A 56,597-nucleotide genomic window follows, 5' to 3' on the forward strand; every position below is an offset into this window, starting at 1 on the left:
CCAACGCTCGGTTCGGAGAGCAACTCGGGGTTCAGTATCTTGCCCAAGATACTGACCCCCCCTCACTTTACTTACATATGCAATTATCAGTGAAATAATCTTACCAGTGCAATACTCCCACAGAATCCCAGTCTCTCTCTCTCTCTCTGTCCCCCCAAAACAGTCCCAGTACCAGTCTATTTATTATTATTTATTACTCTCACCAGCCACTGTCCTCTCCGCACATATCACCATCCTTTGTAGAGTGCCCCATAATTTATAATATACACCTCTATGCTTTCTACTTCTTATTGTATATAGTTTCAACAGTTGTTTTGATATTCTGCCATTGAGCTTTTTAACTTCCATATTGTCTATTTCTATATTGCTTTTAATTTCTATATTTTTGTTCTATATCTTATACTTATTGCTCTATTTTTATACTTGGTTGACTACAAGAGAGCCATGCGCAAAAAATTCCAGTGTGCCTAGACCTTAGTTCATGCACAAATGGCAAATAAAAAACCTTGAATCCTTGAAAGCTGAAGGCTCTGCCTCCCATTCTACTTTAAAGTATCCTAGGAACCACAAGTCTGAGAGCAAAGTGCTCTGTTGGGGTGATATGGTACTATGAGGTCTTTAAGATAAGATGGGGCCTGATTATTGAAGACCTTGTAGGTGAGGAGAAGAAGATTTTAATCAGGAGCGATGTTCCAGTTCATCCCAAAGGTGGGGAATCATCTCAGTTCTCACCTTTCTCTACTACTGATCACACACATCCATCCATCTATGCCTGCATCCATCCATCCATCCGTGCACGCATCCATCCATCCATCCGTGCACACATCCATCCATCCATCCATGCACACATCCATCCATCCATCCATGCACACATCCATCCATCCATCCATGCACATATCCATCCATCCATCCATCCATGCACATATCCATCCATCCATGCACACATCCATCCATCCATCCATGCACACATCCATCCATCCATCCATCCATGCACATATCCATCCATCCATCCATGCACATATCCATCCATCCATCCATCCATCCATGCACAAATCCATCCATCCATGCACACATCCATCCATCCATCCATGCACACATCCATCCATCCATCCATCCATGCACATATCCATCCATCCATGCACACATCCATCCATCCATGCACACATCCATCCATCCATCCATCTATGCACACATCCATCCATCCATCCATCCATGCACACATCCATCCATCCATCCATGCACACATCCATCCATCCATCCATCTATGCACACATCCATCCATCCATGCATACATCCATCCATCCATCCATGCACACATCCATCCATCCATGCACACATCCATTCATCCATCCATCCATGCACACATCCATCCATGCACACATCCATCCATCCATCCATCTATGCACACATCCATCCATCCATGCACACATCCATCCATCCATCCATGCACACATCCATCCATCCATCCATGCACACATCCATCCATCCATGCACACATCCATTCATTCATCCATCCATGCACACATCCATCCATCCATCCAAGCACACATCCATCCATGCACACATCCATCCATCCATGCACACATCCATCCATTTTCTTATCGGGTTAGAAGCTGTACTCCCCGGGAGGCTGGAGTCTGTCCTGGAGGCCTTCAGCTTTAACCCTGCAGATCAGGCCTGCTCCAGAGCAGGCTGAGGTTGAGATTAGAGATCAACAGGCATGAAACCAAGATCCACTGACCAATCAGATCTCCACAAAATAGTGTCTTCATTCTTGGAAGCACCCTCTGAAATCTGTGCTCAGAGAGAAAGACAGGGAGGGTAGAAAAATAGATCCCTAGGAGCAACTCTACTCCTGATACTTTGCTCTTTGTTCCGATAAAATCCTAATACAGAGAATGTATAACCCTCATATGAAGTTTACAGGTTTGAATTCAGGTATTTTGCTCTCAGACATTTTAACACCACCAAGCTGCAGCTGAAAGAACAAAACCTGAAGCTCTCACACACCAGAGGAATACCTTTATTTAAATGACATATTGATCTAATGGAACAGCAAACTGTGTGCACACATTCATACAGACTTTTTAATACTTTATCACTACCAAGCTTTCTTTTCCTCACACACAACAGCTGTGTTATTTCAGGCTGTATTATGTGTTTAAACGCTTCATATTTTTCACATTTTATCTTCTCTGTAAAATCTACTGCCAGCAGACCTGTCCATGTTTGTGATTATCCACATTCTTCAGACTGCACCTCCGTCAGGTAAAGGATGGACGTAGCTTCTGCGTATGAAAAGCGAAGCTAATGTGGAAGTGTCTTCTGTCTAATGGCCAGCAGGGGGCAGCACCTGTGGTTATAAACAGACTGGTCCTGTAGAAACCTGGTCCTGTAGAAACCTGTCGATAAACGACCCTCGGCTTCCTCGCTTTGAGTGTGCAATTTTGTGACATGCTTCTTGTATAGTGTGTATGGTTGTGTAAGTCAGGTGAAATGAAACCTGTTGATGGAAAGAGATCCATCAGCAGCTTGGAGGCTGATAGAGATCAAAGACAGAGCAAGAACACACCGAGTACTCAGTCACCTTGATGTGAGACACATCAACTTTGAATCCACTGTATGGCAGTGTTGCATTCACAGGTAAATTAAATAATCAGATTCTGCAGATTGAGGCATTCCCTCTGACTCTGCACTCTGGAGCTACTTTAAGACTCTTGGTGAATTTGACCCCCAGAAATCCAAAACCGGGGTTGCATCACTGCCCTGACGTCCTCCAATGTTCTGCAGTCGTTTATGAAACTGTGTGCAGAGATAAAGGGCCACTGTTCGTACCAAAGAAAAGGTCAATAAAATAAGAACAGGAGGAGTGAGGAAGAGAAGTGAAGAGGGGAGAGAGAGATTGATACAGTAATACTTGCTCTTTCAGTGTGGACTGATGGACCAGATCCCCGCTAAACATTTTGTTTGGATCTGAGCCCAGTCCTGCACACTGCTTTCAATTATCTCTCTGCCCCCTCGCTCTCTCTCTCTCTGGAGCTCGCTCACTCTCACTCAGGAGTGTTTAGGGAAAAACCGAACTGAGAAAGGGGAGGGGGGAAACGTCTGGTTGTTTTCTTCTTCCTTCCTTCCCTCCTTTTTTCCTGCGACACTCGTTTTCACTCCACCACAGAGTGAGAAAGTGGGGCAGAGTCAGAGTGGCGAGGTTTGGGAGTTTTTTGGCAATGCAGCACACTCAGAAACTCTGACTCCAATCACCCGACATGCTGCAGCTGCGACTCTGCTGTTTCCTGTCACTGTCCTGCTCCTTTATCTTCTTCACTTCTCTTCTGCCAGCTGATGGACAGACAGGAGGAGGAGGAGGAGCAAGAGGAGGAGGAGGAGGAGTAGAGACGATCCAGGTGATGTTCACGCCGACCATCTGCAAGGTGCGCTGCAGCCAGGACCGATGTATCAACTACTGTGAGAGAGGCAACGTGACGACGGTGTACAGCAGCGGCGAAGGAGGAGGAAGAAGAGATGGCTCCCATGGTCCGGGCTTCAGAGTCTGTAAGTCTAAGATTGTACTTTTCCTGTGCAGCTGAAGGAGTTTCAAAGGCCTGCATGTGCAAAAATAACTCTGACAGAGCAAGCAGTGGAAATGGGTTAATTGCCAACTAGGTGTTCACATGCAGCAAATAATGCACACATGCAGGTTTTTGCTGCAAAGTTCAGCTTTTCTTAAAAGTGCTTTAAATGTAAATTCCTGCTCATAAATAGCTTTGAAGCTTTCAGTGTGAACTCAGCTATCAACAGGATGTGAAGAAACGGCAGATATGACTTCATGTCCACAGCATCCGTGCATTGTGTTGAAGAGATTTCAACTGAATTTGAGCTAGGGGCCAGCTGGCTTTGATGTAATGCCAATATAGACCACAAGATGGTGCTATGAGTCAGCGCAATGTTTATTTGTAACGCATTCTCAGGACAATTAGTGAAACTATCGCGTCACAAAGTTTTCTCCTTCATGTCCCTGAAGTACAAATGAATCTTTTTGGTAATTATGCCGTGTTTTTCTGTACTTTAACCAGGTAAGTTCTTATTCAAAGTGGCAACTTTCCAAATGTCCCGAAAAATCCTGTAAATGCAGATTCTGCTAAAAGATATTCAAACATAGCTTATCAGCTACTCATGGAACAAACACAAACCAGTCATTTTAGTCTCATTTGTTTGAATCAAACTTAACGCAGCATTAGTTTACTTGTGCCATTCATCCCCCCCACCCCCGACTTTAGGATGCTCATCTACAGCCAAAAACAGCAATGAATTAAACTGCTTCTTCAGCACACTTTACTGCATACACCGATACAACATAAAACAACATTAAAAAACAGTGACAGGACTCTTTTACTATGACCCACCTAAACATGGCTGCAGACCTGCAGCTCCCAGCAACTATACTGCCTTCAGTTTAATGCAGGCTTAAACAGCCATACTCAGGATTTCTCAGAATCAAGGATGTTGGAACTATGTGTAAAAATATCTATAATTCCTAAACACAGAGGTAAAACAGGCTGTAGTTTTTGAGCTGTTGAGGTCCAGTTCAGGGACTCCAGTTAGCTGAGGTGAAGCCTAGCAGACAGCTAGCAGCTATAGCCTCCTGTGTCACTATCCGCCTGTCAGTCAGAGAGGCCATGCCCCTAATAACGCAAACTTGAATCCTTAATCCAAGTTAAACAGGTGAGTTATAAAAGCATTCAGTTTCTGTATCGGGCTGTAAACATGTTTATTTCTGCTGTAAAGTTTAACATAGAAGTTTATTGGGACTGACTCACTGCAGCCTCTGCTGGACTGCAGAGGAACTGCCGGTTTTGGAACTGGGCCTGCTAAATTCTTCTACCCCAGCTGAGTCCAGCACTGCTGGGAGTATCGTCCATTCTTGTATTGCGTTGCCCCAAAACAGCGAGGAACGTTTTATCTTAATGCAGTTTTTTTTTCTTTGTTTGAGGATTCTGGAAATACCTTATGAATCAGGGTAAGTGTTGTCAGATGATCTTTGCCTAGATTTACTTTTGCTAAAGTCGTATGTTTGACTCTTGGACTTGAATCTGAGGTAACATGAGAGGCTCAAACCTGAGATTTACACCAGAATTTATAGAGAATGAGGTCGAGCGAATTCCAGCTTGTCAGAGATAATAACTCCTGCGCTGAACATTTGATCTTTACACACTGAATGAGGATACATGTGTGAAGCGGCTCCAGCTGAGTCATGTGACCTGCAGTTCTTTGATGGTTGGCAGAGCTCGGAGGCTGAAGCCTAGCCAGAGAATAGCTGTGTAGTCTGATCTGATCCCGGGTCAGCAAGTGTTAATCATTCCTGCTGGCAGCAAGTGGGAGCTGTCAGAAGGCTGAGGACCCTCACAGGAAGCACACAGGGCCGAGAGCTGTTTGATTCAAATTTAATTTGTGGCTCGAATCACACACCAACAGTTTATCTCATCACCAATCACTCATTACATTGTTCCCGGCTATAACTGAATCTCAGTTACTGTGGTTCACATTTTATCTGCTTTAATCAGAAAAGCTCTGACAGACTCCACAGAAAAGGCTTTGAACTGGACGTCAGATTCACATTCAGATGAGACATACTTAATTCATCCCAGACTTCACAAAAGAAACATCCAAATAAGGTAAAAACTCATCTGGAATCAAAATAAATACAGTGAAGTAAAGAAGTATAAATTTAAATAAAATGTTGACCCTCGCCAAACGCCAACTCCGTCATAAATGAGATAACAATGATTACGGAATCCTTTCCACACATACCTCACGCCAATCAAATCATTTCTGGTCATAGCCCACTAAATACCGTCTCTGCCTGGTCTGAATTATCCATGTGTTGTCAAAAGCCTCAAAATGCCAGCAAAAGCCTCTACATCCCTAGAACCAATCAGAATGGATGAACTGACCCACCCACTTAATCCCCAGAAATGGTGAATTTCAGATTTATTCTGTTTGATTATATTTAATGTTTCCAGTTCTATCAAAGGTGATTTTGTTACTGTTAACTCTGTTTGTGTGGAAGGAGTTAAACCCCTCAGAGACTGAAGCTACTGCTAACCAGGTATCTACCATGTTCACCAGCTTTAATTAAAACTTTCACCACTGGGGGCAGCATTTTTAGCTGATGCTGACACTGTAGTATGGAAAGAGATAATGCAGTATTTATATAGTAGTAAGTTTTGAGGCATTAATTAAGCTAATCTCATACAGTGATTGTCTTCAGTCGTAACAAAAGACTAGCTTAGCAAAAATATTAGCACTGTCAGTAATATTAGCCTTTTAGCTCGCTTTTTAGGCTGTTTTACATCGATAACTTTAGCATCATCGGCTCTGATTTTATCAATGTAACCATTATGAGTTCAGCAGTAGAAAGTTAAACAGTGTTCACTCTGTTGTTCTCATCTTTGAAACCAAGTGTGGCTTCTTTCTGGGAGTCAGTGCTGGTGGGAGTAAGGGTTGCACTCCATCAGAAAACCTGGGGAGGACAAATTCATGCTTGTGTATTTTCCAGTCTGTGCTTGGCCTGCTTATTTTATGATCTCTTTGGCAAGATGAAGAAGAAGGGCATGGGTGCCCGAAACGTTACTTTACTTTGAGGGCAATTAAATGTAATTTTTTTCCCAGGAGCGTTCCAGTGTGCAGACTGTCTTTTTCTATTGCTATCGTCCTTGTTCCTGCACCCCTTTAACTGCTGGATGTGCGTGTTTGGCTCGTATAGCTCTTTGGCAAGATGCTCTGCTTTAAAGGGACCACTAGTATGAAATAGTTCTGAAGGGTCATAAACACTAGGCTGATGTCTGTTTAACAATAGTATAATGTATCGACTTGGATCTGTGATTTACCAATTGCCAGTGCTGGATCCCAAGAGTCAGGTACCCAACGTATGAGATGCTTAAACCAAACAGACTAAAACTCCAACACAAAATGAAGGGAGGGAGCAGGAGCCTGTTTATTGACAGCTCTCTCAGTAAGCTATTGGCTAACATTAGCATCACCAGCTTTTAATCTTACCCATCCAGAAGAAACATTTAAAGTTCAACATCACTGTTTATTCCTTTACTCTAAAAGAGCTGTCTCCAGGGGGTGGAAAGCTTCTCCAGTGTTTACTCTTGTTTAGCTCCTGATTTTACTTTTTTTCTTTTTTGGTTTCTTTCTATGAGTTGGCAGTGGGGACCAGAAAAGTATGAGATATTTTTTTCCCTGACAATTTAAAAAAAATTATTATTATTTTTTTTTACCAGAATACATTTCTTAGAAAGAGGTGCTGTCTTAAGCACTAAACTCAGGGAGCAGTAGTCTGTTTGCAGTAAACCTTGACAGTGATAGCTGTCTGTGGCTGTTTGTAGGTCAGTAAACCATAAATTCTCCTCTACACAGCAGGGAAGGGGATACACCAGCAGATATACAGCTATGCCTACCTCTGTTTTATGCTTTAAAAGCTTTTAAATCCTTTGTTTAGAAAAGGGTTTCCAGGTTTGTTTGTTTTTTGTTTTGTTTTGTTATTTTTTACCCCTCACTGATGGTTTGAAGAACTTGTGACATCAAATGTTTATGTTGATGAAGACAGATGTATGTTTGCTGGTTTTCTGCATATTTCTGTAACCAGTGCTACATCTGGATGGGAACTTGACTGGAGAAAAGGAGAGGAACCAGAGGGGCCGAGGGAGGAGAAAGACCACTGACATATGGCTTTCATTTATGATTACAATAGCCCCATCTCACATCCTTGTGTCATTTCAGAGGACATCACAGTGACTTACATTAGTGTCTTGGAGACCTAACCTGAATCCAACAAGTCTTTATCAAATAATGTAATGCTTTATATCAGGGGATTTGCTTTTTGTCCTCACAAAGCTGTCAAGTCCTCACTGTTGACTACAGCTCGTTGTCCCCACAACATCAGTAATACAAATACACACACACACACACACACACACACACACACACACACACACACACACATGTGCCCAGGATATTTTGCTGGTGATGTGTGAATGTTTAAACAAGCAGTGAGGTAAGACTGGACAGCAACACACACAAACATACACAAACACCGCAGAGGACAAGGGAGGAGGTGGTGACATCATAGGGTCAGAGGTTAATCCCCTTGTACAAACAGCTGTTCCCCCCATCAGCTTCTCTCACTTTACATACAGAGTAACAACCAAAACAGAGAAGCACATGGATGTAAAGAAAATCATGGGAAACACTGTTCTCTGTCAAAACACACTAACAGGGAAATAAAAATTGTACTATATAAACTAAATATTAACATTTCAGAGCAACTTCTCAGAGCTGCTAGCATGGATGTCGATACCATTTGGACAGGATTAACATTTCAGAGCGAGGTGGGGGACACCATATTCCCTGTGGGTTCTGGTAATTTAAGTCTATTACAGGAACTGGGCTGTAACTGGGCAACCAAAACAGAAAGCAACAAAGAGGAGAAAATATGCCTGAGAATGTTTTTAGGTTTTTCTAACATATCACAGGAACCCAGTGATAGATGTCTGCGCATCCATGGGAGGGGCTGGCAGGTTATTCAGCTACTTTTAATCACACTTATTTCAGTAAATCCAAGGTTAACCTAAGCTCAAAGAGCTGGCAAAATCAATTGGCTACTAGCATCTCAAATGTGAAGATTTGCTGCTTTTCTCAGTCATATCTGGCAGCCTGTGAAATACTTTTGGATTGGAGGTCAGGAAAAGAACAAGCTGACCAAAAATGTTTTACTAACCAGAGCCTAGCAGTTAGCTTCACATGTGTCACAGACTTTGAAACACCTCTGGCAGGTAACCATACATGCTGCCTGTGTTTTATTCCTTCTTTTACTGAATTAACATCATTATTTAAACATTTTTAGAAAGCGTCTGGTCTTGAAGGGCAGATGTACCAATAGCATTACTGAAGTTTCCATTAGTAAAAGATTTACTATCTCAGATGCAGAAATACGTGCTTTTTGATAGACTTTAAAGTTCTTTGAATAACCTTCAGAAAATCAGTATTATTAGTGACACCAGTGACTGACTCACACTACAGAAAATAGTGTTTGGAGGCCGTGGCACTACCAGCATTATTGCAACAGTGTTCAATTAACTTGCAATCTTGTGACCTTTGAAATGGTTGCTTTGAGGACCGGGACCAGGTCTGCAACCAAAGTGAGTTTGGTGCCTCAAGATGGTGATCAAACAGCAATAAGATGAAGTCAGTCAGCTTTCAGTTTGTGATTGAATGGGCTCAAGTTGCCAACTACGTGCAATCTGTTTGTGATAATACGGTGATAACCCGTGTGATAACCTGTGCAAAAATCAAAACTCTGTTGCTGTCACGGTTTGGCTGCGTTGCAGGAAGGGTTGGGCCCAAATTTGTAGTGAGCCGAGCCAAAAGAACCGGCTCTCAAAAAAGAACCGGAATTCCCATCACCAGGAGAAAAGGGAAAAAACATAAAACAGGGGAACGCACAGCTGGGGGAAATTCAGATGATGACGCAACAAAGAGCAGAGAAACTGATGGCTTAAATACACACACTAGGTAATTAGGACAAGTGGCGGGAACAACAGGTGAAACAAATGAAACTAAATAACACAGAGGAAGCAAAACTATTACACACATACTGGGGAAACAGACACAAAGAGACACCACAACACAAGGGAGGGACACTAAGGGAAAACATAGGGAGACTACGGGAAAGGGAACCTAAACACCACACACAAGGAAACAACGGGAAGGGAACTGAACACAGAAAAGGGCCCAGACACGGGGACAAAACAGACACAGTAACACAAACACGGGGAAGACCAGAACAAAGGGAAATCAGAATAACATACAAATAACTAATAACAGAACACCCAAACAATAACAAACTGTGGATCTAAACTGTGAGGAAAAAATAAGAAACACAACCAGCAAAACAACAAAGAACAGAACTTTACTAAAAGAACTCAAAACACTGGCCCAATGGACCAGGACCATGACAGCTGCTATCCACATATACGGGAATTTACATTAAACAGAAATGTATGTCCGCTACTTACATTCAGAGTCCAGATAGAATCTTATAGATTTGAAAGAGAAATTCATAAATTGCTCTATAAAAAGTTGCTCCAGGATGGCAGTGTAACTGCAAAGTGACATAAGTGCTCAGCAATTTTGCTTTTAAACCGGAATCTAATGAAAATACAACCAGTTGGCAACCATTTGAGTTGAGTTCCCTACAGCAAAGAGACGTGTTGCAGATGAGTTGCGCTCACTGGCACAGACTGACTCGAATTGATTTCAACATGTTGGCAATATGTGTTTATAGATTAGATTATTTCCAGACCTCCACCAGTCTGTGAGAGCGATTGCAGATGGTTCAAGTTGTTTGGAAACAGGTTGCCTCTCACAGTTAGTCATGGCAACTACATGCAATTGGTTCCTGAATGCAAAAAAACCCACCAATTTTTACTAATTTTGAGGAGGTTACCATCCAATTTTTGCTCGAGTATGACTGAGCCATAAGTAACCTGCAGTGTTGTATGTGAACTAGCCTCTCCATTGAACTCCTAAAAAGTCACGTCAGTGTTAGTTTTTGTCCTTATGTGGAGTTTGCGTTGCAGCTGTGTTTGGTGACATTGCTGATTAGTGATTTTGTTACAATCTGTTTATACAAAAAAAATGCTGTTAATGTGTAAGAATTTTGTATTAAGTGGGCCTCAGTTTCAGATAATTAGGTAAACATAATGTAATGTTAAAAAACTCTGAATACTTTGTTTACCGTCCATATTTTTAAAAAACTTTAATATAGACACAGGATGAAGTACAGGTACACCTCACAGGCTCCAAGTGCTGCTCCAGATGTTCCCAATCAGAAAAGGGTGGGCAAAAATCAAAGTTCATGTCACAAATTTTTCATGTTTCTCTCTGTTTATTGTCTCCCTCTGTTGTTCAGTGTTTATATCAGTTCATCAGTGCGATCCCCCCACGTTCATGCCTGCGCACTCTGTTTTTCCTCAACGTTGTCCCAGAAACATCGTCCAAGCTCTCCGAGTGTGCGTTTGTGTTGATGTGGTCCATCTGTGGTTTGATGTCCAGCATGATAACTGTGTTTACAGGAGCACACACACGCAGCAGCTCAGTGTGTGTGTGTAATAAACCTCAGCATAGGGTAAAATCAACAAACAGGATTACATGCGCACTGAGAGGGTGCGGACATGAACACTCACACACAGTGTCAGCAGTGGAAGTAATATATCTTTTTATTGACATTCCAATACAAGTTTTATCAGCTTCACGTAGTATCAGCAGCAAAAATGTCCGGTCCTATCGAAGTCTGTTGGAAAACAGTCCTCAGCCCTGACCTCACTGAACATTTTCCTGATGGGTTTATGAGTCACTCATTTCAGGTCATATTGAATAAAACAGGAAGTCTGTTTTGTTTTTTTTTAATTCTGGTCATTTTCAGAGTCAGAAAGTAGGATTATCCAGACTGAGTGAGAGCTGCCCCTCACTCATCAAAATGCTGTAATCGGTGAAAACGCTCAAAGCTTCAAAACTAGACTTCACGTAAGGGTAGCTACGCCATCGTTTATGCCATCTGTGCTTCAGAGAGTTGATTCCCAAAGTGTGGTTTGCAGCCCCCTGGTGGAATGAATAGGTATTGCTTTTGGGCTACAAGATGCTATGTTGAATAAATAATTTTTTCAAAGAACTCTATTTTCAATATTGTAAATATGTTTAAAATTATCATTCAGTGTTTACATTTTAAAAAAAGAAAGAGAATAAATTAAGCAAAGCCTGGGGGGTTAAAAATTAAATTTTATTCTTCATCTTCTGACCTGTTTTTGAACCTGAACTGGTCAAATGAAGCAGTGACTGTCAGGTACCTGAAGTAAAGCTGTGAATGGAGAATCATCCTCAGCAAGCACTTTGTCAGAAGGTCAGCCAGTGATGGGCAGGTGGCTGTGCTTTGTATTTTTGTGGGAACGAACAGGGAAATACTTTGATCTAGGTGTTTAAAAATAAGACATTATACAAACTGGGCAGCCAGCAGGTTAAAGACCAGCTGATGTCTGGTCTCTGTAAGGTCAGGACTGCAGTGCATATGTGCAACACCCCTCACCATTGCTGAACTTCATTAACAGCAGCTGAACTCTGGGCAACTTTACACCAGCATCCTGAGGCAGGAGCTCAGACAGGAAGTGGGAAGTGGGTGGCACCTGGTCTGCTTTCACTGCTATCCCATCATAGAAGCAGGCTTTGTTTCAGACTCGTATATCACCACGCACTTCTAAAATGCTTTTTCTGTTGTAGTCCTGATGATACCCCCGTAGAAGAGAGAGAATCAGGCTGAGTAAACTCGATTAATTAAATGATTAGATTTCTTCTGGTTACTTAAATAAAGACTGAAGTAGAAAATGATAATATGAAATTAGTTCATATTACTGGACAGATAATTGCATTAAAAATGCTCCAAAATGCTCCAACAGCACAAAAACGGTCCAGAGGTCCAGTTCAGGGACTCCAGTTAGCTGAGGTGAAGCCTAGCAGACAGCTAGCAGCCACCTATGTCACATCCCCCTGTCAGTCAAAGAGGTCACGCCCCTAATAATGCAAAATTTAACCCAATTTAAACGGGTAAGTTATATAAACAGTCCCCCATACAACTGTTGAAGGAGAAATTAGCTACAGAAACGAGAACAGTTTGTGTATCAGGCTGCAAACATGTTTATTTCTGCTGTAAAGTTTTAACATGGGAACTGACTCACTGTGGAGCCTCTGCTGGACGATAGAGGAACTGCAGCTTTTGGTGTTTCATTTTTATAATGCAATGCTTGGGAAGAGTTGGCATGTGAGCTTTTTTCAATTTTAGCTTCTGCTGCTGTTCTGCAAACAGTCAACAGGGATCTGAATAAACAAGTGCTTGTTTCCTCCTGCAGTCCTCTGCCCTCTGCTCTGCAAGAATGGGGGAGTCTGTCTGCAGAAGGATCGCTGCCTCTGCCCACCAAGCTTCACCGGAAAGTTCTGCCAGATCCCCGTCACCCCCACAGATTCCCCTGCAGCCTCGGCCTCCTCCACCAATGAGATCGTCAAGCCCGTTCTCTCTGCTATGGCAGCCAATGGGGAGGTGACCCACTCTGAGTTTGTCCTGCCACTGGAACGCGACCCAGAAAGGGCTGGAGGTGAGTGACCTGTGACCTGTGACCCCAACTGGTGCCAGAGGTGCCTGTGTATGTTTGTGTGTTTTTTTTTTTAATAAACAAAATTGTGCTGTCTTATTTTTTTTAATTCATCGTTAGATGTCTGTTTTTTGTTGTAATATTTTAGACAATTTTCTCAATTTTTACAGTGCAATTGTATTTTTTTAGATCTACAGTTTTTTTTTTTTTTTTAACAAAATGTGATACTTTATTGCATTTCATTTGTATCTTTATCCACGTTTTTAAATTATTACTTCCTTATATGTGCTGTATATTTAGTTGTTTTTTTTTCATTATCTTCTGCTGCTCCTTTGCATTTGTACGGAAGGCTGAAACTGCCAAAATACAAAAATAAATAAATACAAGTCTCAAAACGCAGCTGAATATAAATAAAATTAATGGAATTTGTACTAGATTGTTGAAGCCATTAATTAATTGATAAAATGTGACAAAGTTGTTAATTGGAGGTCCCACTGTGACAGTCTGCCAATCCCAAGGCACAGTCTTGTCAGCCACACAACATTCAGATCCTTAAGGGTATCACCAGAGCCACACTCGGCCTCTGCAAAGAAGACCTACAAGCTTGGACAGCTTATAGGTCTTCTTTGCTGTCTTCAGCTTGATGGCTTCCTTCACCTCTGGTGTCCACCATCTGGTTTGGGGGTTACTGCTGTGACAGACACCAACCATCTTACTGCCTTAACATACTTCCTTCTACTAATTTCTTACCAGATTTGGTCATTTATTTGTTACATGTTGTCAGCATTGGTCCTCCATAGTGAATTTGTTACTACTATGAGCGGCATCTCACTTCTGTTATCCTTTAATGTTAACATATGTGTGCAGCCCCCAGTGGGCCCATGGTGAAAGTCAGAGTTCAGCATCCTCCTGAGGCCAGCGTGAAGGTCCACCAGGTGAAGGTGAGAACATTAACAGTCTCTCTGACTGGACGCTTAAACTGTGATGATGAACTTTTTGTTCAAGCTATTAATAAAACAAAAACAAATGGTTACATTTTTTTTTTTGACAGTATGAATATGCTTTTATATTTTCCCTAATGTCTTAATATTTATTAATAGTTGTCGGCATTAAAATAATATTCTCTCACATTTATAGATGTTTTAAAAATTGTCTTAAAAGATTTGGTTATTTTTTAGATGTTCATATATTTTGCATTTTTTACACATGTATTTTAATGTTATATTTATTAGATATGTGTTCATATTTTTTAGACGTTATAAATAGTCTATTTACATTTCAGTTATTTTTTTAACATTTATATGTTACAGAAAAAAATGTATATTTGGTATTTGACATTTTTGCAACACTTTTGTAATTTTTAAAAATTGTGTAACCTTTTATTTTTATTTTTTATGTATTTTATTTTAATATTTTATGTATTTTGTTTATTTTTAACATTTTTTTCTAAAATATATAATTTTCAGTTATATTAATATTAATTCTTCTTGGACTTTTTTTTTTTTATTAAAAAAACATCTTAATATTATCTAAATTTCTTGTAGGATTTTTTCAGGATTAGAAACAGCAGCAGCAACAGTTCATATTTTTTCTTTTGACCCTTTCGTTGAGCAAGCCTGTAGTCTTTTGTATTCACTTGCATGTAGGTAAGTTGACTCTTCTTGTTCCAGATGTCTGGACTCCCCCCCACACTGCGGACACTCTCTTCCTCCTCCTCCTCCTCCTCCTCAGGATCGGCGGGTGCTCCGGCTCCTGCTGCTAGTGGAGTACAGGCCCAGACGGTGAGGGGGGACGGCATCTACAACCAGCAGTCTGGCTTTAAGTACTGCTTCAGAGAGGTTAAAGATGGACAGGTGAGTGGCAAAATACCGTGGAACAAGAAACAACTGTATACCATTTGTGTCACTGACAACTTCCTGCCAAAATTTTGAATTTTGAGAAACTCTGAATGATGAAGTCGAACTGCTCCTGGGATTAACCAGCAGGTTTTTTTCCCCATTAATGTAGATTTTGTGGCTCATTGGATCCAAATATGTGTAAACAGACTAGCGTGCATGGACCAGTAGTTAGTTCAGCCAGTGTTTGTGGTTCGTGAATTGTAATGCTGTCACTCAGATAATTTCTGTGCTTCTGTTACGTCAAACAAAAAACAAACCTTTTCACACTTTTTACCCCACATGGACTGTTTTTTCTGTGACTTGTGGACTGGAAAGTCAGCATGACTATTAACCCATATTAGGGATAACTGCTCTCTATGGCATGTAATCACAGAGATCTGAGAGTAGAATAGGCGGTCTGTAACTGACTGTTTAAAGCAGTCTGAAGCCTGAGCTTTTGGCTCACATGGAATACTTGTATATATACTGACCTCATAATCTGAAGATCCACCACCAGAACAGGAGATACAGATCTTGACAAAATTGTTGGTACCCTTCTGTTAACTTTCGATATTTCATTTCAACATTTCAATTTCAACAGAATTATTTTTAAAAACAAATAAATGAAACTGGACATGAACGATGATGGTACCCTCAGAACCACAGGGACATGTTAAACTAAGGTGTGTCCTGTAATTAGCATCACAGGTGTCGTCTGACCTGTAATCAGTCAGTCTGCCTGTTTAAAGGTGGAAAGTCATCACTGTGCTGTTTGGTATCATGGTGTGTACCACAGTGAACACGGACCACAGAAAGCTAAGCAGAGAGCTCTCTCAGGATATGAGACAGACAAGTGTGTTAAGTGTAAAGGCTACAAGACCGTCTTCAAGCAGCTGGATGTTCATGTGACTGCAGCTGCAGCAGCACAAATTATCCAGAAGGTTAAGGTCTGTAGCCAACCTCCGTGGACTTGACCTCAAGAGGAAAACTGATGAGAAACTGAAGAGACTGATAATTGGAATGGTAACCAAAGAGTCCAGAACAACTTCCAAAGAGGTCAGGGTGAACTCCAAGGTCAAAGTCCATCGGTGTCAGATCGCACCATCCACTGCTCTTTGAGCCAAAGTGGACTTAATGGAAGAGGACTGAGGTAGGACATCACTGCTGAAAGGAAATCATAAAAACAAAGACTGGATTTTGCCAAAAATGCATATTGATAAACCACAGAGCTTCTGGGAGAGCAAACTTTGGACAGATGAGACTAAACTTGAGCTTTTAGGCAAATCACATCAGCTTTATGTTCACAGACACACAAAGTAAAGAACACTGTACCTACTGTGAAACTTGGAGGAGGCTCGGTTATGTTCTGGGGCTGCTTTGCTGCATCTGGCACCGGGTGCCTTGAATCTGTGCGGGTTCAATGAAACCTGAAGACTATCGAGGCATTCTGGAGAGAAACGTGCTGCTCAGTGTGAGAGAGCTTTTTCTCAGTCGCAGGTCATGGGTCCTCCAACAGGATAATGACCCAAACACAACTAAAACAGAACAAAACACTGGACTGTTCTGAAGATGAGTCCTGATCTAAATCCTGTTGAACATCTGTGGAAGCAGCTGAAACATGCAGGCTGGAGAAGGCACCCTTCAAACCTGAGACAGCTGGAGCAGTTTGCTCACGATGAGTGGCCCAAAATACCTGTGGACAGGTGCAGTTTCACTGAGAGTTACAGAAATCACTTGATCGATTCAAACAGTTCTGCAACAAATATTAAGTTAAGGTTAATATTGTTTATGTCCAGGCCAGTTTCATTAGTTTGTTTTTGAAAATAATTAGGTTGAACCTCAATTCAAAACCGTGTGTGTCCTTGAAACATCTTTTAAAATGACAATGACGTCCTTAAATTATCTCCTTGCTACATAATGAATATTAATGTCTTATTTTGATTTCAGTTTGATTAAAGTCCAGGCTCGTAGACGCTAGCATGGCTGTGGTCCATCAGATTTATCTTGGACTGTGTTTATTTTTAGTGCAGCTCTCCTCTTCCTGGCCTTCGGAGCAGGGAAATGTGCTGCAAAGGGATCGGAAAGGCCTGGGGCATCAGCGACTGTGTCCTCTGTCCTGATAACACAGGTACACTCACACATACACAGCGACACACAACACACTGTGTGGTCTTTTTAAATTGAGAAGGTTTCCAGGACTTAACTGGAGTGACATCGCCATTATTGGGTAAACCAGAGCTAGAAAGATTTTTAGATATTTTTTCTTTTTCTAATATTTTATAGAATTCTACAAAAAACTAAATAAATAAACATTAAATTAGGCCTGAAAATTCTTAATGAAACTGAGCTTCTCAAATTTTTCTGACACTGTGAGAAAAGGTCCTGTTGTCCAGTTTTAACTTTAGCCCTGGACAGTAAAGCCAGACCTAAATGCTGTCTGACTAATTCCTCTTTTACAGCTTGTTCAAGGTGGGAAAATTGCACTTCGTGGTGGTTTCATGGCGAGAGACATAGTATTCTGCTCACCTTTTTCTGTAAAAGGCATAAAGCTGACACAATGAGGGGCCAGAAGTGGAGGTAGCAGCAAAGCTAAAACCAACATCCATGTGAAAAGCAAGGCTGATGGCAACATGCTATGTAAAGTCACACTCTGTTGCAGCATTACACCAGCTTGACTTAGTGATTTAGTGTTAGCAAGCAAAAGTGTTGTAAAAAGTGACCTTTTGAAAGCTCTCTTTTTTTTCTGGAAAAAGGGCTAAAATCTATCTTTCCATAACTGTCCTCACTTGGGCTCATTTTTGTAGTGGTCCTCACAAAGATAGCTAGACAAGCACAACTACACATACACCAAAACACTTTTTCTCTGAGTGAGGGTCTGCTACTTCATCACTTTAATATTTTGGAAATATTTCATCAGTAACTGCTTATATAACTATTGGACTTTATCACACACACTCACATTTGTTCATCTATCTTTGTGGGGACTGTAGTTAATATTGTTTTTTCTGGGGTCCCTTAACTTAAACATCATAATTAAACCTGATTAGGTTTTGGCAGTTTTCAACTGGCTTCTGAAGGTCTGCCTCAAAGTGAAGACCCAACACACAACCATAGACATAGAGACACAGAAAATAATCGGTCTTCCTTGTTCTTTTAGAGCTGACTAACAGTAAAGGAATGCAACTCTCTGGGACTGTAGGCTTTACACACACACACACACACACACACACACACACACACACACACACACACACACACACACACACACACACACACACACACACACACACACACACACACAGGAAATCATGTTAGCTCAATTGCTGGCATCCAGCTTCACACTGGTCTGTAAAGAATGATGCTGTACACCCTTAAAGAACAGAAAAAGAGGACACACATACACACAGCTGGTTTATGTTTTGTTTTTTGTGTTTATATGTCCTATTAGAATGTGATCCATGGTTCATTAAACCTGGTCAGAAAAGTCCCCTAGTTTTGCAAAAAGTAATTTTTTTGTCTAATCGTATTTGGCTTAAATGTAACCAACACAGTGGTTGCCACTGGATTGTGTTTTTGGTCTCTCTTAGCAGTCAGTAAATGTAAGTATGTGAACAAATAATTATTTCACAATAACAAGTTACTGATCATAGTCTAATTGGTTATTGATCATCGTTAGGTCAGAGCGATGCCAGCTGTCCGGTTGGGTTTGAGCGAACCAATGGAACGCAGTGTGTTGGTGAGTTTGGCGGCTGTAATCGTTCAGGTGGAGGTCTGATTCTTTTCTTTCTTTAAATAACTGGGAAACTAAATTGTCAATCAAATCAATCAGAGTATTATTTATTTATTTATTTATTTTTTTGCATCTTTCAAGATGTGAACTTCTAGTGTTAAAGATAAATTGGATCAATGCTTATGTCCATCCACTTCTGCACTGTCAGTGAATCTAATGTTCCACTGGTACACATAGTTGCTTAGATTTCTATGCCGATGACACAACGTTATCTCGTTCTTATGATAGGTTATAATCAAACAACCTTTATGCTCGTTTGCAGATATGTATAACTGGACAACATTAAACTTTCTACAAATAAATCAAAGAATCACATCTTTTTAGAATTGCTTTGAATGAATTACAATTTAAAATAATTTTTACTTAATTTGTTTTACACTGAGCCTCAGTTTATCTTTGCAACAGTATGTTAACATAAGGTATCTTAGCTAAAATATTAGCACTTCTAATTGTTTAACTTAACTTTAGACTGGTAGTTCTCTTCACAAACGTTTGGTACTGGGCTAATATTGGCATTGACAGCTTTAATCTTAAGAAATGTTGCAAGTTCAGCATCACAATTAATTTCTTTACTCCCCAAGAGCCATTTCTGGTGGTAGAAGGCTACTCTGGGGTCTCTTCTTGATGCTGGTGGTAATAGGATTTACTTTCCAGGGGTATCACCCATTAATCTCAATAACTCAGTTCACACACATTTTGGAAAAGTTTTAAACTATTTTTAAAGAAAGAAATTTATAGTAAGTATTTTCCATTCTGGCAGCTTTCTTCTGATTGGTTTCCCGTTATAAAGAGAATGTCACATCCTTTAATTTTTTATTTTTTTTTAATGGAAAAATCTATCCGGAGACTTTCATGTAGAAATATACCCAAAGGCAGTTAGCGGTGATGAGGGAGTCTGATTTTTTTTTTTGTTATATTACAGTTAAATTACAGTCTGTTCAGACATTGTGCAAAAATTGTTTGAAACAACGAAGAAAAGTTTTTATTCATTATGGGCTCTTGAGCTCATAATGGTCAAAACTGTTAAGAAATCTTGATCTGATTGTTTTACAAGATAAGTTCTCCATTCTTCCTTTGACAGTGCAATGAATTTCTCTATTCATGACCAGATGACTTATCCCACTTTAAAAAATTTATCAGTTTTAGAATGAGCCCCCTTAAGAGTAAATATTTATTTATTTCAGTAAATAAATGGTCTGCTATAGGAGGTTTGACCTTGGATCACGTTGGAGAGCCTGAACTGTGAAAAGCTGAGAAAGCCTGAAGTGTTTATGTGTGTGTAGATGTGAATGAGTGCCTGCAGCCGGGGCTGTGTGAGAACGGGATCTGTGTGAACACCAGGGGGAGCTATAGCTGTGTGTGCAGGCTGGGGTTCATACTCGACGCCTCACATGGAATCTGCATCTGTAAGTAACGCACATTTACATGCACGCTGCTGCCGCCGCTGGCTTGGGAATGAAATGTGGAATGATGCCGACTCCTGTCAGGACTTTCTGAATCCGTCTGAGCTCTCCCAGTTTCTGAACTCCTGGATATCTGTTGGCCTCTTAAACGCAGGGTCGTCTCACTTTTATTAACTGAACATCAAACTTTAGCTGAGCAACGCCCACAAAGTACAGAAAAACTGAAGCTCCTGCAACAAAAGTAGAGATTGTTTATTTTACAGTTTGGAATGCCTATATTTTCATCTGGATATACAATAGTTATGCAGTTCATAGGTTTTTGACAGAATATTTTTTGCTTCTGTACACCACCACATAAAATTATGAATGAAACAACTGAAGTGCAGACTTTCAGCTTTAATTCAAGAGGTTTTACAAAAATATTGCAGCCATTTCTATACTTGGTATAGAACCCATAGACGACCTGCAAACTGAAATCGATGAAACAATAAAAACACAAGTAAAATGATCATTAAGACCAGGAATTATACTACTGGAAGGATAAATAGGAATGTTTTTAGTTTAGTTTGTTGGACAAAAAGATGTTAAAGAGACAGTTTTAAATAATGTTAGCTGATTTTAAATTCGAAGTTACTTATGCAACTCATTAAAGTTACTAAATTTGATACAGCAGGTGATTGGCCTTAAAAACTGTTGAATGTTTTACATGCATTTTTTTTAACAAAGAAATGTTGGTTAACTCTTTTGAAATTATTAAAATCATTTAAAAAATTCAAAATTTATTAAAAAGATTCAGAACTGAAAATCAGTCTGAACATCAGCTTCCTCAGACTGAGGCTCAGACCTTCAGCAATAATAAGTGGACTTTATCTGAAAATGTCATGAAGCCTCCTGCACTTTTAAAGGTCAACAGCTGTCTTTGTTTGTGTGGTGGTCAGCTGATCTCAATGAAATCTTTGTTCTGCTCAAAGTCAGCACGGCTCGTTGCTCTTTAGTGGGAATCGGGGACAAGTTTGGTGCTCAGATGGTTTTTGTGAAACCTGACCGGTGCTCTGCTTATTCCGACCGGCATTTACTGAATTGGAGGTGGGGGAGGAAGAAGTGCTGCAGGATGCTGGTCCACCCGGTAACTGATGACAGTGCTCTTATCGAAGCTTTACACTGTTTTTTTTTTTTGTTTTTTTAACAGCGTCTCTATGTTTGGGTTTGTGTGTATTTCAGTCTCTATCCTTTACTGGAAATATCTTTTTATATCCGAATTATTAATCTCGCTGATGTGAAGTTCTTTTGTTCCACATTATCATACCACACGGACGTGGACAAATACCAAAGTTTAAGATTTCCTGAGCAGCAAACTGGTGTAAACTGGCTGTGCTTTTTCTATTGTTCTACTTCCTGTTTGTGTTTTAACTTCAGGTCGCTGTTGACATCTAAGTTAACCTCTCAGTGCAGCCCCCTCCCCAGCATCTACAGTTTCTTTCTTTCTAAAATGAGTTTTACACAAGAAACATGAAGCCAACACTGAAGTACCAAATGCTGTAGTTCCTCTAAAGTCCACTTGCGCCTCCACAGTGAGTTAGTCTCCACTTTATAGCAGGAAAAAACATATTTACAACCTGATATACAAACTGGTTTGGTCTTTATAGATAAGTTATCCCTGTTAATGGGCCAACTCACCGGTTTAAATTGTATTAAGCTCAAAGTTTGCATTTTTAGGGGTGTGGCCTCTCTGACTGACAGGTGGATGGCGACACAGGTGGCTGTAGCTGCTAGCTGTCTACTAGGCTTCACCTGAGCTAATTGGAGTCCCTGAACTGTTGGAGGCGAGGGTTTTAATTGGATGTTACTTAATATAATAATTAGCAGATATCTGTGTCTGTGGATGCACACTGATAACCAAGTTAGCATTAGCTGATAACTTCTCATGCTAGCCTGTCGTCCAAATAGCTCTAAATATTAAAAAGGTTGAGGCTTCAAAATGCGTGATTTTGGGTGTGTCACATTTTTGTGTTACAGTAAGTGGTTAAGTCTGAAGCTCTGTTATTTGCACGTTCCTCCCTTTTTTTATTGTAGACGTGATTTTTTTTTTTCTATTTTATCTCAGAAGTATTAGGAACTTACAAGCTAAACGTGAATGAAATAAGTTCATAAGTGCTCTAGTGGTTCTTAAATTAATAAGTGTCTTCCAATAAATCTAATATTTATTTTACAACCACCTGCTTGATGTTTAAATCCAATCCTTTTCTTCTGTCCCAGCTGGACAGTGTGGTGGGGTTTGGACCCAAATGCAGGACTCTTGAGACAGAATGCAAACTCAAGGGCAGATTTATTACAGAACTCTTCATCAAAAATACAAACAAAGACATCAGCCGAGCTGGAGCTAATAATCAAACTAGGAAGACGTGGAACAAGAAAAGCACACAACCAAGTGGGGAGGGCATGACAAATGACAAGAGACTGAGGCAGTATATACAAACACAGGATAACAAGGGGATGGGCAACAGGTGGGAACACAGCTGGGGATAATTACTCAGGATGAGAACGGGAAGCGAAACTGAAGCACATGAGACAAGGGACTACCAAAACAAAACAGGAAGTAACTAAACACCCGACAGATACAGACACTTGGCAACAAGATAAAGAGAACACAGGTGAGGCATTGATAACTGAAACAAGGAATAAAATACACACAGCCGTAACTATAACCAGAACCCTTACAACTGAAAAAGGCTAGAGAATGTAAACATATGGAAATAACTCCCAACAGTTCAAAACTCAAGACTGCAAAACTACAACAAAGTAAGAATCCAACAGAAGTAGAAACGCTGGTCCGAGACCCAGGACCATGACATCTTCACTGTTAAACTATATTCAGCCACAGAGTGTACGTAAACAAAGAACATAAACACTATGATTGCACCCGTTTTATTTATTCATTTATCTTTGAAAGCGGATGTAACGAATGACGGGTGGACCTGACTGAGAAACTGGGGGAGGTTGTGTGCTCGCTGTGCAGCGATAAATCCACCTCTGCTTTAATACGACCTTCATTTTCAATAGGACTTTAAAATAGCAGCCAAGACCATAAAGTTATCAGTAAAGTTTTACTGAGGTCAAAGATCAAGTGATCCGTAGAATCATTTTCTCCTGTAGAGGCGTCGCCCCCTGCTGGTCATTAGAAAGAATTCAGGTTTAAGGCACTTCAGTGTTGGTTTCACTTTTCAGAGCCTGAATTTACACCCATCTTTATATGCAGTGTGTGGTGTTAGCACTTGTGTCCTCTTTGGTTGAAGCTATTACCCAGATGTTTACCTGGGAAGTTATTGACGTCAAAATCATCCTAAAGCAGACGGTTCACACCGCCTGCTGATGCTCTGTCTTGTCAATGACCTTCCTGTTCCTGAATTTCCTGCCTGGTCTCTGTCGTGTAACTCCAGCGGATCGGGGTACAGCATGTACTTGTTCTGCATGCAGCGCTCTGCTTCAGGTCCCAGCTGAGCTCCGGTTGGTTCATCTTTTAACAAATTCCCCTGCTTCTGTGTGTCCTCTTCCTCAGCCCAGAGCGTGATATCTGAGGAGAAGGGTCAGTGTTACCGGATCCTGGGTTCAGGTCTGGGTCCATCCTCCTGCTCCCTGCCTATCCTCAGGAGCATCACTAAGCAGATCTGCTGCTGCAGCCGAGTCGGCAAAGCCTGGGGACCCAACTGCCAGAGGTGTCCTTACTTTGGTTCAGGTAGATTCCAGAAGATGAAGTCACGAATGAGTTTATTTTGTTGAAGTTTCCAGTGAGTGTTCTGGTGTGTCCTCTCTCTCCCCTCTGTCCCCTCCTACAGTGGCCTTTAAGGAGATCTGCCCAGCTGGTCCCGGTTTCCAATACTCACCTTCAACCCTCAAGTTCAACCAGATAGCCAATGAGCAGCTGGGGAGCCAAGGAGCTGTGCTGGTAAACCGCAGCAACGTGGACAACCAGGGTACCTGCTGAGCATAAATCATCCTTCTGACTGGCTGCTTGTGGTTTTGTAATGGGAGTGCTGGGGGCTGGTCCACTTTAGTGAATCATAATAAACCTAACCAAGAACAGAAATTAAAGCATATAAACGCTCAATAATCACAAAAACAACAGTTCACAACCCTCGGTGTGTTTATGATTCAGTGATCTTAGTTATCTTTTTAATGATGGCTTATTAAAGCGGGAGCTGCTGATGTCTTAATTAATTATAACAACTGTTAATGCTGGAGTGTTTAAATCTAAATTATTAGTATAAGACGCATTTTAGATTAAATCTTATTTGGCTGTTTTTAAGTAATATTTGAAGACAATTGTTTCTTATGATAAAAAAAAATCACTGATTCATTGTAATGACATTTACGGTTTATTTTTTTGTAAACAAATATGCATCTGTTAGCCACTGTGAGAAGTCTGAATCCTCCCTTCCAGATCCAGATTTTGGGTCCAGGTCTCAGCTGAAACCCTCTTCCTCTGGTGGAGCGAGTACGTCCAATGCTGTAGCAGCTGGAACCAGACCCAGTCTACCCCAACCTCAGCTCCGCCCAGGCACAGGCTTTCCCGCCTCCTCATCCTCGTCCTCCTCCTCCTCGTCATCCAGGCCTGTGCAGCCTGGTAGTGCTGGCACTACGGCCACCCAGGGCAGAACCCGGGCTCCGCAGAGCCGACCTGATTCAACACAACTGAGACCTCAGCTTCCATCCAGCGGGAGTCAAGGTAGCACAAAAAACAAGTCTTAAATAAGGGAGATTTTATTCTATGACCCATCACTGAGCATCAGATAACACTGTATTATTTAACAGACAGTGGTGCTGTGTCAGGGGCTGGCATTAAAAACACAGTGTTGGGTGATGCTAAAAAAAAGTCTTCAGTTTAAACTGCAGCTACAAAGCATCTCGTTTCTGGCAGCTTTTATGATACTGTGACAAGTGAAAACTTTTGTTTCATCATCGGTTCTAGGCCATTATCTCATTAGTCAAACCTGTAGATTTAATGAAGAGGAGGATCGAGCAGGGAGGAAGAAAATGATTTAAATAACCTCAAAGCTCCCGAAGAGGGAACCGATTTAACATTGTCATTTCTGTTTTCAGCAGGTGATCATTTCTCTTTGTTGTACCGTGTGGATGAGCCGGCATCCAGGGGGGACTCCCTCCCTGCTCCGGCCCAGCCACACAGCACTGAGCGTGGGTCGAGACCCGGCGGAGAGCTCCCTCCTGTGGAGACCAGACCGGCTGTGAGCCCGACACCCCAACCCACCAGAGTTCAGAGTGAGTACGAGCAGCAGACGGAGCGCGGGTGTCGCAGACGGACATTTAGCGTTTGTTTTCTCCACCTGTCTTTACTCTGGATGGACAGTTTGTCCACATCATTTTAAAAATGTGATGTGAAGTTATTGATACATTGAATCAGTTCAAAATACAATCTGCCAGTCGCTCCCTGAAACGCTCTCAGCTCATGCTCAAGTCATTAAATGAGCTCAAGTCTCACAAACAGGTCCTGTTTGGTTTTCATGTGTTTTAATGACTTTGTAAAGTCTGAGGAGCTGTTCTCTGGCCTTCACTCGGTGGGAGAATGCAGTTCAGTAATGCAGCTGATAATCAGAACATCAGGGCGAAGATGGAGCTGTGCCACCATGTTTCTGTGATAGTACCGTCAGTGTGGAGGAGGGTCGAACATAAAACTGAGCAGTGAAGTAAAGCATCGCATGGGGACTAGGCCCCACCAGGATTCATGTTCTGTGTGTGTGTGTGTGTGTGTGTGTGTGTGTGTGTGTGTGTGTGTGTGCGCAGCAGTACGAGGTGTGTGTGAGAGCAGACCAGGTGTGTGTGGCCGTGGCCGCTGTGTGGATCAGCCAGGTGGGAAACACAGCTGTGTGTGCGATCAGGGGTTCCAGCTCAGCTCTCAGCGCACACACTGCCAAGGTGAGACACACACACACACACACACACACACAGAGGAAGGTTGACTTCACGCTGAACTTTATGTAAATATTATTGAATGTGACGATTATATTATTGAATGTGACGATTACATTTTACAATAATAATTTTTATTTTACAGATAAACCTGTTTTTCCTGACATTTTCTTTAGTCATATTTTCCTGTTAAAAAAAAAAAGACTTCAGATATTTGCTAATATTTTTTGACCAATAATTCTGAAACATTCAGGTTTGAGCAAAAAAAAGAAGCTGCTGTTTCCTGTAGAAAAAGATCGTTTCCTGCAACAGTTGCTTCTGCGACAAACAGCATGAACTGTTTTAAACAGGTGTCTTCTTCTTGTGACTGTGTGTGTGTGTGCCTGTGTGTGCGCACACGTGCGTGTGTGTGTGTGTGCGTGCATGTGTGCAGATGTGAACGAGTGTCTGCAGTCTCCAGCTGTGTGTTCCGTGGGAGAGTGTGTGAACAGCGTCGGAAGCTACCGATGTGCGTGTCCACCTGGATACAGAAGCAGCAACCAGCAGACCAGTTGCCAAGGTGATGGCCACTTCCTGTTTATTGATTTGGAGGGTTGTTTTTCCGCCTCTCGCCCGGTGGCAGCTGGGATAGGCGCCAAGGGAAACATGGATGTTCTGTTTGTTCTTATGAGAAATGAAACACTTTATTTAATACAACAGTTTACTGAAGATATTTTCCTCTGCATGGTTGGGACTTTAACTGTAAGAGAAATAAAACACCTGTAATAAATATTAGGGGAAAAAATGAATAAACTATCAGAAAATAAAAATCTGGAAAAATGCTGGGAAAACTGACACTGTCAGAACGTAGGACAAATATTGGTAAAAGTACTGGTGTAATATTTGGAAAAAATAAGTAATTAAAACATATTAAAAGAAGTCCTAATAAAGTTTTGGAAAAAATTTAAATAACAAATTATAAAATATAACGAACTATATCAGTAAAATTTTTGAAGAAATATTAACATATTCAACTGATATTAGTAAAATATATGTCAATAACATGAAAATTATCAGTACAATTTTGGGAAAACATTTAGTAACATATCAGAGAAATATTACAAAAAAATATTAGTATATAAAATGTATTTTGGCTGTTAAACCAGTTTGCTGTGATGAATCCTCAGACATCGATGAGTGCCGGCAGAATCCCTGCACCAACGGTCGCTGTGACAACACGGCGGGCAGCTACAGGTGTGTCTGTCGCCTTGGTTACAGGCTCCTCGGCAACACTTGCACAGGTAAAGGCCCGTGATGGCACATGTTGCTAATGATCTTATGTTTCAGAGATTTATCGGGACAGCCGCAGGCTCATACATCATCAGTGGTGGATTTTCAGGTTCTAATGACGAGGTCAATAAAGCAGTGTGAGCCAAACGCTCAGGCTGCAGACTGCTCTAAACACTCAGTTTATCACAATGTTTTTCTAGTTTTAGATTTTTATGATATCATAGAGAGTTAATATCACTAATATGGACATCACAGTGGCAGCCAATCAAAAGACAATTGGTCTTAAATGGGGAGGAGCTAAAATTGCTTGTTTTAGACAGATAATTAACTGATCAAATCTACTATAAGTGATATCACTGATCTGTGTGTGTGTGTGTGTGTGTGTGTGTGTGTGTGTGTGTGCGTGCGTGCGTGCGTGCGTGCGTGCGTGAGTGTGTGTGTGTGTGTGTCTGTCAGATGTGGACGAGTGTGCCGACCTTCTGCAGTGTCCGGGTCAGGAGTGTGTCAACACTCAGGGCTCGTACCGCTGCGTGTCCTGCCTGCCAGGATATGGACTGCTCAATGGTGTCTGCACAGGTAAAACAATAATATAAAAAAAAAAATAGATGCTAAAAGTTTGTTTCTTTCATTATTAACAAAAATCCCCAAATGCAGTTAAAGTAATAAAAAATGTATATTTCTACTCTATGTCAAAGGTTTGTTTTACCCATGAGAGGTTTGTAAAAGTAAAAAAACAGAAGTCAAATATTGGCAAATATATTTTATATTTGTGAAAATTACAACATTTCAAGTATTATTATTAAAATATAAAAAAAAAATATGGTAACGCTTTCTTTTAAGGCCTGCCCTTAGGCTGTAACTATCCTGTAAGTAAGTTCCATCCATCCATCCATCCATCCATCCATCCATCCATCCATCCATCCATCCATCCATCCATCCATCCATCCATCCATCCATCCATCATCCATCCATCCATCCATCCATCCATCCATCCATCCATCGGTCTATTTCCTTCCACCTGATTGTCCACATTCCCACAGTTTTTAACGATCTGCTTTTAACTGTGGACTCTGGTAGTCCTGCAGTTTTAGTACTTCTAGATCTGTCAGCTGCCTTTGACACTGTGGACCACGAGATCCTTCTATCCCGCCTAGAACATGAAATTGGCATTAAAGGCACGGTTCTGACTTGGTTCAGATCTTATCTTACTGATAGAAGTTTCTCTGTCCATCTAGGAAACTGTTTTTCTACCACAGCAAAGCTTTCTTGTGGAGTGCCTCAGGGGTCCATTCTGGGCCCAATTCTTTTTCATTGTATATGTTGCCTCTAGGGTCGATTTTTAGGAAACATAATATTTGTTTCCACTGTTTTGCTGACGACATCCAGGTGTATATGCCCATCAAACTGAACAGCAGAGATCCATGGGAACCCCTGCTGAACTGTCTAAGTGACATCAAGTCCTGGATGAGAAACAATTTCCTAAATCTTAATGAAAGCAAAACCGAGGTCATATGCTTTGGTAAATTTGACCCCTCAAGCTACTCCTCTGGCACTCCGAGTCATTTGGCTCCTCACTGTCGTGATGCTGTGAAAAATCTGGGTGTCATTTTAGATAGTAGTTTTAAAATGGAGAAGCAAGTAAGTGCTGTTACCAAAATCAGTTTTTACCAACTCAGAGTCATTGCCAAGGTAAAACCTTATCTCCCACAGCAGGACCTGGAAAAAGTTATTCATGCTTTTATTACTTCCCGCCTGGACTACTGTAATTCTCTGTACTTTGGCATAGATCAATCATCTGTGCGCCGCCTGCAGGTAGTCCAGAATGCGGCAGCTCGTCTTTTAACCGGTTTAAAAAAGCATGAACACATTACCCCAGTCCTGTCATCCCTTCACTGGCTCCCTGTCCGTTTTAGAATCGATTTTAAGATTTTATTGTTTACTTTTAAAGCCTTAAACGGACTGGCACCTTTGTATCTGTCTGAGCTGCTTCACTGTCACACCCCTGTAAGAGCTCTGAGGTCATCGAACCAGCTGCTCTTACAGAGGCCTAAAACTAGACTAAAACAGAGAGGTGATCGAGCTTTTGCAGCAGCAGCACCAAAGCTATGGAACGATCTACCTCTCCATATCCACACAGCTCAGACGATACACACATTTAAATCTCTATTAAAAACACATTTCTTTTCCTTGGCATTTGGCTGCAGTGCTACCTCCTTTTAGATGATTGTTTTATGGTATTTTATGGTACTTGTTTTAAACGTTTTAATTTTTAATTTTCTTATGTTATTTATTGTTCTTAATGTTTTTATTTATTTATTTTTATTTTTTTATTTATTTATTTATATATTTTTATTTTTATTTAGTATAGTCCTTGGGGTTACAGATCTTGTACAGCACTTTGGTCAACGTCGTTGTTTTAAATGTGCTTTATAAATAAACTTGACTTGACTTGACATTCCCGTCTGTGTACTCGTCGGTGTCTTCATGTCCTTTTGTAAAACACTTGTTGTTAAAGTTGCTGTAAACATAAATTTGCCCCATTGTGTCTTCAGACATCGATGAGTGTCGTCAGGCTCCCTGCTCCAACGGGCGCTGTGAAAACACACCTGGAAGTTACCGCTGTGTGTGTCACCATGGTTACAAGCTCCAGAATAACACCTGCACAGGTACACATCCTTCAGTAAAAATATTAACAGGTGGATGGATGCTAACAAGCCATGTTTACAGACTTAGAGTAACATCATCTGAACAGTCAATCAGTCAAGAACGTGTTTGTGTGTTTGTGTGTGTGTGTTCAGATGTCGATGAGTGTGCAGAGCCATCTCAGTGTCCTGGGCAGATGTGTGTGAACTCTGTGGGGTCATACAGATGTGTGTCCTGTAGACCAGGATTCAGGCTGACCAACAGACAGTGTACAGGTACACACACACGCGCACACACGCACACACACAGATTTATGAACCCACAGAAACACACACTCTCTGTTTGCAGATATAAATGAGTGTGAGAACAGTGACTCCTGTCCCGGTCAGCGGTGCATGAACACTGAAGGCTCCTACAGATGTGTGGACTGTCGGCAGGGATACCACAGCGTGGATGGAGTGTGTAAAGGTACACACACAAACACACAAATATTTTAATCACGAGCTCTAACCGCACATGTTCAGAAACACACACACACACACACGTTCAGAAGCTGCTCAACTTAACTGATGAATCCAAACTTTGAGGAGTCCTGCTTTATAAAAACCAGCTAAGAACAGAACGTGAAGAGAGGAACTGATCCTGATTCTTCATCGTTTACTACATCATGTTTATTACATCACAGTTTCTTCACTCATCACTGTATCATTTCCTAAATCATCAGTTTGTAGGTTGTGGGTTAAGCTGGAGTCACACAGCAGTGAGATGGAGTCTTTAGAAAGTCACTGATCTGTAAAAAGCCACGCAGCTACATAAAAAAGAGCTAATGTGGTGGAAGTTAGGTTCCATCCATCCATCCATCCATCCATCCATCCATCCATCCATCCTCTGCTTATCCAAGTCTGGTTGCAGTGGCAGCAGGCTAAGCATTGGAAGAAATAAAAAGGAAACCACTTTCTCTGTTGCAGACATAGACGAGTGTGCGAGCAGCAGGGCGTGTGAGGCAGAGCGGGTTTGTGTGAACACTGTCGGCTCATTCAGGTGCGACTGTCTGCCCGGGTATCAAACCTCCGGATTGGGGAGGCAGTGCAGAGGTGAGTGGAGGTCGCTTGCTGCTAGTTATGGATGATGATGATGGTGACAAAGTAAATTTACTCTGTTAGACTTGCAGTGGACTCTTAAAGTCTCAGAGTAAGGACTTGCAAAGATAATATTAAAAAAAAAAAATTGGTAAATTCCTGAAAAAAAGTGAGAAATTTAAAAACACAAAAAATTATAAATATTTGAACATTTTGTGTGTGTGTGTGTGTGTGTGTGTGTGTGTGTGTGTGTGTGTGTGTGTGTGTGTGTGTGTGTATGTGTGTCCTCAGACATTAACGAGTGTTTGGAGGGAGATTTCTGTTTCTCCAGAGGAGAGTGTGTGAACACGCCTGGATCCTACATGTGTGTGTGCTCTCAGGGATTCACACTGAGTGAGAACCGGACGGCCTGTCTCGGTGAGTCCCGGCATTCAAACAAGCAACATTTCTTTTGGTTCATGTGCACACTGATGTTCAGAGATGTGTATACGTTGCACATGTTTTAGTTAAATACAGAATACCGAGAACTACCAAGAACAACTACAGCCCCGGTGACAGTATGAACAAAAGTAGAAGTGACGTCAAAGCCGCTGTGCTGAACTGTCCCACATGTAGTAATGTGCTCTCTGAGTGGGTATATTACAGTTAGGTCCACAAATATTTGGACATCAACACCCTCTTTTGTAGTTTTTAACAAAGTAATGTTATACACAGTCTCCCATTTTCAGAGGCTCAAAGGTAAATGAAAAAACTAACATAATTTTAAAAATAAGTTGTTTTTGATACCTCAAGGAAGAACCTTTGCCATCAATGACTGCCTGAAATCTAGAACATTACCAGGTGTTGTTTCCTCCCTTGAGTTGCTCTGCTTGATCTTTGCTGCAGCTTGTTTGTGGGTCACTCTGACCTCAGTTTTGTATTTAGTAAGTGAAAAGCTGCTCTGTGAGATCAGGTGACTGACCCACGCATAACGGTGCCTCCACCATGTTTGACAGATGACGTGGCATTCTTCAGATTATCAGCTCTTTCTCTCCTTCTCCAAACTTTTCTCTTCCCATCATCGTGGTACAACTTCATCTTGGTTTCATCCAAATATTTTTTTCAGACCTGTGCCAACTCTTTTTACATGCTTTCTGGTAAAGTCTAATCTGATCTTCCTGGTCTTGAGTGTAACCAGTTCTTTGCACCTTGTTGTAAATTCTGTTTTCATGAAGGTGTCTCTTGATTGTAGACTTACACAATCATACGTGGGCGTCCTCGAGTGTTCCTGTGTTGGTTAGATGTTGTGAAGTTGTTTTTCTTGACCATGGAACCATGGTGTTTCAGTGTAATGATGACCTTCATATGCACTGACCTCTCTTTGAGCCTCATATTGAGAGTTTCAGTGAGAAGATGTAAAAAACAAGTTTAACACTTGGAATCAACTCCAGATATTTTATCTGCCTAAACTGTTGTGGAATAATGTGGGAATGGGCCTCATCTGATCTGGAAGCTGTCCAATTAATTTTGGGCACCTAAAATTGAGGAAGTGTGTATAAAAATGGCTGTAATTCCTGAACAGTTAATGCAGCTCTTTGTCTTCTCATCTCTTTGTGCAGATGTGGACGAGTGTGTGAAGGTGGGTGTGTGTTCGGATGGTCGCTGTGTGAACACTGAAGGCTCGTTCCAGTGCGAGTGTCAAATCGGCTTCACCACCAACCCCGAGGGGACTGCTTGCCTTGGTAGATACACACACACACACATATACAAAGACGTGTTTGCTGTAACATCAGTTTAAATGTGCCCCTAAAACAGTGTCTTTGTCCTTAGGATAAGGGGGTCAACCTTTTAATAAATGGGACACATACACAGCAGTTTAATTTTAAGCAGGCCGGACCAGTAAAGTTAACCTATAACAGGGTTTGTGAACCTGCAGCTCTTTTGTCCAGCTCCTTGTGGCTTCCTGTGGCTTTGACAAAAAAAAAAAACTCAAGGAATAGATAAACTGAGAAATGATTCAGATGAAAAGGGGGGGAAACATGGAATAAAGACAAATGTAAGAAGAATATTAAGTAATTTATTTTATTGTGAGCCAGTGAAGAGAAGTTAAAGTCAGACTGATGTATTCAAAGCTTTTGGTGTTAGTACTATGACTGTGGTGCTTTGAATAAGCTGGTTGGTTGGTTACTGTAATGAGTTCATGAACCAGCTGTTCAAAGACTGGCTGACACATGAGGCTTCTAAGACTTGGAGATATGAGATATGTGCTTGTGGACGTTAAGAAGTAAAGTTTTTGTCATGCTCACAAGGTTTTACTAACATGGCGCTAACAAAGAATGAGTCTGATGTTTTTACAGAAACAGATATATAAAATGGTGTGTCATCAGCATATGGACAGTTGTATTGTTGATGACAGACCCACATAGGAGCATAATATTTACACTATATGGACAAAAATATTAGGTCATACCTCTTAATCCTTAATTTCAGGTGGTTTCAGTCCCATTGCCACTGAAATGGCAGTGGGACTGACAGCGTGTAATTATACAGTCTGCCTTTACAAACATGAGTCGAATGGGTCGTATTTGAGCTGTGTACTATAATAGTCCACCATTGCAACAAATCAGTCTGTGAAATTTCTTTCCATGCTCAACTGTAGTATTATTCCAAAGTGAAAGAGTTTAGGAACCACAGCAACTCAGCCAGGAACTGCCAGATCGTTGAGTGCTGAGGTGCACAGTGAGTCAAAAATTACTGAGCTCCAAACCACTTCTGGCATTAACATCAGCACAAAAGCTGTGCACCGGGAGCTTCATGGCATGTGTTTCCATGGCCAAGCAGCTCCTGCAGATGTAATGTGTTTGTAGCCCAAAACTCTTGTCTATACAGCATACTAAATGTAATCTAATCAGCAGTGGACCCAGAATTGGCTCCTGAGGGACTCAACTAAAGTGTTAGAATACACATTTTATGGTTGCTTGAGCATTTATCACATTGATAAACATTAGATCACTAAACTTAATGCTCCTTTTTTTCACTTCATGTAATCTTCTCTTCCTTCTTTTGCCTTTTTTGGCACACTCTTACCCTCACCCCGACAGCAAGAGGCACGCCTCGCTCATGTTTTTCAGTAATTTTATGCTTTATATCCATGGTCATCATCCTTTTCAGCACCGATCTTGGCATTCGCTTTCTTTGGACCCGTGGTTTAAAAAAAGGAAATGTTCCAAAATAAATGCGAAAAATAATCAAACAGATCAACAACCATCGAAGAAAACGAGCGCACAGCGAGAGGAAAAAAAAAACCAACAGAACGTGCAGATGGTGTATTTTCGCTCAGTCGTAACTCAGATATTCGCTCGCAACATAAAGCAAAAATTCGACCAAGTGACCGATCGTATCTCAAAAAACTCGTTGGTTGGGACACTCGCAAATCAAGGTACCACTGTACTTATTTTGATATACTTCACTGGTCACTTTGGTTTGAAATTAGGAGGAGATGCTTTTTTTTAATCTGGCATTAATATTTATTCCAGTGACTGTATATTTATTTATTTATCTATATTTTTAACATACTAACCAACAACTACATCAGTGAATTATGAGTGAATATTAACTAGCAGTGGACCCAGTATTGACCCTACAGTACTACATAAGAAGTGCAGGCCTCATCTGAGTCAAAGTTCCTGGTGGAATCAGTTCGTCCAGGTAAAAACTTACCCTTGGCATAAATTAAGGCTGCACTGAGGTCACAAAGTTCCAGCCAGAGCTGTCAATCTTGACATCTGGTCTCCGGCTGATGATCTCTGTCTGTCTCACAGATGTTGATGAATGCGTCTTGTCTGGTGGTTCTATTTGCGGGTCACAGCGGTGTGAGAATACGATTGGTTCCTACAGCTGCCTCACTAATTGTGAGCCAGGCTACCAGGTGAACCACGCTGGCATCTGTGAAGGTGAGTCTGAGCGCATGTTACTAACACTTCAGTCTCCCCCCAGAAGAGCTGGAAGATGGAGGTCTGGCCAGCTCTGCTTAGGCAGATAAGTGGTCAAAAATGAATGGATGGAAGTACGTGACCTCCTCCTTGTCTCCTTTTTCTCTCAGATGTTAATGAATGTGCCGACGTGACCGTGTGTGGAGCTAACGCCTACTGTCAGAACCTGTTAGGAACTTACCGCTGCGTTTGTGACAAGGGCTTCACCTCCAACGCAGATGGAAAGACCTGTGTGGGTATGTTTTTAAAGCACGAATGTGAGGATTTGATGCTTTTTGGGACGTTAGGTTTAGAAAAATAAAATGAGACATTTTAAGACATCTTTGGATCCTAGAAAAAGCATTTTTCCAGTCTTCAAAATATTTAATCTGCAAAACGATCTACAGCTTATCTGGGTTATAAGGGTTATCAAATGACTCGATGTTTTAATATGTGTGTCTTTTCAGATGTGGATGAGTGTGTGTCTCTGCCAGGTGTGTGTGGCACAGCACGATGTGAGAACGTGGAGGGGTCCTTCATGTGTGAATGTGACCAGGCAGGACAAAGTTACGACAAGGCAACCAGACAGTGTCTCAGCTTGGGAGCTCGAGGTATACACATACTGGGCTCAATGCCGCTGCAAGCCACTTTACAACCCAACTTCACCACAGCTGCGTGTGTTTTCTAAGTCAATAACTGTCATTTCTGTTGTTACTGATGCCACCAAATATAAAGTACCGTATTTTTCGGACTATACGTCGCTCCGGAGTATAGGTCGCACCAGCCAAAAAATGCATAATAAAGAAGAAAAAACATATATAGGTCGCACTGGACTATAAGTCGCACTTTTTTGGGGGGGGGGGTTGATAGAATCCGAGACCCAGAGCAGAAATTCCATCTTGAACGGCAATTTAAAATAATAATGGATTGAAGAACAGGACGAACACGGTTACGCCTACGTTATGCTAACGTAGCACATTCAGCTACATGACGCACAACGAACACGTGTTCGGTATTGTAACGTTGTAAACACACTTCCAAAGTCGGCGATATTCACAACAAAGGTCGTCTTTATTAACAGAAAAACGGCTGCTGTAGGCCACAGCCACGCCAACCACAACTACAACAGCGGAACAGCAACACACACACAGGCAAGCTCTCAGTCTTTTTCTCTCTCTCCATGCTGCCTTCACGAACCTCCCGAACAGTCCGAAATCCCACAACATCAACACGCTCTCTAACTAAGAGAATCGCTACAGTATGTTAACGTAACATTAAGTTATTCAGATAACCATAGCATAAAGAACATACTAACAAGTTAACCAAACCATCAATCCATTGAATTCTTCATCCTCGGTGTCACTTCTAAACAATTCCGTACACTCCGTAGACGAAGCGCCGCTTCCTCTTCTGTGTCGCGTTAGTCAGACTCGTCGTCAGCTGCAGTTCCAATTATTCCAGCCTTTCTGAATCCCAACAGGATGGTTTGTCACTGAAGCCCATGTTTTCTTGATCCATCCAATGACTTCCAGGAAAGTTGGGTGGCGCATTCTCCCAGTTGCCGTTAAGCTGTGCTCTCCATCCATCATCCACTGCGCCCACAGGTTACGCAAGACTGCCTTAAAGCTGCAGTTCACGGAGATGTCAAGTGGCTGGAGTATTTTGGTTCATGTGTTATAAATGTCACATATACGTCGCTCCGGAGTATAGGTCGCACCCCCAGCCAAACTATGAAAAAAAGTGCGACTTATACTCCGGAAAATACGGTAGTGCAAATGGAATAATGATCCTATTTTCCTAACAAAATTGGATTTAATGACTTAATTTAATGATTTATACTTTTTCCTGACTGGCAGCCTCTAAGTCCAAAAAAATAAAACCAACACTGAAGTGCCAAAAGCTGCAGTTCCTCTAATGTCTTTGCTGAGTGAAATTCTAGGATGTTATATTAGTTACTGAGTACTGATAAGCAGGTATCTGCGTCTGTGTGATGCTCCCATACAGTCTGTGGATGCAGCTGATAACCAGGCTAGCTGGCATTAGCTGATATTTGCCCCCTGATCTAAATATGGTCTAAGCTAAGCTTTGTGTATCATAATTTATGACCCATTACATCACAGTACCTCACAATTGTGCCACATTGCAACCCAAAACTGTTAACCAGACTGGTCTTAATCTCCTTTTTTCAGCAGAAGCAATCCCCAATCGCCAAACCTCCTCCTCCTCCTCCTCCTCCTCCTTCCACGCCAGTGTGGTGGAGCTGTCTCCGATGTTGCCGCCACTCCCTGAGGCTCGTCCTGGCGAGCTGAGGGAGTGTTATTACAACCTGGCTGAGCAGGGGACTTGCATCCTGCTGGCCACCAACACCACCCAGCAGGAGTGCTGCTGCACATTGGGGGAAGGCTGGGGGCTGGGCTGCCAGTACCACACCTGCCCCTCTGCAGACACAAGTGAGAAAGAGAGGAAGGTCTTTATAGTGAATGCAGGCCATCTATCAGAACATCAGAGTTGGGTTTTGGTTCATTTTCTGATAAAGTCTTTCTGTGTTGCAGCCGAGTTTCTGACTCTGTGTCCCAGTGGGAGTGGATATGTTACTGAAGGACCAGGAGCCTTCAGCTACAGAGGTACAAACACAGCAGACATCTTTAACCCCCAGAAAAACCCTGACCCAACTGCATTTCTCTTCCTGACTGATGCTCCAAAACAACAGTGAAAAATTCCATGAAAATGCTCGTGCACTGATGTTAGTTGATGTTACCGAGTCTGAGAATGTCCAGTCAGCATGGATGTTTTCTGATATTCAGTGTTTAGAAGGTTAGAAAAACATAACCCAGAAGGTATTTGTAAAATCCTCTTGTCAAAGAGTCTGGATTTTAAAAAAGGATCTGTAATAATCCCTCTGTACAAAACCCTGCAGGAGGTACAGCAGCAGCTGTAGTAATACAGTGGACATAAATGAGCGTGTCTTTTGGACAGATGTGTCCTTTTGTTTGTGCCTGTGCTGCCAGATGTGGATGAGTGTAAGCGTTTCCATCCGGAGGTGTGTAAGAACGGCGTGTGTGTCAACAACATCCCAGGATACAGCTGCTACTGCTCCAGTGGATACGTTTACAACAGCACGCTGCTGGAGTGTGTTGGTACGACGAACTGAAGTTCAGCAGTTTAATTTCCTCAAACTGCTTTTAATTGTTGTGTAAATAAAGTTTTTTCCCTCCTTCCTGTGTCAGATCATGACGAGTGTGAGGAGGAGAGCTGTGTGGGAGGAATTTGTGTGAACACAGTTGGTTCTTATTACTGCAGCTGTCAGTCTCCTCTGGTCCTCGATGACACCCAAAGAAACTGTGTCAACTCCTCTGACCTCAACGAGGGTAAGACCTGTCTTCTTCCTCCTCCTCCTACTCCCATTTCTCCTCCAAGCAAACATGGCTGATATGGTGAGTTACTGCACAACTGCAAAACTGCATTTGATGGCACAAACTGAAGCATAGATGGGCAGATGTTGATGTTTCCTTATAGGACCAAAGGTTCAATCAGACAAAAAAAAATAAATATGACAGATTTTTGCTATCAAGTTCAGTGCATGTCTTTGTTTTTTAATACATTTCACTGACAACTAATTTTGTTACTCAGTGGTTGTGCACAAACAGCCACACAGAGTCAACGTACCCACTGAATTCTGTTTTTTAAATATAAACACTTTGAATTAATTTCCTTTTACCTACATGTAAATTATGTCATGTGTGACCTTAACATGTCTGAACCATTACAACATCATCTGTCTGCCCCCAGTTATGAACCTGTGATATGAGCAGTTCAGTGTGTGTAGTCAGTCAGCTCAGTAAATGAGTCACTCACTGATTTCAAAAAGAGTTGGCCAGTGGCTTTTCAAAGTAGAAATGTTTACTGGGCTGCTCTTTTACAAGCCTCATTTCTTACTTTTATGTTTATGAATTTTGTTGTTTTGTTTGGAAGAGTCAGGTCTCCTTATGTTATGCTAAGCTAGCCTAAGGGGCTATTATTAGCTTCTTCACTGTGACGCCTTAGTTTAGAAGACAGAGTGTTGTATGTGGCTTATTGAATTCTCCCTGAGAAAGATGGTTGAAGTTTAGAACCACACTTAAACAACGCTGTATCATCTGCATAGAGATGGATATTAAAGCACAGATCAGGGAGACTAATGTTTTACTGCAGTGGTTCCCAAAGTTTGGGCCAAAGGTGCTGCAGGTGGGCCACACTAATAACAAGTATGCATAGTTACATATTTATATAAGTTATCTATTTATATAAAAAGTGATTTAAAACTGGTAATATGAATGGGATTTTCTGGTTTTTAAGTGGTTTTAGTGAACCCTGTAAACAGTGCTGGACCTGTGGTTTACCATTTCTGTGTGCCCTCCAGATGAAAACCTGTCTGTGTGCTGGCAGCACGTAACGGCAGACCTAATGTGTCAAAGCGCTCTGCGGGGAGCTCAGGTCACCTTCACGGACTGCTGCTGTCTGTATGGGCAGGGTTGGGGGATGAGCTGCGCCCTCTGTCCCGCCACTGACGCAGGTAAACAAAACAACCACTGGAGATGCCAAAAACATCATGCTGGCTCACTCTCCTGTATCTGCTATCAAAATATATTTCCCCAAAAAGGTGATTAGGGATATGTTGAGCATTTTTTTTACCACCAGAAATCAGAAAAACCTTCAAGACTATGTGATGCTCGAGATTTTAATTATATGGCCTATTATATCAGGGTGTCAAACTGAAATACAAACAAGTTCTTAAGTGCAAATTACATTTTTCAAAGGTGTACTTACTGTAGATTTTGAAGCCATTACCCATGGTGCTGTGATGCGTACAGGAGACAGTACTGAGCTGTAAATATGGGAATGTGGAAACAGGATGAAAAGGAGTTACAGAAGTCTGCTTCCTCTTTGTCTTACTGTCCATATTTGTGGAAGCCCAAGGATGAATTTCAAAGTAAAGGTCACAGCTGTAGTTTAAATCAAAATGTCTTAAATATCATCATTTCACGTGCAGCTTTAGCAGATTTAGAAGATTAACTGATCCTTGTCTCTCCATAGATGCGTATGCCAGGATGTGCAGTTCAGTCCCTCCACCACGTCTTTTCCCAGAGAGATATCCGGACTCAGAAACAGGACGAGGAGGGAGCGGTATAGTAAAGTTCTCCAGATTTGTCCTTTGTTTAAAAAAATTTTTTTAATCTAAAGCTAAGTTAAATTTGACTTTCTCTGTACTCCTCATGTACTCAGCTTCTCCAAACCTACCCCCTTACGGACTGGATTACTTCCCTGTGATTCCCGGCAGAGACTATGATCCTCCTGACTATGGTGATTACTCTCCAGCAGAGGGCAGCAGAACAGGCTCCAGAGGGAGGCCGCCCACTTCCTTCAACCTGCCGGATGAAACCTATCGCAGGCCTGAGTACAGGTGTGATCAAACTAAACTATGTCATAAAGTCTAACAATGATCACATTATATTAACAGAAGCTGCTGTTTGTCTGTCTCAGCACTGGTTTCTACTCTGAAGGAGACTACGGGCCTCCTGACAGCTCCCAGCCCAGGCCTCCATCCTTCCGCATCCCTCCAGACCCTCGAGCTGAGATTGGGTTTGGGGTCCAGCCTCCTCCACAGTCCCAGCCTGATGGTCCTCCTCTCAGCCTGGCCCCACTGCCTGGAGGTCGCTACGAGGATTCAGAGGATTCAGAGGAGGACAGGACGTGGAGGTCAGGGCCGCCTTTCCCTCCCTTCACTGACAGGAGCAGAGGAGGAGGAGGAGGAGGAGGAGTGCCAAGGAGGCTGTATGAGAGTGAGTCTTTTTTTTTTTTTATTCAGTCAAAGTTATGAAATCCCTTTAACAAAAGGTGCTGCTACAGTGCTGATAAAGTTGACTTGGACCGGGTTAGTTCCAGGTGAGTAGCAGGTAAACTACCTTAAACTACCAGATCTACCCAGTGAAGCCCAGTTTCTTCTTGACTTATCTTTCAGGGCGTTACGAGTCATATGCCAGCCTGAGCACAGCTGAGGACTGTGGGATCCTGCATGGCTGTGAGAACGGCAGGTGCATTCGTGTTTCTGAGGGTTACACCTGTGATTGTTACCAAGGATACGAGCTGGATATGACCTCCATGACCTGCATAGGTACGAAGAAACGGCCGCAGAAGTACACTCGTACATTCTGACATTTAGAGTGAAGCAGAATATAAATTGTATTAAAGCCTCAGTCACACGTTGGCCACTGGCAAACCAAAATCTTCACGACTTCTAGAAAGCGCTAAACAACTGAAATTAAAAATTGACTAGAATACTCGGGGCAGCACGGTGGTGTGGTGTTAGCACTGCTGCCTCACAGCAAGAAGGTCTGTCCACCTTGGCCGGAGCCTTTTTGTGAGGAGTTTGCATGTTCTCCCCGTGTCTGCGTGGGTTTTCTCCGGGTACTTTGGTTTCCTCCCACAGTCCAAAGACATGCGGTTAGTGGGGTTAGGTTACCTGTGATTCTAAATTGCCCACGGGTATGAATGTGAGTGTGAATGGTTGTCTGTCTCTCTGTGTTGGCCCTGCGACAGGCTGGCGACCTGTGCAGGGTGTACCCCGCCTCTCGCCCTATGACAGCTGAGATAGGCTCTGGACCCCGCGACCCTGAAAAGGATAAGTGGAAGAGAATGGATGGATATAATACACATTTCTGCCTAGCAACCAACGGTTGCCAGGTGGCGTCCATTGGTTTGTGACTGGGGCTTGATGGAATCATATTTTTGATTCAACTGATGATTCGAATGACTAAATGTGCGTCTCTGTGTGTGTGTCCATTTGCAGATGTAAACGAGTGTGAGGACAGTCTCAGCCTTGAGTTCCCGTGTGTGAACGCTCGCTGTGTGAACACTGACGGCTCGTACCGCTGCGTCTGCAGGAGAGGATACGTCATGTCTCGCAGACCGAACCACTGCGTGGCTGCTTAGATCAGCCTGAACTGGACTGGGATCCAGTAGACCAGTACACAGACTGGACTTCACAGTGGCCGACTGCCTCAGGCTTTATTATTGGACCAGATTAGACAAACTAGACTGCACCAGGCAAAAATATACTGGACTTAGAGACTCTAGATTGCACTAAACTGGGCAAGGCTAGACTGGGTAGCCTGTACAACACAGGGCGACTTCTGATTAAAGAGCAACAACGCCCTGTTTTTGCCTGGACACACACCCTTCCCTAATTCATCTACTATCCAGACTCAAATACACCCTCCATTTGTTCACCCCACCTGTGTTGCCAGTTGGATTACCCTAGTTTTTCTTTAACTGGGCAGGTAGGAATTAGGCAAGTGGTTTTATAGCTTGGGCTGCATTTTGTACCAATAGTTTGGTTGTATTTAAAAGGTGTGTATAAGAAACAGCCGTAAGTTAATTAGTTTGTCAATTAGCTGCCAGTGCGGCTGCTGTAAAAGTGTCCGAATGCTTCAGACTGTGTCTAATTCAAAGTCAGAATTTGGTCAAATGTGAACACACACGTACAATAAACATATCTTTACATTTGGATAACAAACATCCATCACAAATGAACGCTACACACCCCTGTACAAATTACTGAAAGACAGTAAAGTCAGGATTATACTGTACCTGCAGGCGCCGTGGATGAGTATTCTTATTATACTGTAATATTTACTAATCCATTTGAAGGACACATGTATTTAATTCCCTTGTGTGGTGTCTAGTGGACAGGACATGGAAAATGTAACGCCAGCACAGCGCAGTGGAAGCTGCCAAATATCCAGTGATACACAGCAAGCGTCACCTGCTAATAGCAAATACTATGTGCATAATTTTATAAAGCATAAAAACATAAAGGCTTAAAATGTTTCCAGGGTTAGAAACTCTGTTTTAGGGAACAAAAAGTTTGGCTTATTGTCACATGACCTAAAAGGGACCCGTTTTTATTATTGTTCTCACGTTCATCTCCATTTTTATACCTTAACTCCGTTACAGTGGCTTTGTATGACACACACTTAAACCTTTTTTGTTGTTGATTCTCTGATCAAAACGAGCTATTTTAGCTCCCGTCTCTAAAAACCCACTTTCTTCTGATTGGCCAGCTTCCAGAAGCCTGTTGGGGGGGATTCTGAGATATACTGCCTTTATTCTGTTAGCACTAAATGAAAAAGAGTGTTGGAGCGTTTGGCTCACAGATTTACTTCAGCATTTTAAACTTAAAATCGTTACTTGTAACAGAAAATAAGAAAATCAGAACTGGTCACCTTTAATAATAATAAATTATTATTTAGAGCAGGTTAGCGCTACACAGGGACCCAAGCTGCACCCAAAGCTCATGAATAGTCATCGGTCACTTTATTAGCTACACCTTGCTAGTAACAGGTTGGACCTTCGTTTTTCTTTCAGACCTGCTTTAATTCTTCATGGCACAGATTTCAACAAGGTGCTGGAAATGTTCCTCAGAGATTGTGGTTCATGTTCATGTGACAGCATCACTGTTGCTACAGATTTGTGCTCTACTGGACTGAGATCTGGTGACTGTGGGGACCTTTTGAGTACAGTGAACTCACTGTCATGTTCTAGAAACCAATTTAAGATAATCTGAGTTTGTGACATGGTGCATTATGACTGTGGTCATAAAGGGGTGGACATGATCAGTAGTGATACTCAGGTAGGCTGTGGCATTTAAATCATGCTCAGCTGGTACTAAGGGGTCTGGAATGTACCATGTAAATCTGTCCCACACCATCAAACCAGCAGCCTGAACTGCTGATTCAAGGCAGGAAGGATCCATGCTTTCATGCACATCAAGTGCTGACCCTACCATCTCAATGTTGCAGCAGAAATCCAGACTCAGTGGATCAGGCAACATTTCTCTAATCTTCAGATTTCCAGTTTTGGTGAACCTGTGTGCCTCAGTTTCCTGTTCTTAGCTGACAGGAGTGGCACCTGGTGTGATATTCTGCTGCTGTAGCCCATCTGTTTCAAGGTTTGATGTGTTCTGCATTCAGAGATGCTCCTCCGCATATTTTGGTTGCAACATGTAGTTATTTGAGTCACTCTTTCCTTCCTATCAGCTTGAAGCTGTCTGACCATTCTCCTCTGACTTCAGCAAAGCATTTTCTCCCAGAGAACCGCTACTCATTGGATATTTTCTCTTTTTCAGACCATTCTCTGTTAACCGTAGAGGTGGTTGTGTGGGAAAATCTAGATCAGCAGTTTCTGAAATCCTCAGATCAGCCTCTCTGGCACCAACAACCATACCACCTTCAAAGTCACTGAAATCACCTTTCTTCATCATTCTGATGCTCAGTTTGAACTTCAGCAGGTTGTCTTCAGTGCATAAATGCACCGAGCTGCTGCCATATGAGTGGCTAATTAGATAGTTGAGTTAACAAGCAGTTGAGAAGGTGTACCTAATAAAGTGACCGGTGACTGTATATGTCTAACTTTCTGAAAATTCACAATCGTGACGCTGTCAGGACGTGGTCATTTACGACAAAACAAAAGTACTGAAGTTGTTCTGTAGGTGAAGAAATGCTATATGTGTGTTTATTTTGTGTCTTAAGAAACTAACGAGGCAGATTATTGAAGCTCAGATCAGTTCAACGACTTTAAGAATAAACTTTAAGACTTTCTAGACCTCATCACCAGCCGGACTTATGCAGCCAGCTCTGGTGTGTTACAGCACTAGAAATTAGCATAGAACAACATGTTCAATGAAACATAGATTTTAAGGCATTTATTGAGGAAAAAAGTAGTAAATGTTTTATTGTATTAAAGAATGAATTTAACATATGCATTCAAAAAAAGACCAACTTCAGTTGTTAGTGTATTAGTGTGAGCCTCGATACAGATGTGATAAAATAGACATGCACGTAGTTAAAGCCAGTAGTCATGTGCTACAATCAACGCTAACGTAAACAAAACTTACGCCAAGACTTTAGCTATCAAGCACTAGTTAACATTTTGTTCCAAATGCTATTACAGTATTTAAATTGATATTCAACATATCGAATAAGTTTTACTAATGAGCTTTTAGCTGGCCAAATATTAATACATATAGTGTGTGCTCATTAGCTATTAGCATGCTAGTTAACAAGCAAGCAAGGAGTTTATTGTTTGGCTCACTATTCCACTTGAAAATACTGATAACCACATCATCACAAAAACACTGAACTAGCAGGTTAAAAATTCTCTGTTAAATTAATTTTGACTATGCCAGTGTTTGATAGCTAGTAAGCTGTTAGCGCTTAAGCGCTAGGTAGCAAGTGTTTGAAAATAGATTTTCTTTTCTACTGGAAATTATCTATTTATTGACATACTATGTCAACAAGTTCAGAGTCCCACAATTTCTGCATTTTAATTGCTGATTTATATTTTATGGTAACATTTATTAGTTTTTATATGTTAGCTGTTAGCCTGAGAGCTAATAAGTGATATATTAACTTGAAATATTAACTTGGAAGTAAAATAATTTTTTTTCTGCTGAAAATGATTTGTTAACACAATAAATCAAAATTTCCAGGGTTAATTTATTGTCATTACTGAAATAAATATTCTGGCAACTGTTTAGCAGCGAGTGAGCTGTTTGCTTAAGAGCTAATAAATAAGCTAGGCTTCCCAATGGTTAGTTTCAAAGATTCAGTTAAAAAAAAAGACTCATATCTACAAAATATCACAGGATCTCCTTTGTGAACATACATTCCTAACTTTAAGTAACTTTTACTATTTGGACAGTTATATTTTGCTGGTGTGAGATTTTTTATAACTTTTGTAATAACTGGGGGGATATCCCCTCCTTTTAACAATCAGAGTTTGAGTGATTAATAATGACACTACACAAGTCCAATTATATTTTTTATTTTTCTTCATGTCATCAAATCTCAGGTTTCATATCCAAACAACACGTCACGTCTGGTCGACTGAAATCGTCTTTTTTTTTTTTTTTTTTTTCGTGACAGCATGATTTTCAAACAAGTGTATTTTAATTGGAATTATGTTTTGTGTGACCTAGAAGGTGAAGCTTTCATATATGTGGAAAACATATTTTAACCAAGCCATGATATTTTCCTAAAATGTACTTGTGTGTAAAAATAATACAAGCGTGCAAAACTTGTAGTTTCATGTGGTATTCTGCCTTTAGTATCAAGTAAAAGCCGGCCTGCTAAGGTAGGTTCTGAGTAAACTTAACGCACATTAATATCAGCAGATAAATTTCATGAGTATTTCACGAATTGCTGAGAACTGCTGAGAACTATCATGAACTGCCGAACTTTAGGTTGGACCTGCTTATGGGAGTTTTATTGGGGGGGAGTAAGTCATTTATTAAACAAGACTTTGTATTTTTTAAATACTAGATGTGTTGCTGAATTACTGTCTATACTTTTATATTGTTGTTTTTTTCCAGAACATGCATTGATCATGTGTTTTGCATTGTTTTCCAGAACAGCTTCTTTTTTTAAACTATTACAGCCTGTAAGGGAACGTGTTGATCGTGTCTTTGATTAACCTCCTGATGCAGTTAACGTGTTGAAGCGTAGCACGATGAACTTCTGTTTCCCTTCAGCACCAAAAGTTTAAAGTATAACATGCACTGTATCATCCACATTTGTGTTCACACAGCAGATTTTGTAACTTGGATGGTTTTAGATTCACATTTTATCACTGTTGTTTGTATGACATGAAATGAAAATATATTTGCACACATTTATTAAAATCTGTCTTGATGTTCTGCTTTATAATCTGTAGGACAGAAAGAGCAGCTGGTATATTTCTGGTCAGGGAACAAAGGTAAGGCCAGGTCATGCAGGCTTAGAGACCAGTGAGTGACCCCCCTGAAAACCTCCAGTTGCGGGGGAAAATATATATTTCCCTCCGGTTAAGGAGTGGTTGCTGACAGTTGCTGGGTCAAACTAGTTGTAAAAAGGCTACTGCATCAAAAACTTTATTGTGATTGCTTTGGTTGCAAGCAGATTGCAGGTTGTAGTTTGTATGGAAGATGCTCACCTGTCTGCAAACACTTTTTCCCCCTTTGCACTTAAAAACACCACTGCAGCATGTTCACAGATAGATCCTGATCACTGCTCCGTGTATGGCTTATTTAGTGAGTCACAAACAGTGGAAAATCCTCTCAACAGAGGAAAGAAGACTTAATATGAGGAAGACATAACAGGATTTAAAGGAAGAGGTTTGCAAAAAAACAAAAAGGTTAGGGAGAACGTATATAGCAGTACTGGGAGGCTGGGCATATGGCAAAGAGAGAGGTAACAAAGGAAAAGGTTTATACTGCAGTGTATGTGAGGCTGGATACTCAGGAAGGAGAAAAGGACTTTTATTGATTCACTGAGCAGAAAACTCAAGCTGAAAAAGATGTGCAGCAGGTGAGGGTGATTAAGGATAGAGATGGAAATGCAATAATGAGTAAAGAGTGTGTTGAGAAGATGAAAGGAGTACTCTGAGGAGCTGATGAATGTAGAAAATAAGAGGGAGGAGGACAGATGTAGGACAGTTAATGAATCAGGAAGTGCAGAGGATTAGTAAGGAGGAAGAGGGGAAAGGCAGTTGGTCCAGATGACATACCTGTGGAGGTATGGAGATGTCTAGGAGAGAGTGGACTTTTTAACCAGACTATTTAATGCAATCTTAAACAGAAGATGCCTGAGGAATGGAGAAGTGTACTAGTACCAATTTCCAAGAACAAGGGTGATGTGCAGAGCTGTAGTAACTACAGAGGGATAAGAGAGAGCCTAGAGAGGCTGAGGTGTGCTCTGCAGAGAAGAATAAAAGAGGAATGAAAGTCAAGAGAAGCAAGGTAGAATGCATGTCTGAATAAGAAGGAAACAGATGGAAAAATGAACATGCAAGGAGGTCGTGAAGGTGGATAACTTTAAATACCTGGGGTCAACCATCCAAAGCAATGAACAGTGCACAAAAGAGGTGAAGAGGAGAGTGCAGGCAGGATTTAGCGGGTGGAGATGAGTGTCAGGGGTCATTTGTGACAGAAGGATAGCAGCAAGAGTGAAAATGAAGGTTTACAAGATGGTAGTGAGACCTGGTATGATGTATGTTTTGGAGACAGTGGCACTGACTAAAAGACAGGAGGCTGAGCTGGAGGTGGCAAGATCTTCATTGGGAGTGTCCAGGATGGACAGGATTAGAAGTGAGTACATCAGAAGGACGGCTCAGAGTTAGAGAGGCAAGGCTGAGATGGTTTGGACATGTGCAGAGGAGGGATAGTGGATATACTGGACGAAGGATGATGAAGATGGAGCTGCCAGGCAGGAGGAAAAGAGGAAGACCTCAGAAGATTCATGGATGTAGTGAAGGAGGACATGCAGAGGGTTAGTGTGACAGAGGAGGATGCTGGGATAGGGTGAGATGGAGGGAGATGATCTGTTGAGGTGACCCCTAAAGGCAGAAGAAGGAAATAATATACAACAGTGGTAGTACAGAGTACATAATTTCCAGTTTTACTGCAGTTTACATGCACTGCTGCCATTCTGGATTGTGAGGTTGGGGTTAGTGGGGCTTCTTGAGTGAGAACTCCAACTTCAGGGGGCATTCCAGTCAAAATTTCTGACTCTTAACTCGAGATATTTGACTTTCCACTTCACATGGAGGGCAGCAAGAGAACAAAGCAACTTCCAGCATCTGTCCTGGCTGCAGTTGAGTGAGTGCAATGGATCTTCATTGCAAGGCGCACAATGAGCTCGTTTGGTATTTATTAAGACTTTAATTTTTTTTTAATTTCCTATGGACTGCCTCATTCGCTCTTGGTCAACCCCCTGAACTCTCCCATTCAAAAAATTCTGGAAACACCTTTGCATACAAAAGTGTAATACAGTTGTGATCAGAAGTGTCACAGTTCTCACTAGATTGACCAATACGTAGAACAGTGGGAAAGTCCAAGGAACTCAGTGAAGATCTAAGAAGAATAATTGTAGGTCTATACAAGTTGGGATGGTTCTTTTGGAGCCATTTCTAAACAACTGCAGATTCCAGGATCATCAGTTTAAACAACTGTATGTAAGTACAAGTTATTCAGATGAGGCACCACTTTGCCGAGGTCTGGAAGAAGACTCAAACTGTCAAACCTGCCATAATCTGGAATCTACTGAACACCATCATCACTGTCCACAGTGAAGTCAGGTTCACATCTCCGTGGGCTGAGGGTGCTGACCAAGAAAGAAGCCCCTGCTTCAAAATCAACACCTTCAAGCGCAACTGAAATTTGCAGTTGCCCACATGTACGAGCCAAATGCCTTCTGGAGAAAAGTTTCCCAGTCAGATGAGGCAAAGATTGAGCTATCTGGCCACAACGACAAGAGGTATGTTTGGAGAAGTAAAGGTGAGGCTTTCGAAACTAAGAGCACTGCACCAGCTGTCAAGCATGGTGGTAGTAGCATCATGCTCTGGGGCTGTTTTATAATGTGCACTCTTGAAGACATTCTGTGAGAAGCTATTAAACAGAGGAAAGCAGAATCAACCTAAAACAGTAACAACAGTAAATGCTTTGAATGGTTCCTAATATCAGCCTCTTGCTGGTTATTTGGAGCCCTCTGCATTATCTCCTGAGCTCTTTGTTTACACTGACCCACTGTCCACTGATGGAAAGCTGCATTAGCACATTGCTAACAGTTAATCGTGGACAGTGAGTGTTTGTTGTTGCAGAGTCACCTCAGGTGACACTCGCGTGCTGGCCAGCTTTAATCCTCCACCTGGCTCCATAACCTTAATGCCTGCACTGTTTATGTAGATCCAGGCCTGTAAGCCACTTTGTATTATAGGCCAGTCTGTCCACACACACACACACACACCCCTGGGCAGCATTAATGGAATTAGAGAGGTTCACCCAGTACGAGGCTGAACCTGTGAGCCAGCGGAATATCAGCTTTCACTGTCAGATCCGCCAGTGCTGGTTATACCACAGCAGATATCCTGGTTCAGCACACACACTCAATTAAGCACTGCAGAGTCCCGAGGAGTGCGAACACACACAAACTGTCTCCATACAGCAGTTAGGACTGGAATAAAGACAAAAGCCTCAGCTGCTCTTAGATAACAATCCAGCACAATATTACACATTTTACAGTATATCAATACAGAAGCATCAACAGAACAAACATCAGGAAACAAAGGAAATCAGTCCTTTCTCATGTAACACGCAGAGGAATGGCTCAGCGCTGTTCTCACCATCAACCAAAAAAAGTTTGATCTTCTAATGTCCACATGAGGCTTCAAAACCCAGAAAGTCCCATAGACACTATAAAGGATCCACGATGTTACCCATCTTAATCAAGTTTTGAAGCCTGGAGTTGAGTATTTCCCCTGTCGCTGTCTTGGTAGAAAAAAGATGGACGTGATTGGGGGGGTGGGGGTGGTCATTCATTGGCGAGCCTGTGGTTTCATGCAAACATGGCGTAACCAAGGTTTACGAAAGACCTGAAAATAGTGACTAAGCCCATAAACCCAGCAGGAAGGTGTTCGCAGAGTTTAAGACAGGAAGTTGTTTTCCCATTGAACTTCTATGGGGCCGACATCGTTCTGCAAACACAGCTATCGCCATCCAGTGGTGTTCAGATAGCATGCAGGTTTAAGGCACCTTGGCCTACTTTTTCCAAACCAGAAGCTACGTTCGTGTTTTATACCATCTGTGCTCGGTCCCCACAGAGTCCAATGTTAAAATGTCCAACTTTACAGCAGAAATAAACAAGTTTACATCCTGATACAGAAACTGTTTTGGTCTCTGCCTGTTAAAACTGTAGGACCTCTGTATCATGCAGGTGCGTCGTTAGCCCTGGGTGTCCGGGGCTCGAGGCCCAGATGTTTGTTGAATAGTGCTAAATCTGATGTAAAAATATCTTGCCTCAGATACAAACCCCGGTTGTGAATCAGACGCTCCCGGTGCTTCTGAAGTGTTTATTGTTACGAGTTATGGCTGCTGTCTCTGACACTCAGAACGAAGCTATTCTCTTCCTGCTCTTGGCGGAGACGGTTGCATTCTATCTCTCTCCCTGCCCTCCCTATCTCTCCGCTTGCTGCTTGCCGTGAGAGCGTCTCTTACACACTGTCCGAATAAGAATAAGATTGAGAACAACATGGATCTGGCAAACTGGGCCCTAAACACCACTGATCGAAAGGGGAAAGGGGAGCCTGCGTGTCCGAGTGGAACAGACCCGGTTGGATACGTCAACGATTCTTGGAGCTTGTGGAGACCTGTGTGCTTCTCAGCCCTGAAGGTCGAGGATGTGGAAGACGCCTACATATTTGGCTATGTGGTAGGGGTATCTCTATTGTTTGGGCTCAGAGGATACCTGATTTACCAGAAATTAAGAAAATCTGGGCAGCAGTTCAACATCTGCAGAGGCTGCCGACCCAGGTGGATGGCTGTGCAGAGCCGTACAAACTCAGACTCAAAGCCTGTTGAACCTGAGCCGTAAAGCGTGCTTGCAGGCGAGAGAGGTTCGATCTGGAGATAAGGTTCGGTTCTGCACGGTGAGGATGGTAACTAATGAATTTGGAATATTGGATTACTGAATGGGTTCCCCAGTGAGACTGAAGGCTGTTGGAAAAAATAAGCAGCCTGTTCCAAAACAACATCTGCATTATCAGGAATTCGGCTCCCTAGCCGGCCTTGGGCTGGCAATCATATCTCTCCAGGCCTATGTGTGACGGTCGCTCTTCCCCCTCAGCCCTCTCTGTGATTTGTGAAGCTGGATCTGGTGTACCACAGCCGCTGATGAACTTCCATCACTATCAGCGAACTGTTTTGGCTAGGAGCTGGCATCTGGGCTCCACAATGCCCCCACCCTCTCGTCTCCATCTGCATCCCCTCCTGACCCTGACCTTACCCACCATATCGCTATCCTGGCTTTAAATGTGCAAATATGCTTTTGCTGAGGTGTTTTTTGGAACCTCGTACGGTGTTTATAATGAATACAGTACGAGATGATTTTTTTGAACCTACCTATCCCAGTGTATCTCTTTCTGTACCTCCTGCTAAAGGTAGCGCTGCAAGTCGGCTGCAGGACCTCGGACACCTGTCCCCCCGTGTTTGTGTTTGTTGTATTCTTGGATGGGTGCTCTGTTAACTTCAATTTCCAATGTGTGAACCTGTTCACCCACATGGCAATAAAACCTTCATTCATTCATTCATTCATTCATTCAGACCATTAGGACGATAGAGAGAAACACCCACAAATCTGCAGTGTTTGGGTCCTTACTCAAAAAAGTATTACACATCACAAAATAAGAAGTAATGTTACTAATTACCAGAGGTGGGAAGTAACGAAGTACAAATACATCGTTACTGTACTTAAGTAGATTTTTTAGGTATCTGTACTTTACTTGAGTATTTATTTTTCTGAGTACTTTTTACTTTTACTCCCTACATTTTTACACAAGTATCGGTACTTTCTACTTCTTACATTTTCAAAACAGACTCGTTACTTTTTAACACGTCAGGGAGAAGTTTGCGTTTCCGGTCAGTGAGCCGTCAAACATCAAGCGATCTGAGCCTAAACGGAGGAATATTAACATATAAGAGACAATCGTACTGCGTATCCTCCATCACCGGGGCTTATCGGGTACAAAGGGATTAAATACACAAACCCATGTAATTAATGTATCATTTATAGCACTATAATCAGGGGTCACAGCGGGCCGGACCGAATCCGTAAGTTATGCTCGCAGGACATAAACAGCTTAGCTAGCGCTACTGAAGAGGAGCGAGCATGAAGGGAGTAACGTGTGGCAGGTAAATGCAACGTTTTTAAATGCTCAACAAATATCAGCAAACACACAAAGTGTGTGCAGTTTGTCACACAGTGTGTCTGCTAGCTAAAAGAAGAGCTGCTGTATTTCAGGGAGAGCAAATAGAGAGAAGTTTACTCAGAGATGGAGAAAGAGGACAGGAGAGGAAGAAGAGAGGTTAGAATTAAAGGTAAGGACTGGAAAATAAACTGAAGTATGCCGACTTTGTGTAATTCAAAGATTGGATGAAAATACTGCAGTTTAGTACGTAATAAACAGGTTATCTTGTTGTACTGTATTTACAGTAAAGCTCTGTGTTGGTGCACTTTGTGTTCATGGTCAGAGTTACAGGTTACATCAGTGCAGCAGAGATGAGTTTGAATCAAAGCTGCTGATGCTGAGATTCATTCACTGAATCCAACATTTCTACAGCCTGTATGCTGTCAGTGTAGGGGATGGAGATCAGCTCAGATAGCTGTGAAATACTGGGTTACATCTTTGTGAGTTCACTTCATCCACACAGAGCAGTAAACCTCAGAGCAGCAGCAGCAGGTCAGCTGATCACAGCCTGCACACAAACATCATTTACTGCAGCTACAATAGAAAGCTGTGATTCTTCTCCCCATGCAGAGCCACTACAGCTGATCTTAGGGTTCCTCCACCTTCTGAATCCCACTGTAACCCCTGAGTATCCTCATGTTGGTGTTTAGGTGGAGACACAGTCACCCTCTACTATGGAGGACACAGAGAATAGAGCTGTGTTTAAATTCACTTTCACAGTTTGTGATTCAAGCTGAGTACATTCATTAGAATTAAAATTTAGATTGGAATAACGTTTGTGTTCTCATGTATTATTTTATATTACAATAATATATAATAAGGTTCAGTTAGCTTTACACAAAAATAGCAGGTAGAAACGTCCTCCAAAGAGCTACTTTTACTTTCTTACTTTGAGTAAATTTCAGAGCCTGTACTTTTTTACTTTTACTTAAGTAAAGAAGTTGAACCAGTACTTCGACTTTTACCAAAGTATTTTTTAACACAAGTACTTGTACTTCTACTTAAGTACAGAATGTTAGTACTTTTGCCACCTCTGCTAATTACTAATAGTAATAGTAACTTGTTACACTACTCATTACATTGCTCTGGTGTTAGTCCGTAAATGTTTTCTCTCATAATTACCAGTGAACGTATGAACCCACACACTGACACACATCCATCTCATAATGAGGACACACATTTCTTTAAGTGTTTAAGTTTGAGCACAAAGCCGACAACACAAAGCAAAGTTGAGCACCAACCCAGAGAGACCGCTGCGGTGATACAACGCTGCAGTCCTGACGGCTCAGCTCTGCCTTTGTTACCTGCTGAGGCTCTGGCTGCTGGGTCGGCACACACTCAGCTTTAACATCACTCTGGGTTCTTGGCTAGGTTTGTGTTAACATGCTGTTTGTGCAGATGTTGTGTTAGCAGCATAATGCAGCTGTTTCTGTCTTGGACCCAGTTTGAACTTTACCATCACGCTCTTGTGCTTTTGTGCAATAAAAATACAGGTATTGCTCATATCTCCACTCCTCAAAAGCTGCAGACTCCTGTGGATTAATGAAATCTGAAGGCTACACAGAATTGCTGGTGTGAAATAAATGTAGACAAATACAGTGCAATGACAAAGGTTGTGCAGAAGGATTATTAAAATACTCAAAAAATAAAATACTGCAAAATGAAAATGAAAACAAAAAACAAGAAGAGGACGTGGCTATGAAGACAGACACCATAATGCTGACCGATGCGGCCGGCATTCAGCAGTGACTTTGATGACTGATTTGGCTCTTATGGCGTGGAAGAATGTATTAATAATTAGCTTTTCTGTAATTTGATATTTGGCTTTGGTGACTGCGGTCAGACGTCACACCGACTGTCTCCTGCAGACGTTCAGACTGCAGTTTGGACAGAAGACAAACCTGCTCCTTGTTTCTTAGGCAGAAAGACCTACTGAGGGCAGTTTAACCTGTTTCCCTGAGAGCCAATCCAAAAAAACATGTGAAACCCATGCTGGCGTATGATGAACATCACGGAGTCTGTCTAGCTGTAGATGAAGGCATGGATGCAGTCCTGCAGGGAGCCGGTCTGGAATGAGGTGATGGCAGCGTTGACTCAGAGCGGCACTGACCCAGATCTGACGGATGGAGGTGAGTGGGTCAGCTCAGTGAATGCCGCTGGGTTTGCTGACAGGTCTCTCTGTGGGAATCCAGACTAACTCCCTTTATCTCAGGATATTTTTGCTCAGATTACCTCGCTGTACTCCAGGATGATTTCACTGCTGGGCTCATAAAATGCCTTTAAGTAAACGTCCTGTCTTCAAACTGCCCCTAATGGTAGAAATAACCCTGCTGTCAACACTAACTGCAGCTTAAACAGCTCAGTTCAACCTATTAAAGCTAGTAACTAAGAGGAGGTCACTGCTGACATCCACGATGAACTTGAACATCTGGAAGAGAGCTGTGCCACTTTCCAACCTGTGGTCAGTCTGTTGATGGTGGAAGCATCAGGAGACGTCTGTGTGAGCTCACACTGAAGATGCAGCTGGTGTCGAAGCAGAAGGTGGAGTTTTCCCATAACTCTGCCACAGCCGGTGCCATCATCTCCAGCCTTGGGCTGGAGTGACACGGAGCCAATGAGTTCTTAAAGATGTCATCGGCTCCAACCCCCAAACTGGAGGACCATATGTGGATTTTTGTCCGGCCTTTACTCCACGACCTGCCCGGTTAAAGCTACCAGGAGCTAAACCACCCGCTGATATAAATCTCTGGGATCGTCACCCATCACCCTCCTACCACAATGAGACAGGGGAAAGATGGAAAAACAAAGCTGGCATGAAGCACAGACACAGTGCACACATTAAAGGATGAAGTAAATGGGAATTATCCTTTAAATAACAAATTAACTCCAGCTTTCAGCTCTGCAGTGGTTAATTCCAGGAAAATAGGTAGGACAGGCCTAGTTATGCAGCTCTTATGAAACAGCAGATGTAGGTGAGACTGATCTGAGCTGCCTGAACGTCTGAGTGTAAGATTAGTGTGTGTGTGTGTGTGTGTTCATATCACACACCTCGCTGTCAGAAAGTTGCTGCTTCAGCAGCCTCAATCCTCGTCGCTCTCTCTCTCTCTCTGGGTCACCACCCTGAACACAAAGGTGTTTTCATTCCTTTCAGGTGTTTCTCCTGCAGGTCCAGCAATCACTGCAAAGCTCCCCCTGCTGGACAAAGCAAAGTAACATATTAAAGTTACAAAAAAAGACATTTTACTCAAAACTTCTTAAACTTTCCCACAGTTCAAGCTTTTAAGAATGTGTAACAGGTAGAAAGTAAAGCTGAAGATGCTTGAAAGTCACTCTCAGTTTCAGTTTTGCTAAATGTGACGTATTATTGATCATCATTGGGACAGACATTCAGGCAGCTTGAAAGGAGACAACAAAAAAGTTCTAATCTGAAAATAATATACATAATAAAAAAGTGACTTGAATGGGATGTCTGCTCATTTCCAGCTCTGCATTTCTTTCGTCATCTTCACCAGAGTAGCTTTGCATGATTCACAGTTCAAAATATTTTTTTATTTCATACTAGGCCTTGGTGCATCCCCTCAGTTCATCCTCTGAAAGAAGCTGTTTTAGCTCCTGTCGCTTTAAAGACCCTTCCCTTAAATGCCCACTTTCTTC

At 41.8% G+C, this 56,597-nt stretch overlaps 1 protein-coding gene across 4 annotated transcripts; it reads left to right on the forward strand.

Moving 5' to 3' along the window:
* The first annotated feature begins 3,138 nt into the window (after nt 1-3,138).
* Nucleotides 3,139-44,311, forward strand: ltbp4 (latent transforming growth factor beta binding protein 4). 4 transcript variants are annotated; one of them, XM_030744025.1, is made up of 34 exons: nt 3,139-3,549; nt 12,960-13,202; nt 14,067-14,140; nt 14,870-15,052; nt 17,102-17,204; nt 18,753-18,812; nt 20,150-20,272; nt 23,826-24,002; nt 24,103-24,240; nt 24,708-24,992; nt 25,367-25,543; nt 26,066-26,197; nt 26,625-26,750; nt 27,358-27,471; nt 27,917-28,036; nt 30,013-30,126; nt 30,259-30,378; nt 30,452-30,571; nt 31,072-31,197; nt 31,474-31,599; nt 32,781-32,903; nt 34,983-35,114; nt 35,264-35,389; nt 35,600-35,743; nt 37,322-37,582; nt 37,685-37,756; nt 38,141-38,269; nt 38,360-38,500; nt 39,532-39,684; nt 40,206-40,295; nt 40,395-40,572; nt 40,653-40,951; nt 41,131-41,283; nt 41,959-44,311. In XM_030744025.1, exons 1-34 carry the CDS (start codon nt 3,264-3,266, stop codon nt 42,099-42,101), a joined length of 5,091 nt encoding a protein of 1,696 aa, XP_030599885.1. In that variant the 5' UTR covers nt 3,139-3,263; the 3' UTR covers nt 42,102-44,311. The 4 variants fall into 4 exon arrangements, with proteins under 4 accessions (XP_030599885.1, XP_030599886.1, XP_030599887.1 ...); XM_030744026.1 differs by having other exon boundaries at nt 37,325-37,582; XM_030744027.1 differs by having other exon boundaries at nt 26,069-26,197.
* Nucleotides 44,312-56,597: the final 12,286 nt, after the last annotated feature.

The sequence above is a fragment of the Archocentrus centrarchus genome, chromosome 13 (genome assembly GCF_007364275.1).
Source record: "Archocentrus centrarchus isolate MPI-CPG fArcCen1 chromosome 13, fArcCen1, whole genome shotgun sequence".
NCBI classification, from domain to species: Eukaryota; Metazoa; Chordata; class Actinopteri; order Cichliformes; family Cichlidae; genus Archocentrus; species Archocentrus centrarchus.

Coding starts and splice junctions, on each gene's coding strand:
- ltbp4 (XM_030744025.1), top strand. CDS start 3,264: ATGCTGCAGCTGCGACTCTGCTGTTTCCTGTCACTGTCCTGCTCCTTT. Junction 26,198..26,624: donor TCAGCGCACACACTGCCAAG/GTGAGACACACA, acceptor GCATGTGTGCAG/ATGTGAACGAGTGTCTGCAG. Junction 37,757..38,140: donor AGGAGCCTTCAGCTACAGAG/GTACAAACACAG, acceptor CTGTGCTGCCAG/ATGTGGATGAGTGTAAGCGT.